Source organism: Sparus aurata, chromosome 17, assembly GCF_900880675.1.
Source record: "Sparus aurata chromosome 17, fSpaAur1.1, whole genome shotgun sequence".
NCBI lineage: Eukaryota > Metazoa > Chordata > Actinopteri > Spariformes > Sparidae > Sparus > Sparus aurata.
Window position 1 is genome coordinate 34,690,679 of NC_044203.1, and position 72,089 is coordinate 34,762,767.

At 38.9% G+C, this 72,089-nt stretch overlaps 4 protein-coding genes across 4 annotated transcripts in view; all 4 read right to left on the reverse strand.

Moving 5' to 3' along the window:
• Window positions 1-8,918: 8,918 nt before the first annotated feature.
• Window positions 8,919-20,001, reverse strand: LOC115568067 (cathepsin S-like). The gene is made up of 8 exons (XM_030395118.1): window positions 19,988-20,001; window positions 17,641-17,765; window positions 17,388-17,531; window positions 15,371-15,511; window positions 13,070-13,300; window positions 11,603-11,768; window positions 10,591-10,693; window positions 8,919-9,058 (listed from the first exon to the last, which is right to left on the reverse strand). Exons 2-8 carry the CDS (start codon window positions 17,758-17,760, stop codon window positions 8,959-8,961), a joined length of 1,005 nt encoding a protein of 334 aa, XP_030250978.1. The 5' UTR covers window positions 17,761-17,765; window positions 19,988-20,001; the 3' UTR covers window positions 8,919-8,958.
• A 1,859-nt stretch (window positions 20,002-21,860) lies between these two features.
• LOC115568063 (cathepsin L1-like) lies at window positions 21,861-28,628 on the reverse strand. The gene is made up of 8 exons (XM_030395113.1): window positions 28,579-28,628; window positions 27,790-27,914; window positions 27,538-27,660; window positions 26,826-26,978; window positions 25,672-25,896; window positions 24,022-24,181; window positions 22,801-22,903; window positions 21,861-22,085 (listed from the first exon to the last, which is right to left on the reverse strand). The coding sequence occupies exons 1-8, from the start codon at window positions 28,595-28,597 to the stop codon at window positions 21,986-21,988; spliced, it is 1,008 nt and encodes a 335-aa protein (XP_030250973.1). The 5' UTR covers window positions 28,598-28,628; the 3' UTR covers window positions 21,861-21,985.
• A 10,641-nt stretch (window positions 28,629-39,269) lies between these two features.
• Window positions 39,270-47,269, reverse strand: LOC115568064 (cathepsin L1-like). Its single transcript, XM_030395114.1, has 8 exons — window positions 47,236-47,269; window positions 46,427-46,551; window positions 46,171-46,293; window positions 44,966-45,106; window positions 43,556-43,780; window positions 41,649-41,808; window positions 40,643-40,745; window positions 39,270-39,535 (listed from the first exon to the last, which is right to left on the reverse strand). Exons 1-8 carry the CDS (start codon window positions 47,252-47,254, stop codon window positions 39,436-39,438), a joined length of 996 nt encoding a protein of 331 aa, XP_030250974.1. The 5' UTR covers window positions 47,255-47,269; the 3' UTR covers window positions 39,270-39,435.
• Window positions 47,270-61,562: 14,293 nt separating this feature from the next.
• LOC115568068 (cathepsin L1-like) overlaps window positions 61,563-72,089 on the reverse strand; it is a 15,029-nt gene continuing 4,502 nt past the window's right edge. The window contains exons 4-7 of the mRNA XM_030395119.1: window positions 70,324-70,548; window positions 67,966-68,131; window positions 63,309-63,411; window positions 61,563-61,915 (exon numbers count right to left, since the gene is read on the reverse strand). Of these exons, the coding sequence (XP_030250979.1) occupies window positions 61,816-61,915; window positions 63,309-63,411; window positions 67,966-68,131; window positions 70,324-70,548 (594 nt within the window). The 3' untranslated portion in view covers window positions 61,563-61,815. The remainder of the gene's footprint in view (window positions 61,916-63,308; window positions 63,412-67,965; window positions 68,132-70,323; window positions 70,549-72,089) is intronic.

The following is a 72,089-nucleotide window of genomic DNA, read 5'->3' on the forward strand; positions in this document are numbered from 1 at the left end:
CATGAGTGAAGGACATGAACAATAACGTGAATGAGATCAAATATGAAGATATGAAGAACTTTATAAATGAGAACGGGAACGTATCAAAAGACTTTTTCTCAAGTACTACTCCTTATGGGTGACTTTCGCTTTTACCAAAATTGTATTTTAAATGACATCTTTACATTTACTCAAGAATGACATGTAGGTAGTGTCTATACCACTGGCTAACAGTCTTATTATTTGATGTGCTTTAATATTTAATACATGTCTTGATAATAGTGAGATATTCTGTATGTTGGTGGAAAAAAAAGTGAAAAACATTCCTTCATTGGGGAGAATGAATATGTTCAATAAATTTGTAGACCTGTGTTTATCTTTATTGGTCCCAATCTGTATGCCTACAAGAGCCACTAGACTGTGCCATAGCCAGCCCTCCTCCACAGGAAGTATTAAATAAATCTTCTTGCACTCAACTCCCTGCCTTGTTGTCCGCTTTTGGGTCCTGCCTGATACAATACAGTGTTACATATTATTTATCCTTTGTCTTCATTAGACATAGTATGACTCTGGGATTGACAGGATTTACATAAACGTTGTATTTACATTGTTACAGTAGATTTACGAAAATACATTTTAATGTTTAAAATGATGAAAAGCAAAAGTTCAGCTTTCATTAGGGAGTCAGATTTGGCATAGGGACAAATATCACTGCGACATAGCATATATAAACTTAGAAAGCAACTGATATTTCTAGTTATGCCAAAAATAGATTCATTTGACAAACTGGATCGCACGGTGATACATTAATGTATGAACCAAATCAACCACTATCTATACTGCAAGAGGCGTCAGATATTTACTGAGATTAGTGCAACACATTGAGAAATGTACAGGGTGTGTCACTTTCACACTGTCCTATTTTAGGCTGACAATCATTTGATCTCTAAACAATAAACTGTTCAAGCCAAGGTCAAGGTCAAGGTCAAATTACTAAATGTCGGCTGCTCTTTTCTCTTGTTTAGTGTGAGGAATAAAACTTTATTCAGTTTCATAGAAAACATCGGTTTACAATTTTGATCATCAGAAAAGAGCTGAACTGAACAACAACAAAAGGTGACACAATCGAGAGAAACAACAATTATGATTTTTTAAGGACTCTGCATCGACAAGAAAGGAGGTGCTCCCATTGCCCAGCAATGTTTCCTGTCACACTGAACTAAAACACTGTTAGTTTTCACACAAACTGTACCCAGCTGACACTTGAAGTTGATGCAACATAAGAACAACGATTCAAATTGAGCTTAAGAGTCCTCGTTGGCTTGTAATGTAATATTGGATTGAAATCAGCCGTCTAGAAAAAAGTCTAAAAAAACAAAAAAACTTTGTGCAAACATGCATATACAAAATTGGTGTCTCTTTAAATAAAAAAAAAATAACATAAAAATTATAGAGAATACACATTCAAATGAAAGTAAAAAACAATTTAAATATCAAATAACATTCAACCAACAACAAAACAAACTTTTCAAACAGCATCTGAACTATCTTAACAGCTTAAGCGTGACTTCGCTGGAGACTTTTAGAAGCTAACTGGTGTTTTTCAGATTTTGTGTTTGACACCAGCGCTTTTCACACAGAGTGTGCCCAAGTTGAGTGTACACTGTGCTTCAGATTCATTATTTTACAGCTGTTGACTAACTGAATTCTGGTTTTTCAAGCCAACACTTGTTATATATACGAGTATATGCATATATACTTAGAAAGCAACTGATATTTCTAGTATGCCAAAAATAGATTAATTCGACAAAATGGATCACATGGTGATACATTAATGGATGAACCAAATCAACCACTATCTGTACTGCAGCAGGCGTCAGATATTTACTGAGCTAAATGCAACACATTGAGAAATGTACAGTGTGTCACTTTCACATTGTCCTATTTTAGGCTGATAAGCATTTGTTTTTCTTAATAACAAATTGTTCAAGTCAAGGTCAAGGTAAACTTTATAATCCCACAATGTGGTCACCACTGTACATTCCAAGTGTAAAGTATCTGTCATCAGACTCACCACAGTAAAAATTGAAAGAAAATGAATTACGAAATGTCGGCTGCTCTCTATTTGCTGAACTTTGTGCTCTTTTCTCTAGTTTAGTGTGAGGAATAAAACTGATGCATTCAGCTTCAAAATTAGAACTTTATTCAGTTTCATAGAAAACATTGGTTAACAATTTGATAATCAGAAAAGTGCTGAACTGAACAACAACAAAAAGACACAATTGAGAGAAACAACAATTATGATTTTTTTAAAGGAGCTCCCATTGCCCAGCAATGTTTCATGTCACACTGAACTAAAACTCTGTTTTTTCACACAAACTGTATTATAGAACAATTAAATTTTTTACATTGCAAAATACTGTAAACTGTGAACCGGTGTCCTTGTATGAGTACACACACTTGGCCGATAAAGCTGATTCTGATTTTGAAATGCTGGTTTGTGTGTTTAACTCTGGAACCAAACCAGCCTGTGCTCTTGCTTAGCGTTATGCGCTCTGTGGCCTGGAGGTCCTAAAAAATGTGTTTCTTCATGGACGCAACCACAGTGGAGATCTGCTGGTTTGGAGATAAAACTATGAAGACTCTAAGGGTTTAAAGGGCATCAAACAGGAGGCATCAAATCAACACTACGCCAACAAACAATCTTGCCATTTCATCTTAGCCACATGAGCCACCTGATGTCGTTGGGACAGGTGATGTGACCCACCTGTTCTTGACGATCCAGTACTTCTTCCCCTTGACGCTCACTCCATAACCCACTGCCAGCACGGCATGATTGGTGTCGCCTTTGTTGGGGTCGTAGTAAACACCTGGGCACATGACAGAGAGGAAGAGTGAGGTACATCAGTGAACCAACATACACTACTCACAATAAGTTAGGGATATTGTTATTTACATGAGTGCTTTTCCTATTTGGTCTGCATTTTGATGAAATTAGTAAAAGTTCCCTTTGATATTACTAATAATGAATGAGAAGAAACACCATTTTCATTAGTTTAATATTTATTACCCCAAAAATTTAGACAATAACAAGGATAGCCCCAAATAACAAAAATTGACAATGTCAGTAGCGGGTGTTTCCACCATTTGCCGCAATGACAGCTTGACAGCGACGTCTCATGCTCCTCACTAGCCTCATGATGTTGTTCTGAGGCAATGCGTTCCACCCCTCCACAAGTGCTACACGCAGTTCTGCCAGGTCACGTGGGGGTGGGGTACGATCATCCAGTCTCTGCTTCAGCTGGTCCCAGACGTGCTCTATGGGGTTCAGGTTAGGGGACATTGCTGGTCATACCAAATGAGGCACTCCGACTTCCTGAAGTCGAGCTGTGACAATTCTGGCACGATGTGGTGGAGCATTATCATCCATGAACAGAAAGTTGGGGGTGTGCTGGCGGAATTGGGGGATGATGATGGGTTCTATGATGTCTCTGAGGTAAGAACGTGCAGTGACTGAGCCATCTACAATAACCAAGTCTGTTTTGCGCTGACTGGTGATGCCTGCCCAGACTGTTGCACCTCCTCCACCAAAGGGAACCCTGGGGACCATGTTGACCTCGGTGTATCGCTCACCTCGCCTTCTCCAGCAACGCTGACGACCATCATTTCTGTGCAAGGTGACCCGACACTCATCAGTGAACAGGACGGTAGACCACTGCTGTATTGTCCATGACACATGGTCTTGTGCCCACTGCAAACGTTCGCGTGGTGTCTTGGTGTCAATGGAGGAGGTGCAACAGTCTGGGCAGGCATCACCAGTCAGCGCAAAACAGATTTGGTTATTGTAGATGGCTCAGTCACTGCACGTTCTTACCTCAGAGACATCATAGAACCCATCATCATCCCCCAATTCCGCCAGCACACCCCCAACTTTCTGTTCATGGATGATAATGCTCCACCACATCGTGCCAGAATTGTCACAGCTCGACTTCAGGAAGTCGGAGTGCCTCATATGGTATGGCCAGCAATGTCCCCTGACCTGAACCCCATAGAGCACGTCTGGGACCAGCTGAAGCAGAGACTGGATGATCGTACCCCACCCCCACGTGACCTGGCAGAACTGCGTGTAGCACTTGTGGAGGAGTGGAACGCATTGCCTCAGAACAACATCATGAGGCTAGTGAGGAGCATGAGACGTCACTGTCAAGCTGTCATTGCGGCAAATGGTGGAAACACCCGCTACTGACATTGTCAATTTTTGTTATTTGGGGCTATCCTTGTTATCGTCTAAATTTTTGGGGTAATAAATATTAAACTAATGAAAATGGTGTTTCTTCTCATTCATTATTAGTAATAACAAAGGGAACTTTTACTTATTCATTAAAATTCAGACCAAATAGGAAAAGCACTCATGTAAATAACAATATCCCTAACTTATTGTGAGTAGTGTGTATATATATATATATATATATATATATATATATATATATACATATATATACATATACATATATATGATGTAGCCTACAGTGACCATTTCACTTTAATCAAGTTAAAGAAATCAAAATGGTGGCATGATCAAGGACATTTCCATACGTTTAATTTCCCAAGTCGATCCAGTTTTAAAGCTTGCTCCACATCGCTAGGATCAAAATTTTGGTTGAGAAATACCGACTGCCCTAAATGCAATCACGTCTAAAATTGTAATGGGTAAAAATCTGATATTTACGATATGATTTTTTTGGCAGAGGTCTCCACAAACACAGCTGCAGAAGTCCCAAAGTCTTTTAAATTAAAACCACGGCTGGTTATTGTCCTAAAGTCTAAAAAAATCAATTGGTGTTACGCTTAAAAAATGTTGAATGTCCACAGTCCCTCAGCTAAAGTATCTGCTGGTTTCTCACTTAGAAATGTTTAAGCGCAGTTTTGAACTGCAGTCACTTGCTTGGCATTAAAATCAGGTCATAAACCTGTAATGTGAAAGTGATATGGAACAAAAACACAAGTCATGCATGTAATTCAGTGGACGTTTTACATCATCTCAGAACCATATTAAGTTCTTGCCAATGCAAACTGAAGATGCTGCTGCTGCTACTGTAAAGGTTTTGGTCACCGTAGTTGGACCCAACATGATCATTCATCAAAAACACAATCTACGCACAAGTCGACAGTCAGTTTGGTCGCTTTTTGTCAGTGGATCAGTTTGAGATCTATCAGGGAGAAATGGAACAAAAGGTGATCTGTTAGCTGAGGAGCTGCAGGGGACGGGCTGCACACCGTGTCATCAGGTAAACCACTGAAACCTGAAGGATCACAGTTTCAAAAATATTGGCCCTAAGAATACTTGGACCATCAATAGATCAATAGAATACAACTCAAGTTTCAAAAGTGAGTGACTGCCACAAATCCAGCATTGATAGACTGAATAATATAAAATCTGTACATTTAGATATTTTCTACAAAACTGGGAACAATCTAAAGAAATGCAGAGCTGCAACAATAAGTTAATTAATCAGTTAGTTAATTTCATCCTTCAGGTCATTTTTCAGACAGAATGATGTCTCCAAGTTATCAAATATGACTATTTGCTGCTTTTCCTTGTCTTGTACCACAATCAGTTACATATTTTTGGTTTTCTAACTGTTTGGAAAAAACAAGATGAGGTGATAAAACTTGACTGAGAACTTTCCTGTTTTCTGATGTTTTATAGACCCAATAAATAATCGATAAACAAAACAAAAGTACATCTTGGAGAAATTAATAATGGAAATAATGATTATTTGCAGCCCTATGCATCAACCCTTGTGATTTTACTGTCACATGATGTGTTGTGCAGTAAGAATGTACCACGACTGTGAATAAATAACAGTAAGACTGCATCATCTAATCATTAACAAGCACTTCTACTTCCTTATTGCACCAACAGATGACTAAAGAGGAAATGATGCAGGGTTTTTGAGACAGTGGGAGAGTTTCTGCTAAGTCACCCTCATTTAGTGATGTGATTTTTTTTCTCTGTCATGTGACTGGAGACCCTGACACCCAATTGAGGAACTATTGACCACTTTGGTTTCAGTCTGCGTCTGCAGCTCTTGCGGTACACACACGATTTCTGGAAGTTGTCCGCATCATTGAGTTTTTAGTGACATTATTAATATCAGTCTCATGCTTTTGAGCGCAATATAAAACTGGAACTAGCTTAGCTTTAAAACTTAAAACAGGAGGAATAGTTGGCAGGCTGTCTGAAGGTAACAGAATCTGCCTGTTGTCCTTCTTAATTAAAGAGGTTTGTCTAGGCAAGCTCAACTTGGAAAAGTGTCATGAGATGACTTTTGTTATGAATTGGCTCTATACAAATAAAGTGACTGATTTTTGCATTGTTTTAAGCAAATGGGGTACAGGTTGTGTTTATTAGCAGTACTTTTAAAGATGATGTCCAGGTCTTTTTACCACATTTGGCTTGCTCTGTATCTCACCTATATGCTAGTATCAGTTATCACTTTTTTTTTACATAACAGTTACGATAGCAACAAGAAAAGATAACTACAGCTAACCAGCAGCCTCCCAATGACCACGTCAAGACAGAGGCTGTATGTGGCCCCTGAAAATGACAAACGATGCTGTTAGGTAGTTAACCAAGGGCCTCAGTTTGTTTTGAAAAGTGATGTGTACATAAGGGCGAAGACATCCTTCAGAACCTATAGTAGGTACACAAAGGTAGGGTTAGTACTCTTTTGAAATGGGCCAATTATTTAGAAATTATGGGACGATACTTCATATAGATCTTCACATATACCAGTCTAACCCAGCAGGATGTCACTTTGTGGGGCTAAGTGGTGGCGACAAGGGCTCAGATGGAAAAAAGAACAAAAGGCAACGATGTTTTAATGGTCTTCAACATAGGCAATGTAATAAGGGGAATCATATGAGGTTTGAGTACATAATCATATAAGGAAAATATGCAAAAATTTTATTTTGTGTATCTTTGAATATGTCTTCTCTAGCCTGTTCTGACTGTTGATGTCTCCGTTATCCTGCGTGTAATTGAAGGCGTTGGTCATGTATCCTCCTCCGCAGCCTTGGTTCTCTGAGACGCAATCCACCAGGTTCTCGGGACTGAAGTCCCTCAGCTGACCTGTTGTCTTGGCCAACTGGCCCTCGAGGGCTGAGCTGAAGGCCCAACAGGAGATAAGGAAGGGATTTAGTTTTATGATTCAGTGTGCACAAAACTCTGTCAAAGCCTTCCAGTGAGAAGAAACTGAGACTGGAAGAGAGAAATAATAAAAAGACATGCATGAAAAACTCAATAGTTCATAGTTTAGAAGTTGCACACTACTGGTTAGGAATAAAATAAGAATAAATATGTAAATTGCAAAGGAAGATCTATAAATATGAAGGGAAATCATACTGATAAATGAGAGATGAAAAACAAAAAGCAGTTTAGTTTGTGTCTTCCTCTGTGTGTCCACTGGGGGGCAGACTTGGACAACTTTGTTGGGCATTTCTTGATTGTCGATCATTGTCACTGTTCTGTGCAGGAGGTTTGAGTAGTGCAGGCTGGGAGGACGAGTGTGACACACTGATGCAGTGTTTTAAATGAAGTCTAGGTTAGAGTTTAGAGTTGGTGGAAATGCCACCTTAACAGCAATTTAAACAGGATTAACCAAACTGGGGCCTACAGGCTGGAGTTTGGCCGGTCCAAGGTTCAGTTCTTCCTGCCTGATGTAAATCAACATTTATTCTGCTTTATTTATGCTATGAGTAAAAAAGGCTCTTAAAATATATAGTGTCCCTAATCATTATTTTTTCATAATCTGAGCATGGCAGGCAGGGTGCAGAATACGGGCAATCATTAACAACACAACACAACACAACACAGCAGCTGAAACTCAGACTAATATAATATTAAAGGCCCATGAAAAGTTTGAAATTAATGTTTAAATTCCAAAGAAAAATGTCAGTTCCTGCATTTATTAAAAAAACAAAAGGACCTTTTTCTCAAGACATATCAGTCCTTTATTAAAGTATAGGCTATAAACCAACCAGTAATAAATAAACCTTGGTTTTAGATGTTTATACTGTTCAGTGGTTTGTGTTTGTCTCTTTCCTAGTGCAGCATGGAAAAGCCTTTTTTTCCCATTTAGTTTTGTAGTGCTTCATGCAACTTTAATAGGGAGTTTTGGGTTAAATTTCGCAATCAATAAATAATAAAAATTGGATTGTGTAGCTAGCTGGGAAGCGTTGTGTCACAGTTCCTGGCACTAACTGAGCTGGAATACTAGCAGGACTAAAGGACTTTCTGTAGCTCAATGTTTCAGCAAGAGGGTCTGTAGAAAATAGGAACCTACCACAAGGCTTCTCTGCTTGCTCAGGACAGAGTAACTCGCCTGCAGGCATAGTCGTACAGGATAAGTTATCACATCAGCATGTGTGCAGGACAGAGATATTTACTAGACACACTGGTATTGATGTTATTCCTTCTGTGGTAACATGTAAAAGCTAAACTGACCAACAAGCCAATTTCCCAAAGAGTCAAAGGAAACCCTTAAGATTGTTTTCATGGCAGATTTAACAGACTGAAAACTGCTGGTGTAAAGTCAAATCTTCACCTTCATCGCATCTACGGCACGGAATACCGATCTGATATTTACTGAAAGGCTGACATCAGACTGATCGATAAACTGATATATTGACCCAGACTTGGCATGTTTCACTGTGACTGAGCCTCAGCGAGGAGTACATCTGTCTCTTTATTGTAGATTTGGAACACACAGTCAGAAACAAACAAGCGCGGCCAGAGATGATAAACTGCAACATTTAATGACATTTTTGTCATAGGTACATAAAAAGTAGCAAAAGTAACAAAAAAGAAAAATGTTGAAATCAGTGTGAATAAAAACATTAAAAGATATTGTTGAAAAAGAAAGGGAGAACTCTTTTATTTTTTTATTTTTATTTTTTACCACAGAGTCAATGCAGCTACATGATGGGGTAGCAGGCAAACTGAGCGATGCCACACTGGTCGTTCTTGTTGCGTGCCATCCGGATGTAGCCCTCTTCACCCCAGTTGGTTCCCCAGCTGCACGAGAAGAGCAGGAAAAAAGAAGAATATAATTAAAGGGATAGAACAAGGTGTTTTTTTATTTATTTTTTAAAAATGTGACTCATCAGTAAATATCCATGTAAAGTGAAAAAATGAATGAATGCAAACAAATCAAATCAAAAAGTTTAATCAATTCGACAAATAAACATGATAAAATGAACATATTACCAAGTACATTCCATTAACAAGCACTGACAGGCCTGAAAAGTACTATACACTTATTTAATCCTACCCCTTCTGCACAACTCAACATTTAATCATAATCAATTTTCTTATATTTACTTTACATTTACTTGTATACATATTGTATATACATATCATATATAAATATATTTATGTTTACATATCCATACCTACATGTGCACACATCTATGTACAGACATACACTCACACACATACAAATAACATAGCTTATAATATAATATATACTGACCCAATTGATTGATATATATATAGATATATATATATATATATATATCTATATATATATATATATATATATATCTATCTATCTATCTATCTATCTATCTATCTATCTATCTATATTACCACAAATGGATATTTTATGACATATTAAAAATAATATTAATATTTATATAATAATTTTATTTGTATAGCACTTTAAAAGAGAGTATACAAAGTGCTTTGACAAAACAACGCAAAAATACAATTACAAATACAAAGGACGATAAAAATAGATAGCATGAAATAGTTGAAGTAACAGAGGATATGATACAAATGAATAAAGTAGGTGAAATAAAAGAAATGGAATAAATAAAATAGATAATGAGTAGAACAGATATATTAAAACAATAAACTCAAGATGGTTGGAGTAAAAATAAACATAAAAGGACCACATCACATGAAGGCAAGTTTATAAAAGTGGGTTTTAAGAAGTGATTTAAAAGAAGTTACCAATCCTGCGAGCCTTATCTCCTCAGGCAGGGCGTTCCAAAGTCGAGGGGCCTTTATGGAGAAGGTACGATCACCTTTAGTTTTTGGTCTCGACTTTGCAACAGTTAGGAGGGCCCCGCCTGAGGATCTAAGGCTCTGAGCTAGCTCGTAGGGGATTCAAATATTTGTAATATAGCTCGGAGCCAGACCTGAGTGTGCTTTAAAAGTGATCAGTAAAATCTTAAAATCAATTCTTAAACGGACAGGGAGCCAATGGAGGGAAGCTAATACTGGAGTAATGTGCTGACATCTGTTAAAACCAGTTAGAAGCCTAGCTGCTGAATTCTGAACCAGTTGGAGGTATACACACAAACACATGCAGGCATCTATGAAAACACCTAGTGATTCCCTCATCCCTGTACCTTACCTAATATGGACAGAGGTTGCTCAGTTACTAGCAGCCCATACTAATAGTTTGGCATACATTATTTACAGTGTGTTGAACAATACAGAATAACAGAAAAGTCGGGGATGGGGAGGAAGATAAAAAGGAGCTACACATGAGCTCAGTATGTGTCCATGTAGAAGGTTTTGTGTCAGTAGAAACATCTCACCTGTTCTTTACCAGCCAGTAGTCTTGTCCATTCAGCGTGCCGTAGCCCACAGCTAACATAGCGTGGTCTAAGTTCTTGGTGCAGTATGCGTCACTGTACACTCCTGAAAAAAGCAGAGGTCAAAATAGTAATAATGAATTAATGTAATTATATTCATGATTATTATTATTATTTTTTAAAAAGTAACAGTTTACCCAAAAAAAATAATTCAAATCATTGGGTGAAGTTTCGTATTCCAAAAAAATCTGTAGCGCAAATAACTAAAAAGAAAACAGAAAATAACTCCATGCAGCTGGTCTGGTGTAATCCAAGTGTCTGGAAGACCCAAGATGATATTTACACCCATCGTAAAACTAAAAACTTCACCGGGGCACAACTATCTGAAGTTGGTGCACACTGTACGAGCTGTATTGAGACATTTCATGTTTTTTTCTGTAGTTTCTTTTTTTACATTTTCAAGGGCTGGGTACCTGTACCTATACAGATACCTTGACTTCAATACAGGTTTCTGAATTATATTTCTTCCCAATATCAATTTTATGAAATTCATGTAAAAAAAGATTACATCACACATACACGTCTTTTGGTCGAACCTGGTGTGGAATCCTGCATGCCTCAAGACAGCCAATCACCAGCATTGTTAGATACAACAAGGATACAGCACACTTATTGGCTCACTGACTGTGATGAGATTAACTTGTTAGGTATTGAAATTTTTATACTAAATGGAGTAAATTTTCATATTGTATATTGTGTACATAATCTTTATTCTATCCAGTTTCCAGTTTTATCTCTGACTCTTTTTTTCCCTGTGCTTCTCACTCTTGAGCTGCTGTAACAAGTGAACTTCCCCAGTCCAGGATCAATAACAATTAACTAATTAATTCTTATCTCAATTGATTAAAAAATTAAACCTCTTTTATGACCTTTTTGATCTCCACTCCTCACCCTTCTCAAAAAAATATTGCGCAAATAAGGATGAGGCCTTTGTGGCTGATGACGTGCAACGTACCCCTCTTGTAGAATATAAATTCGAGTCGCGAGGAGTCCACTGCCACTGAAATGGGTCCAATGGTGCCGAGAGCCTGCTTCAGAGCCTCCTCGTCGCCCTCAGGCAGCCGGATGTAATCGGAGCAGTTTGCGGCGCGGTCGCTCGAGTTGCAGTGGCACTGTGACTCCTGCAGTAAGAAGACAAACTGGGGTTAAAGCTGATGATTTACACAGAATCTGTTTTTAAATATACCTGATGGTCTAAAAAAAAAAGAATGCCTCATTAGGAAACCAACAAAGTTTTTAAATCAATCTTGTGAACTGATATGATATGAATTTGGCTCGAGGCACACCTTTACCAACCAGTGAATAATGTTCGTATATGAAAAATGTTTAGTTATTATTAACTTTCTCGGCTGCAGTTGATTCTTTTACATTTCCCAGCTCTTGACAGAGGTGAGCGAGAAGGTGAAAGGGTCGGACTTAACTTCTTGTACACCCACATCGTTGTTTCATACAGGAATTTCTTAACTGTAAACCTGAGTTTGCTCTGAATTTCCCATATACACCATGTTTCCACTTAAAAACACCAAGTTTCAATTTCTTGTAAACTGGATTTTAACAACAACACAGTAATATTCAGTACTTCCTGTTTTACTTTTGTGTTGAAACCCCCTGCAGAGAGAACAACAATCTTCCTCCTTTAAAGTTGTTGCTGTATGTTTGAGGTGGTGGTCGGAGGGGCCGTAGGCGCTGAATGGCAGCCACACTTCAGTCAGTCTGCCCCAGGGCAAACTGCCTCTAATAGTTCAGCATCAATTTTGGGCCATTTAAAAAGGTTTGGGCTTTTTCCCCTTTGCGATGCATGATGCCTCTCTAGTCCATTCAAACACCTGTGAGCAGCTGTTGGTTGTATGTAATCAGTCTCTTGCCGATGCTCTGCTGGTGGCTTGTTTACTTAAATGCATCTGCCACACACAATGAGGCGGCTGTGGCTCAGGGGGCGAGCTAGCTTCTTGTTATCGGAAGGTCTCTGGTTCGATTTCCCTGGTCTACATGTCATAGTGTTCTTGGGCAAGATACTGAACCCCAAACTGCTCCTGATGTGCTGGTTGGCACCTTGCATGGCAGCCACCGCCATCAGTGTATGTATGAATTACTGTGAGTCGCTTTGGACGAATAGTCTGATAAATGCCTTTAAATGAAATGGCAAACTGAGGCCAGAGTGCTGCCAAGACTGTTATCATCTGTGAGTAACAGCAACTTCTAATGACGTCCTGACACAGACGATCTTTGAGAATCTGACCTTTTATTATCGTTTTTAATGACTTCCCACATTTGTCTACCAGTCTATAACCTAAATACAAACACATTTGTTTCCCACATGCCCTAAACATACTCTGTAGAATCTAGGTTGAATGGATTTTCCCTTTTCCCTCCCTTTGATGCATCTTTGAGCAGCGGCAGCAGGATTAAACCAGTGACTCACCCGTCCTGTGTAGGGGTATGAAGCTTCAGAGTTGATGCCCTGGTTGTCGATGACATACTGGAAGGCGCTGTCCACCCAGCCACCGTCGGAGCCTAGGTTTCCGTATTTAGGTGTAGACGAACAGTCCACCAGGTTCTGGGGGCTCAGGTCCACCAGCTTCCCCGTCTTCTTGAATAACTGGCCCTCCAAAGCTCCAACAGCACTGAAAGCCCAGCAGGACCTGTGGGCACCCTGGATACAAAATGAAACACTTTTCACATTTCCATGTTTGGCAGCACAACTTGAGTTTGTAAAGATGGAGCAGTCGGAGTTGAAGAGGTTAAAGATGTCTAGTGACTCTTTGGGGATTTTTATTGTTCGTCAATTATATTATAATAATATATTATATAACATGTTGCACAGACCAGAAGGAAGTCCAAAATCAATATTTGTGTGTCTCTGGTTGAATGACACTTATTTTAAAATACATTTAAAATGTAATTTGTTTTCTTTTGCCTTGAGATATGAACAGAAAAACGAAAATGCTGGAATACGTTTCTGTCTGCAAAATTCAAGTTTCCGTCGCTGCCAGTGAGGGAGTAAGCGCACGCTCAACGGATCGACTAGTTTGGTCTACCGGATTGTCAACGAACCGGTACGTGGCTGCTTGCACAAACACACTGTTTTAACCCCTTTTTTATTCATTGTGAGTCATAATCGCTACAGTGCTGTGTTTTAAGGTGTCTGCTGATGTTGCATAACTTTTGGGGTGAGATGTGGAGCATGTTAAGATGCTTAAAACACAGTGTAAAGTTCTGCCCCCATGCTGTTAGCTGTCAATGCTAACTCTCCGTTCAAGGAGCCCTGTAAGAGGTGGGCCAAAAGTGTTTGCGTTTTCGGTACTGGCAAGTCAAGGGTAGCTTGAGCGATAAAGCTGCATGTTGAAATCGACCAAAGTTCTCCTTTAACAACAAACTGATGTAGAGGGGGCAGTAACTTAGTTAATAATGACTGGTTTCCACATAACATTCTGTTGTCACATGTCAACATGTATTTAGTATCAAATGTGATGCCAATTTCACATTTAATAAGTTATTGCGTGAATTTTTTTTTTTTTCCTGTAAGGCACTTCCGACAAATATGCAGTTATTACCTTGAGATTAAAATATGAGCTAGGCATCATGTATGACAGTTGCAAGTGAGATATGAGCTATACAATAGGTATGACAAACAGAACCTGCCACTGGGTATATGGGCTATATAGGAGTATTACCTTGTATGTACATATAGGGCTTTTATGTTGATATAAAGAAGTGATATAGGAGACCTATATGCCCTGTATATGCACATATATGCACCTGAATTTGACCTATATGCGGCCTACATGCAGCATATATGGGTTCTTTCCGTGTGGGTCTGAACACAAATAGCTGAACTTTCTCCTCCTCCCATTTTCAAAACAGGCTCGTTACATTAGTTTGATGCATTTGAGGGGAATTATGGATTATTTTTGTCAGAGCACATCACGCCCGGCAGACGTAGCGAGACGAAAGAAAGACATAAGAAGATGGAAACAGACAGAAAGGGAGACTGGAATTGGGAGAAAAGGGGTGTTCACATTTTATTAAAAGGAAGTAAAGGAAATACAAGGAATTGCAGTCATGTTTTCTGTTCTTGCAGCCAGAAAGACCTCTCACAATTTAAGAGGCGTTATTGTGAAACTGCTACATTTTACCATGTAGCTATTTCACATTTTCATGTGAGACTGGGTTGCAGAGTGAAGTCTTTGTTCGCAATTAACACAGAGAAATGCAAGTCAGGCAACCCCCCCAAAAAGGAACAAGGAAGGAAATATTAAAAAGACTTTATTGTTGCAGCTAAATCATGAAATAAAAAGTCCAACGTGTTTTGATCATCAGGTGTTTATCAGGGCTCCGAACAAATAAAAACATGTGGCCCCACCTGTTTACACATTTATGACTTTTGTGTCTATAGCTGAAAATCTAGATTTTTTAAAATTAATTTAAAAGAAAAGAAAAAAAAAAGTTGAGGTATTCTGCTTTCTGGAGCTAACGTGTGGCGGTGCAGTGATCCCGCTCAAAGTGTGGACAGGACAGAAAGACTTGGGGATGGTGGTGACGACTTCCTGCATGAGTGAGAACCGACTGGACGAATGAGGAACAGGAGGATTGAGGTAAACGTGACTCATGGGATGATGACACTGTTGACTGCATCACTGAGACACCGCATGTTTCTGCTCTCACCAACACCACTGATGAATCCTGCTGACCTATGAGTCACTGATTGGAAACCTTTTCTTACCTGATCTTTGACTTTGGTGACGTAGCCCTTCTCTCTCCAGTCAATGGAGTCTGGTACAGCAGCGCGTGATGTCCTAATGAAGGGAGATGGTGCCCTCTGGATGTCAGTGGGAGGAACGAAACACTCCATCTCTTCTGGTGTCTATCAGGAAGCAGATAACATTAATGAAATGAGCAGCACTCAGTGGACTACATTTACTTAAAGGTCAGATGTCTTTTTTTTATCAATTTTATTTTTTATAAAACTTTGGAAAATAGTGAAAGACAAAAAACACAAAGATATTCACTTTACCATTGTATAAAATCACAAAATGCCTTCTTAATTCTACACTAACATGTATAGTGACTGTAGTGTCTTATCAATTTTTTTTACTTTAATTCTTTTTTTTAAGAGAGAATTTGTTGCATTTTTTGGTTGAAACAATATAGCCCATAAATATATCAAATTACAAATTGTTTCCAATCAGGTGCTACCGTTTATAGATGCGGCTGTGGAGTAAAAAAAAAAGTTGCATACAGGTGAACTCTGCGGGGGGGAAGCAGAGTCCAGTTTCCTATAAAGAAATCACGTGGTATTGGATCGGTGCGTACACTACACTACTCTCCGATAACAATTCAAACACATTAGGCTGGATAGGAGGCCTTTTCAATTCTGGTATCAGCAGAGGAAACACCACATATCCAATGTGTACCATAAAAAGTGTCACTTGGATTACCAAAAGATATCACCAGATCCTCTGAACAGAACATATTAACATCAGCTCATTGTTTGGATTTTATTTTCGTGTTTCTTTCTGCTTTTATTGCTCTCATAATGGTCATTAATAGCATCTGTTTTTGGATAAACCTGCAGCACAGCCGTCTGAACGGCTGTTGGACAAAGTTTACTGAAACAAAATAGCTGAACAAAGCTGAACGTCCCGGACAGGTTGGAAACACTTTTCCCTTTCGACAGCCAATACTGAAACTTAATGTTGAGTCATGGGTCCACTTCCACTCCTCCTAGAGCCAAACACTTCACATATATTTTTTATCTGTGACTAGCAACGTCTCAGGAGAGGGAGCCCTCCTCTGTGGCTCTATCTGAAATTTCCCCCCAAACCTTTGGACTCTTTGGCCGGCCCTGTTCTGGCACATGAAGTATCAGTTTTAATCAAACCAAAGCTAAAAGGTGATTAAATATTTGACTTACATTCACCAGGGGGACTACAAATGAATGCTAATGTTGCTAATAGGCAACTGTTGGTGATAATAGTGTCAGTGTTGTGTTTAAACCTTGTTAAGTTTCCCCCACAGTGACCAAAAAGAAATGAATGACGCTTCACATATAACTTCTCTGTTCTTCCTGTTTGATAATCCCTTCTGGAAAATAAAACACTGTCCCTTATAACATTCCTGTTAGCACACAGAGTGAAGTAAAAAGCAGATAACAGGTTTCATCCTTTGCTTGAGTTACTTCCTGCCCTGTGAAACTCAGTTTACTTCCCCTTTAGTTTCTCAGGAATAAGAGTCAGTGTTTCTTCTGGTGGGCATAATGATCAATAACCTGGAATCAAATGCAGTCTGTATATTTCCAAATAATCCAGAGGACATGGCAGGTTAAAGGACACAAACTAAACGCCACTTAGTATGTATTCTGAGTACATGACCACTCACTCATCACTGAATGGCAGACGCAGTTAGCAACTGGCTGGTGAGCATAGGGGGGCATTTAACAGATAGATAGAGCTTGTCACAGTCTGGAACAGAGCTAAGACATCTGTTACATTAATCTTCAACCTTTTTAATGTTTCATTTCCACAACAAATTTACATCACGGAGCCTCTGAGACCTCCTGCAACTGTGTCAGTATTGTAGCCTATAAATAAACAGGACTATATTTCATTATAATGATTAGCTGTTGAGCTCCACAGTTCAAACTAGTCAAAATGCATCTAATCCGTATCCATCTGACCTTCCGCTATCATTAAATTCATGGTGATAAGTGAATAAAAGTGATAATCATAAATCATAAAAACCTTCAGATTAAACCCGTTAACCAGGTCTCCCATGTGGTTCATGCTCAGTTCGTAAGAGTGAAGTCCCAACGAAGCCACCAGGTTGTGTTCGGTAATGAGCTTAAGATTCTCCTCCCACAATTCCCTGCAGCTCTCTTCCTCCTCCTACAAGACGTGCAGAGAGAGAGACAGAGAGAGAGAGAGCGCATGAGGTCAAATACTGTATAAGTTATGAAATTTTTGTGCCAACAGACAGAAAACTCTTCAAACATACCTCGTTTGGGTACGTCTTGTTGTAAGTCACCTTCCACAGATTCCAGTGGCAGTCCAGCCAGCTGTCCGACGTGGCCGCCGCCCTGAGACACAGTGAGAAGAGCAGGATGCTCCCTAACATCAGGCCTGTAGACACAGAGACACAGACCAGGGAAGACATGAGATGTCACGATGTCAACTGCTAGCTGACACACCAAGACGACAAACCGCCTGGAAGACATCAAGAGTCAGAAACATACGAGTAGTTTCGATTTCATAAAACCCACACAGAGAAAAGACATCTGACAAAAGAAATTACTCAGCAAAGAGGAAATTGCCTCGTTTGTTAATTCAAGACCTCAACCTTTGCACATTTAGACATTTATGTAAATCTATATATCTTATTGCTAAACCTCTGACCTTTGTTTTTTTTATTAGAAAAGTTACACGTTTCTTCAAGTTAATCATAAATAAAGAATATGATGTACTATAATTATGTCATCTGGCTTCACACTGCAAGCGATCCATAGTGCAAAGAAGCTGTGTGTTTATTTTCTAATATTCAATGTAATGATTATATTTTATAGTTTAAAGGAGACACATTATGCTAATTTTCATTCCAGCTCCTGTCTCTTTAAGGCTCTGCCCTCCAGAATACCCAGTCTGCTCTGGTTGGTCAGCTGACACATGCCTGAAACCAGCACTGCTTACAGCAACAGAGCAGATGTGCTAATCAATTCCTACAAGCCAAACTAGCTGCTAGGCTTAAATAATGCAAATGCATGACATAGTGATGTAGTGTGATGTCACAAAGTCACAGAATTAAAGGCGGGGCTACTGGCGAGGCGTTTCAGGGGCTGTGTTTTCTGTGGGAGAGAGGAGCTTCTTTTGGTGTTGACTCTGACCTTTCTAACTTTCCATTTACATGCACAAGAACATAAATCACACACTGAAGGAAAGGACAAAAACAAAAGAAACATTAAATGCCTCCTTTAATACATATCTTTTTTCAAACCACTTGGTTAAAGTTAGGGAACAATTCTGGTCTTGGTGTGGTCATAAGCTAATAAGCTCATGGCAGCTAGCTACAGCCAATGATAGTTAGCAAAGAGGAGTTGGTTAGCAGCAAGTTACCTTTAAACTCTGGCCATATTTGCATAAATTACTACTTTTTTAAATGTAGGCTGTTGGAAATTAAAGTATAGACAGTGAATTATTAAATCAACTTTCACGATGCTCACCATTGGCCCACAGGCTGTACTTTGACAGCCCCCTTATTTAAATAATTTCTCATACATGTTTACACAGACTGATAAGTGAGTGACTGGGTGTTCAAGGTCTCCGTCTACCGGGCAGCAAATTATAATGTCTCTCTATCATTTCAACATCATTTTCTTCGGCTCGATACTCAACTTATAGTCACTGAAAAGTCTAAAGCTATTCAGTCTAAATTGTATTCAAAGTCATACTTGAGTAAAAGTAAAGATAGCGTGTAAAAATATTACTTTGATAAAAGTGAAAATCATCCACAGTAATAGTACTGAGTAAAAACCTGGAAGTATCTGATAATAAATGTACCAAAGTATCAAAAGTACAACTAGTAACTAAAGTTACCTAAAAGAAAGTACCATATTTACTTCCGAAATGCACAAAGTGGTAGGAAATGGAAATGCCTTAAAACTGTATTTGAGAACAGAACTTGAGTAATTGTACTTAGTTACATTCCACCACTGTGTATAAACGAATGTAGACAGGACAGATTCCCAAGTGCAACCTAACAGGAAGGCTTGAGGAGCGGTCCACCATTACTCTCCTTCCTGTTAGGTCGCACTTGGGGATCAACACTTTTTGTCTGCCATGAAGGCGGCACGCAAAAGATGCATCTGCTAACATGAGTTGTTTGAAAACATTCTTTTTAGTAAACTCTGTGTTCACAAAGGTTTGACTCATATTCAATCACAAATAAAGCCTAGGTTGCTTTTTGGCGAGAGTTTCACTGTAAGTATCCAACCTAAGAAAATTACTGAGAGTGATATTTATCCTAATACTAATTTTTCATTAATAAGGTCAAGGTCAAGTTTATTTCTATAGCATATTCAAAAACTTGTTTAAAAAATGTTTTTTAAAAAACATGATATGTATTAAATAAGCTCCACAGTTATAAGAACATTATTCTGTGTTTTATAGATCTTCACCTGCAGCCTGAACACAAAAGATCTCATGTTACATGAAAACAGCTACAATGAAACTAAAAGCAAACACAAGTTAAAGTCTTAATAAATAAACTCTGCTTTTTTATAAATGTCCTGACTCATCTTGATAGAATATTTTTAACCAAAATTCAATATTTTCTGATGGACTGGAATTACCTTTTTGTATCGGTGCCAATGCTGCTTCTGTGCTGAGTTCAGAAGTTCAACTCTGTGTTCCTGCTCGTTGTTAAGGAAGGAAATGTCACATGATTTGTTCTTTCACTTTTGAAATTGAAATCTGCATCATGTCACTCATACACCTACAACAGTGGTGTGTGGGAATAATCAGACAACAATTCAAACAGGTCTTGTAGGTTTATTTAAGTCCTCTAACAGACAAATATGCAGTGACTCATTATGGTGTTCAGCCTAAACCTGTTCAGGTGCATACTTGAATGATGGCTGTGCCAACGAGTATTAAATCAGAGTATCTCTTTCAGGTCTTTGCTCTGCCTCATCTGGTTCATCTTGTTCTTGTCTTGGACTTGAGCTCACTTTTGCCACTTACTTTTCTTTTGTGGACTTCTGCCCTGACACCATCATTTTGTGTGTTGCTGTCCTGTCTATCACACTCACTCATACACTTATCCAGTTCCCATTCTTCATCTCCATGCAGTGTGCTCAGGTGGGAGACTGGCATAGGGCTAAGTACAATACATTCATCTGGAGGAATTTAGATGGTAAAAAATTCCATACGGTCATGTGCGTCATGTAACTTAAAATAACCCTGCTTGAAGTATATTATGAGAAACATGAGAAAACCCTGCTTGAATAAACTCAGTCCACTGCATTCAATTCAAAGGTGTATTTACTCATTACTTTAATACAGTTATAAAAAGACAATGTATTAAGTAAAGAAGGAATTGGAAAAATTGGAATTGTAGCATTGGAAATGTCACAGTTACGCAACAATGTTCTTTGGGAGGCGTCTCGGGGCAGGGTGGTTCTCCCATTGGGCCATCCTCCCTGTTAAAAAATAACAAATCACCTACTGCTTATATCACTCTCACTCCATCCAACATGTTGGTCCCCGGACCTCAACAACATCTGGCAGCCTGCCATTAAACGTGTCGACCTCCTGAATCTCCAAACTCTTCATTTAAAGGACTTTCTGTAGTTCAATGTTTCAGTGAGAGGGTCTGTAGAAAATAAGAACCTACCACAAGGCTTCTCTACTGGCTCAGGACAGTGTAACTTGCCTGCAGGCATGCTCGTACAGGATACACTACCACAGTGCTCTGACCAATTTGGTGCCCTGGGCAAGATTTTAGCTGGCGCCCAGTTGCATCGCAGTCAATTTCACAATCAGTTTTCATACATTAATACAGAAACTGCATGTATGTCTTCAAGATTTCCTTTTAGTCAAAAATATCACAACAAATAAAAACTGAAGACTTGGTTAAAAAAGTCATGTTGACACTTTCTCCTATCTTTGTTTTTGGGAAATGTGTACCAGTGTTTTTATTTTAAATGTTCCTCTGTGAACCAACTCTCTTCTCTCTCGAACTGTTTACTGATTATTGAACAACCCGTGGATGATGGCGCCCTTCGCATTTGCCTATACAGCCTAAGCCAAGCATCGGTTCTGCACTACCACATCAGCATGTGCGCAGGACAGACATATTTACCAGACACACTGGTTATGATTGATAGATGTAAAAGCTAATTTGACCAACAAGCCAATTTCCCAAAGAGTCGATGGAACCCTTTCAGACTGTTTTCATGGCAGATTTAACAGACTGAAAACTGCTGGTGTAAAATCAAATCTTCACCTTCATCACATCTACGGCACAGAACACAGATCTGATATTTACTGAAAGGCTGACATCAGACTGATTGATAAACTGATATATCGACCGAGACTTGGCATGTTTCACTGCGACTGAGCCTCAGCGAGGAGTACATCTGTCTCTTTATTATAGATTTTGAACACACAGTCAGAAACAAACAAGCGAGGCCAGAGATGATAAACTGTAAAATTTAATGACATTTTTGTTATAGGTACATAAAAAGGAGCAAAAGTAACAAAAAAGAAAAAAATGTTGAAACCAGTGTGAATAAAAACTTAGATATTGTTGAAAAAGAAAGGGAGATTCAATGCAGTTCCCTCTTCAGCTACATGATGGGGTAGCAGGCGTACTGAGTGATGCCACACTGGTCACTCTTGTTCCGTGCCATCAGGATGTAGCCCCGATCTCCCCATTTGCTTCCCCAGCTGCACGAGAAGAGCAAAAAAAAAGAATATAATTAAAGAGATACAAACGTTTTTTGTTTTTTTTAAAAATGTGATTCATTAGTAAACATCCATGTGAGTGAAAAAAAGGAATGAATGCAAACGAATCAAAACAAAAAGTTAAATTAGTTCGACAAATAAGCATGATAAAATGAAAAGCATGTTACCAAGTACATTGCATTAACACGCATTGACAGGCCTGAAAAGAGGTAAGAAGTACACACTTATTTAATCCTACCCCTTCTGCACAACTCAACATTTACTTGCATTCCTGAAATATATATTTATTTATTCATACATACCTACATGTGCACACATCAATGTAAAGACATATAGCTTACTATTTAATATATTTAGACACATTGTATATTGTGTAAATACATATATATATATATATATATATATATATATATATATATATAGCCGCAAATGTATATTTTATAACATATTAAAAATAATATCAAATTTATACACACAAACACATGCATGCATCTATGAAATTACCTAGCAATTTCCTTATCTCTGTACCTTTTGCAAATCAACTCCTTGTCCCTTTTTTTTAACTGGCATACACTATTTTCAGCGTTCAATACAGAATAACACAGAAGTCGGGGAGGGGGGGGAAGATAAAAAGGAGTTACACATGAGCTCAGTATGTGTCCATGTAGAAGGTTTTGGGTCAGTAGAAACATCTCACCTGTTCTTTACCAGCCAGTAGTCTTGTCTGTTCAGCGTGCCGTAGCCCACAGCTAACACAGCGTGGTTTACTTCCTTGGTGCAGGACAGGTCGTTATACACTCCTGAAAAAGGCAAAGGTCAAAATAGTAACAATAAATTAATGTCAGTGTATTCATGTTTTATTATTATTATTTTTTTTTAATTCTGTAGCAAAAATGACGAGAAAACAAACATTAAATGGCTCCATGCAGCTCGTCTGGTGTAATCCAAGTGTCTGGAATACTCAAGATGTTATTTACACCCGTCATTAAGTTAGAAACTTCACTGGGTCACAACTATCTGAACTGGCTGCACGCTGTACAAGCTGTATGGAGACATTTTATGTTTTTTTCTGTTGTTTTTTAAAGCTGGGTACAAGTACCTACACAGACACCTTAGCCCTTTGTACACAGCGACGCCTCATTATCTCCGCAGCGGTGGCCAATCCGCCGATGGTGATTCACACAGAGCGTAGCATCTCCGCCTTAACGCAAAACTCTCGCCAAAAAGGAACCTAGGCTTTTTTTTGTGAATGTATAGGAGTCAAACCTTCATGTAAAGCATAATTACAACGAAAGAGGCACTTTTAAGATTTACCATATTTTCGTTTTCGGGTCAAACTTATTTTCAATGGGAGTGCTACGGGCACTTTTACGACAGCATCGAAATCTCTATTTTTAAAACACTAAGAAGGCTCGACACAACATGTAACTTTGCTCGTAGTATCACCAGGGTCTCTACACATAAACACGAGCAATGAGAACATTGTGTACACAGAGTTTGCTAAAAATAAAGTTTTTGAGATGCCTCAAGACAAATAATCACCAGCACTGTGAGATATTGGCAGAACTCATATGCTCATTGACTCACTGACGTTGATGAGATTAACTCCTTAGGTATTGAAATTGTCATACTGAATGTTGACATTTTTCGTATTGTATATTGTATACATAATCTTTATTTAATCTAGTTTCCAGTTTTATCTTTGACTCTTTTTTTTCCCCCTGCTTCTTACTCTTGAGCTGCTGTAACAAGTGAACTTCCCCAGTGCAGGATCAATAACAATTAACTAATTAATTATTTTCTCATCTGATGAATTAAACCTCTTTTATGAACTTTTCGATCTGCACCTCTCACCCTTCTCAAAAAAATATTGTGCAAGTAAAGATGAAGCTTGTGCGGCTGATGACGTGCAACGTACCACTCTTGTAGAATTTAAATCCTGTTGCGTCCACTGCCACTGAAATGGGTCCAATGCTGCCGACCGCCTGCTTCAGAGCCTTCTCGTCGCCCTGAGGCATCCGGATGTAACTGGAGCAGTTTGCAGCGCGGAAGCAGGAGTCGTATTGGCACTGTGACTCCTGCAGCAAGAAGACAAACTCGAGTTAAAGCTGATGATGATTTACATGGAACCTGTTTTTAAATATACCTTATGGTATATAAAAAATAAAGAAAAACACCTCATTAGAAAACCAACAAAGTTCTTAAATCAATCTTGTGAGCTGATATGATAGGAAGTTGGCTTGAGGCACAACTTTACCAACCAACATGATAATGTACATATATGATAAATGTTTAGTTATTATTAATTTTCTCATGTGCAATTGATTTTTTTGAATTTCCCAGCTCTTGGCAGAGGTGAGCGAGAAAGTGAACTTCTTGTACACCCACATCGCTGTGGATCGTTGTACAGGGATTTCTTAACTGTAAACCTGAGTTTGCTCTGAATTTCCCATATACACCATGTTTCCACTTCAAAACAACACATTTCAATTTCTTGTAAACTGGACCATAACAACAAAACTTCCTGTTTTATTTTTGGGTTTAGGCCCTGGAACAATCTTCCTCCTTTTAAAGTTGAATAACCAATCAGCCCCTCACCACTGATTGCAGTATGAAGCTTACAGTATTCAACTTTAATTACTTTTACAAATTTTACCTCACATTACCTCATCTCATGCTGCAGTTTCTAGCGTTACAACTGCTGATTGTTGTCATTGTAGTTTATTTTCAATTGGTGGATTCATTTTTTGTGCTTTTAATGTCAGAAAATAGTGACACATGTCTGCCACTGTTCCTCTTTCCCATGGTAATGTTAAATAAAAATAAAATGAAGTATCAAGACCTGCAGCTGTAACATTTTCATGGTCAAAGTTGGACATAATAAAGGAAAGATGATTGCTTATTTGACTAGTTTAGCCCTTTGGATGCTGCACCGTCCCACAACACGCCATCTGCCACAGCTGCCACTGGGACATTTTCAACCTTTGGAAGAACTGGCTTGTATACTTCGATATTACTGACATGTGTTTATCTTCCTCTCCTGAATGAGAAAGCTTTCACAACTGTCTCTAATTGTTCAGCATCAATTTTGGGCCATTATGAAAGGTTTGGGCTTTTTCCCTTTTGCGATGCACGATGCCTCTCTAGTCCGTTCAAACAACTGCGAGCACCTGTTGTTTGTATGTAATCAGTATCTTCCTCGCACACCTGGGGATGATTGCTTAATAAAAGGCAGATGATTTCTCTTGGCGGTGCTCTGCTGGTGGCTTGTTTACTGAAATGCATCTGCCACACAAATGAAATGACAATCTGAGGCCAGAGTGCTGCCAAGACTGTTATCATCTGGGAGTAACAGCAGCTTCTAAAGATGTCCTGACACAGACGATCTTTGAGAATCTGACCTTTTATTATTGTTTTTAATGACTTCCCACATTTGTCTGCCCGTCTAAAACCACGAAGCGATCAGATTTGTGTCTTAAACATACTCTCAAGAATCCAAATTGAATGGATTTAGCCTTCCCCTCCCTTTGATACATCTTTGAGCAGCAGGATTAAACCAGTGACTCACCCGTCCTGTGTAGGGGTATGAAGCGTCAGAGTCGATTCCCTGGTTGTCGATGACATACTGGAAGGCATTGTGCATCAGGCCACCTTTGCAGCCGAGGTTGCCGTATTTAAATGAACAGTCTATCAAGTTCTGGGGGCTCAGGTCCACCAGCTTCCCCGTCTTCTTGAATAACTGGCCCTCCAAAGCTCCAACAGCACTGAAAGCCCAGCAGGAACCGCAGGGACGCTGGATACAAAATGAGTGGAGTTAAACAATGCAAATAAAGATGAATTCGTTTTAAACTTAAATTAAACACATTTCACATTTCCATGTTTGAGTTTGTAAAGATGGAGTTGTTGGAGTTTTTTTCTTTTTAACTCTGGAAGCAATTTGCCTTGAGATTTTTTTTTTTTCATTCCTCTGCATTGTAAAGTTTTAAAATTCTACACTTCTCATTTATTTTTACAAGACTGTGAGATTTCTCATCAGTCATCATGTCTTCAGCTTCTTACCACTGACATTTGTCTGTAACTTGAAGAAATGAAGCTGTGAGAACAAAGAATTATGTGATTATGTGATATCTTTGTCAAAGAAATAATATTTGTATACGAGTAGCTGTATAGTTCTTTAAATATCTCAGTTTCGGAGACTTTCCTGAGAAAAGCCTGTTTTAATCGCTTCTTCCTGCACCAGATGCGCAGCAAACATGATGGCAATGTTAGCGAAAAAATAATTAAAACCTTTGTAATTAAAGTCTAAGAATAGAAAGATAAAATATATAGCATTTCTTGAAATAAAAGTCCATAACTGAAAATCCAGATTATTTTTTAAATTTATAGGGGGGAAAAAAAAAAAAGCCTAGGAAACCGTTGAAAAAGAGCTAAGATTTCCTTTCCTCTTCTGCTTTCTGGAGCTAACGTGTGTTGGGCAGGGATCTCACTTAAAGTGTGGATAGGATAAAAGACTTGGCGGTTGTTTTGACGACTTCCTGTGTTAAGAAGAACATACTGGATGAATGAGGAACAGGAGAAATGAGGTAAAAGAGACTGATGACACTGTTGACGGCATCACTGACACACCGCATGTTTCTGCTCTCACCAACACCACCGATGAATCCTGCTGACCTATGAGTCACTGATTGGAAACACTGAGTATACATTTATTAATTTTTTTACCTGATCCTTGACTTTGGTGACGTAGCCCTTCTTTCTCCAGTCGATGGTGTCTGGTACAGGAGGGCTCGACGTCCGATCGAAGGAAGATGGTGCCCTCTGGATGTCAGTGGGAGGAATGAATGTGGCGTAAGACTGCAGAATCTCCTCTGGTGTCTATAAGGAAGCAGATAACACTTAATGAAATGAGCAGCACTCAGTGGACTTTATTTACTGAGCGGGGTTGTTAAGTCAGCTTTAAAGGTCTTGTAAATGGTTGAATAGTCTGTTTTGCCAGTTAGACTGAAATTCACCATCTACTGACTAAAGAATAACTTCCATCACTGATCAACCTGCCTGTTATCTTCTTGATAAATAAAACCAATGTCTGGCGGACAGACACTGCACACAAGCCCCTGCTTACGTCCCGGGTCGGAAGGTTTGGCTCTCCACCAAGGATCTCCCCCTCCAAACTGACTCTTGTAAGTTGGCATCGGTCCTTTTGAGATTGTCAGCATGATTAACCCTGCGGTGGCCCGGTTCAAACTCCCTCTGGCACTCAAGGTGCACCCCTCCTCCTGTAGTTTCTTAAGCCTTTGTCTTCCAGCCCATTGAGGCTTCTGGCTGAGCCCCCTCCACCTCCTGGCTTGTGGCCGTCCAGTCTACACTATTCGTCACCAGGTTTCCAAAACCTTTTTTCCCCCCTTCAGTTTAAACCAGTAAACAAGTGTCTCACCAGGTCTCCCATGTGGTTCATGGTCATTTCATACGTGTGAAGTCCCATTGAAGCCTCCAGGTTGTGTTTGTTAATGAGCATCAGGTTCTCCTCCCACAGTTCCCTGCGACTCACTTCCTCCACCTAAAAGGCGTACAGAGAGAGAGTGCATGAGGTCAAATACTGTACAAGTTAATGATACATATTACATGTGGACATATTACAAACAGAAAAACTCTTAAATATTTACATCCACTTGTTTTTTTCACATACTTCGTTTTGGTACGTCTTCTCGTGAGTCTTCTTCCACAGATCCCACTGGAAGTCCAGCCTGCTGTCAAGTGTGGCTGCTGCCCCGAGACGCAGGGAGAAGAGGAGGACGCTTCCCAACATCAGGCCTGTAGACACACACAGAGACACACAAGATGACCTTTTTGATGAGCTGACTGCCATTGCTGTTCTTAACTACAGTTGTAAGGCATTTCTTTTTGAGTATTTCCATTTCCTGACACTTAATACTTTCATTACTACATTTAGGAGGTTACTCTTTTTCATAGTCTACTATTACCGTGGGTGATTTTTTTATTTTCATCAAAGTTAGATTTTTACACAGTATATTATAATGTTAAAATATAATATATAAACTTTGGTAACTTTAAACTTTTTCAGTCACTAAGAGGAGATACATTGAGTATTGAGAAAATGACCTTGATTTGTTACCTTTATTTATAATACTCATTTTTATAAATAATAAGAGCATGAAATAACTCAGCCCATAATTAATATTTTTTTAAGGGTATACTGTGGTAGAAATGAAGACGACAACGCATCTTTTAAAACATCTTAGAGAATTAGCAGATTAAATGTTAAAAATTGATAATGACATTAATAAGTCTGGAGTTATAAGTATATTAAATTTGTCTTTTAAAGACCCCACCTGCAGCCTGAACACAAAAGACGTGGTTAAGCATTGATAAATTGATTCTGCTTCTTATAGATGTCTCAACTCATCAGAATATTTTTTGACTAAAATTGAATATTTACTGATGTTGCTGAACTTGCCTTGATGTCTCTGTGTCATTGCTGCTTCTGTGTTGAACCCACCCTGAGTCTGTGTTCCTGCTTTATATTAAAGAAGGAAATGTCACGTGATCTGATCTCTTCCTGTTTTGAAACTGAAATCTGCATCATGTCGCTAATGTTTCTACAATCACCTGCAGCAACTGCACCATACAAGGCTGTTATATGAATCATAAGGAGGCAGAGGTTATTCACGTCTCTACTATAAAAGTCTCAGAACTGTACCAGAGAATTATAACTAGTCTTCTGAGAATAAGGAGGAAGGTGTCTTGTCAGTTGTCTCTGTAGATTTTACTTTTGTAAATTTACTGGCAGAAAGTTACTTTTGATACTTACAATTGCTGTCAGGTCAGGAAGGTCATTAAAGTGTCCGGGGATCACGAGTGAAAAGTCTTGGAGTGAGTAGTTGCAGAGAATGTGGTTCTGGCCCAAAGTAGAGGTCAAGAGGTAGTTTGACCTGCCATGAGGCTGGACAGGAGGCCAGGAGGTCAACGTGTTTTATGGCCGGCTGCCAGATGTTGTTGAGGTCTGTGGACCAACATGTAGAATGGAGTGAGAGTGATATAAAGTGTGAACTCTCTATATTATGTTTATGGCCCTGACCATACAAATTATGTGTAAGATGATATCTATATTGTTTGTGTTTTACCACATGCAAACACTATACAATACCTTGTTTATGCTGTGTAGTGTGGTACTTTGAACCCGAGCCATAATTTTGCTTGTGCCCTGGAACACTGTATATGGTGCTCCGTATGAGGCAACACACTTTTTTTTTTTTTTAAATGAATGAGTAGTTTTAATTTCAGAAAAATGTTTCCAATGCTAGAATTTGAGATTAAAATCTTGAACTCTTTAGCCAAGGTTCTTACATTTCAACTCCACTAGTCTACTACAAGAATAGACATTGATTTGTACTTTTTCACTTACATTGCAGCGTGGTGAGAATTAATTTTTCAATCAAATGTATATACATTTGATTGAATGGTTTCACGTTATTAATTGCCACTTTGAGCAATTTGCTATTGCAGCTATCGATTCAAGTTGAAAGAGCTCTGTTGAAATTGTAAGAATTTCAGTTCAGCATTTGAATATCCTATAATCGATACATTCTACTCAAGCTGTCAGAATTGGATGACTGTAACTGCCATGCATTCCAGTTAGTGAATATTGAAAGTTTGGTAAGCCAAGTAACACTTGCAGAACTGTGTTTATCTTTATTGGTCCCAATCTGTATGCCTACAAGAGCCACTAGATTGTGCCATAGCCACCCCTCCTCCACAGGAAGTATTAAATACATCTTCTTGCACTTAACTCCCTGCCTCGTCATCAGCTGTTGGGTCTTGCCTGATACAACACAGTGTTACATGTTATTGATCTTCTGTCTTCATTAGACACAGTACGACACTGGGATTGACAGGATTTACATGAACATTGTCTTTACATTGTTACAGTAGATTTATGAAAGTACATTTTAATGTTTAAAACTATGAAAAGGAAAAGTTCAGTTTTCCTCAGAGTCAGATGTGGCATCGGAAAAATGATCATTGCAATATATATACGTAGAAAGCAACTGATAATTCTAGTATGCCAAAAATAGATTAATTCGACAAACTGGTTCACATGGTGATACATAGATGTATGAATCAAATCAATCACTATCTGTACTGCAGCAGGCGTGAGATATTTACTGAGCTAAATGCAACACATTTAGAAATTTACGGGACATGTCATCTTCACACTGTCCTATTTTAGGCTGATAAGCATTTGTTTTCTGAACAACAAATTGTTCAAGTGTAAAGTATCTGTCATCAGACTCGCCACAGTATAAATCTAAAGAACATTAATCAGTTACAAAATTTTGGCTGCTCTTTATTTGCTGAACTTTGTGCTCTTGTGTGAGGAATAACACTTATGCATTCAGCTTCAAATTATAACTTTATTCAGTTTCATAGAAAACAGCGGTTTTCAATTTGATCATCAGAAAAGTGCTGAACTGAACAACAACAAAAGGACACAATTGAGAGAAACAACAATTAGGATTTTTTTAAGGACTCTGCATCGACAAGAAAGGAGGAGCTCCCATTGCCCAGCAATGTTTCCTGTCCCACTGAACTACCACTCTGTTAGTTTTCACACAAACTGTATCAGAAAACAATAACATTTATAGGGACTGAAACTGTCATCAACTACCTGCAAAATACTGTGAAACGTGAGTCCTTGTTTGTGACACACACTTGGCTGATAAAGCTGAAATGCGGGTTTGTGTGTTTGCCTCTGGAACCAAGCTAGCCTGTGCTCTTGCTTAGTGTTATGTGCTCTGTCTTCCTTCATGGACACAACCACAGTGGAGATCTGCTGGTTTGGAGATAAAACTATGAAGACTGGAAGGGTTGAAAGGGCATCAAACAACTCAAGATAACCAAACCTCCATATCAGAGTCCACATACATTTAGCCCTTTTTGTCGCTGGAGGAGGTTCTGTTGCAATGGGGTTCTAGGTCAGGACCCAAAAGCAGATGGAGCTGAGGCAGAGGTCAGTTGTAACAGGGTTTTATTAGGCTCAGAGTTCGTAGAGAGGTGGGGTCTGCAGGCGAGCAGACTGGTGTAACCGTAACTGGCGGAAAGATCTGGCATCAGAGTGGAAACATAACCGGGCTTAGGTAGCAGGGGGATGATGCATAAATGAAACCCAGGTGCGCCTCTCCGCTGGAGCCGGTACGGTTTGCATGCCCACATGTCCGGGAGCCGGTAGACGGGAGCCGGTGAGGGAACAAAAAGGAGGAAGACAAATGGGGGGAAAACACAGAATACCCCGATACACCCGACTGCCCCCACTCACACCATAGGTTCACTCCAAAAACACCAGTCTGAATTTATTTTTCCTATGCTGAAAATACGTGTTCTGTGTAAACAAGCTATCAGGGGAAAGGATACAAGTTGATGAAGATGTCAGAGGAATAAAGACATGTGAGTTGTTGCATATTGCTAGGAGTCAAACAGCACTTCAGCTCATCAGTTTACACCGACATGGCGGACAGAAGGCATCAAATCAACCCTACGCCAACAAACAATCTTGCGGTTTCATTTTAGCCTCATAAGCCACCGGATGCCGCTCAGACAGTTGATGTGACCCACCTGTTCTTGATGATCCAGTACTTCTTCCCCTTGACACTGACTCCATAACCCACTGCCAGCACGGCGTGATTGATGTCGTCTTTGTTACAGTTGGGGTCGTAGTAAACGCCTGGGCACATGACAGAGAGGAAGAGTTAGGACCATCAAATATACATGATGTAGCTATTGTGACCATTTCACTTATTATCAAGTTAAAGAAATCAAAATGGTGGTGTGTTCAGGGCGCAGCATGATCAAGGACATTTCCGTAAGATTAACTACCCAAGTCAATCCAGTTTTAAAGCCAGCAGTCACATTTAAAGTTGTAATCCATAAAGTTTGAAAGTAATCAGACATTTTTGATGTGATTTGTTGGGCAGTCTCAAAGTGCTCACTTGAACAGCATGAAAATCAGGTCATAAACATAATATGAAAGTGATATGGAACAGAAAAACAAGCCATGCATGTAATTCAATGAAAGTTTTACATCATGTCAGAGCCGTATTAAGTTCCTGCTCATGCAAACATGCTGCTGCTGCTACTGTGAACGTTTTGGTCATCATGGTTGGAGTCAATGTGATCATTCATCAAAAACACATCTAAGAATGAGTCGACAGTCAGTTTGGTCATTTTTTATCAGTGGATCAGTTTGAGATCTGTCAGGGAGAAATGGAACAATAGGTGATCTGTTAGCTGAGGAGCTGCAGGGGACAGGCTGCACACCATGTCATCAGGTAAACCACTGAAACCTGAAGGATCACAGCTTCAAGAATATTGGCCCTAGGAGGAGTTTAGTGTCTGAATTTCTACTAACCCAAAGTGTCAAAACACTTGGCTGAAACTGGTTCTTGGTGTTGTTTGTGTTTTCAGAACAGGATGTCACAGCAATAACAGAAAGAGAAAAAGTGTGAACGCATGACAGGAAAGACAAATAAAATGTTCTCAAAATGTTTTAACCTCCGCTCCTCTTGACACACATGATACTTTATTGAGATGAGACTGAAAGCATGAATTTAGTTAGCAAGTCTTTCTTACCACTCCGGCTTATGGGTAAGCCTCCTCAGAGTCGATGCCTCCATTATCCAGCACATACTTGAAAGCGTTGGTCATGAAAAACTCAATTGTTCATAGCGTTGGTCATGAAAAACTCAATTGTTCATAGTTTGGAAGTTGCACATGATTGGTTAGGAATAGAATAAAAATAAATATGTACATTGCAAAGGAAGATCTATAAATATGAATGGAAATAAAACTGATAAATGACAGATGAAAAACAAAAAGCAGTTTAGTTTGTGTTTTCCTCTGTGTGACCACTGGGGGGCAGACTTGGGGAACTTTGTTGGACATTTCTTGATAGTCAAGCAATAAGCGCATTCAAGTTGAACTCCTGCTGACTGCCAGCAGCGAGATCTGCTGGCGACTGCAGGGGCGGGGATACAAACACTGCTATGAGGTCGGACACTCTCTCTTCCCGTTGATGTGACGTGACTTGGCTGAGCTTGCGGTGTTTGCCTTCTTCTTCTGCGAAGAAATGGAGGAAATTGATATATATATGTGTGTGTGTGTGTGTGTGTGTGTCTGTGTGTGTATGTATGGACAGTTCATATTTAGAGACAACAGAATGTGACAGCTTTGTCACAATAACAACTTCAAATTTGGATATTTTGTAATTGCTTCACTTCAAAATGGTCACACAGTGGCACATTAATGGTCCAACTGGTTTATCAAGAGTAGATGAATAGCCTAAATGTTGTCTTACTGTAAAGGCTCATGTTCTGTTTTCCTTGTAATGTCACCATTAAATAAATTTGAACTTTGTCTGTCTGGTACATTATAGTAAGTCTTGCCCAATAACAATACTATACAATTACAACAGTTATTAATTATTATGATGACAACTGTGCTTAGGTGCATGATTATATCACAGCTGAGGGGAATTTACTGACTACATTTAACCAATATGCATAAAGACACATAAGATGATGCATTTTCTTATAGCAACATTATTCACAATGAATGAAATACATTTGACAGTACAGATAACACAGGACACAGCAGTGAACCACTTCTCCATCATCACCACAAGTAGGGTGACAGAACTGAGCAATTTATTGACGACATCTTTCAGGGTTGTTGCGTTATATGAAGGATTTTATAGGTTTATTCATGTTGACTATCCCATAGGTGCGGCCACACGGCTGCTACTTATCTGAATGTATGTGATACTTGAGTAGAAAAGAGGTGTTTATGGATATGGAAATTCATCGAAACACACGTCATATACGTCAGCGTAGATAAAAGCCAATTAGGGCAAAGTCCTGACATCATGAAGGTGGGTCTAGGCTCGCGCAGTACCTGGAGAGCAACTGCACAACTGATCTATAGCTGCCTTGCTCCCGCGATAACTTAAGGTCATGTGACATCAGATGCGGAGCAGAAGCCGTTCCCATCCAGGGCATCATGGTCACATTTAAACCAGCATGCATCTCGATTTAGGCAGCGCGCGTGATCTTGAACTCGCCTATTCTCACTATTCTGTGAGGAGTATTGAGCAGTGCAGGCTGGGAGGAGGAGTTTGTACATGTCACACAGCGACACACTGATGCTGTGTTTTAAATTAAGTGAGGATAGACTAGGTTAGAGTTTGGAGTCAGTGGAAATGCCACCTTAACAGCATGTAAAGCAGGATAAACCAAACTGGGGCCTGCAGTTTGTCTGCTTGTCTGGTTTAATTCGGCCTGCCTGATATAAATCAACATTTATTCTGCTCTATTTATGCGATAAGTAAAAAACACACAAGGTGTTTGTTTTTGGCAGTTGGCCCGTCATTAAAACACCCCTGAGTCAGAGGATTATAGGACAGTGAAGCTCTCCACTGAAACTCAGAACAGTGTAAGAGTCCTTTCAGTCAGTGTTTCACCAAAAAAAAACACACTGTGTGGCAAAACATATGTAGACACTGTTATCAATACTCTGATCTTGTGCTGTTCTTCACAGTTTGGACCCGTCTGTTCCAAGGAAGGGAAATCTTAATGTTAAGATACGATCAAGACCATCTCAGGTGTCACAGGATGAATGAGAGTGGTCCTGAGAGATAATGGTGAGAACAGGAACTTGTTGGAACCAGCAATGATTCCAACAAGAAGAAATTCCCCTGTTTCTAAAGGCCTATGAAAAGTTTGAAATTCATGTTTTAATTCCAAAGAAAATTGTCAATTCCTGCATTTATTAAAAAAACAAACAAAACAAAACAATGTTTCATTTATAAGGACCTTTTTCTTAAGACATATCAGTCCCTTATACAAATTATAGGCTATAAACCAAGCAGTAATAGATGTAAACCTTGGTTTTAGATGTTTATACTGTTCAGTGGTTTGTGTTTGTCTCTTTCCTAGTGCAGCATGAAAAAGCCTTTTTTTCCATTTAGTTTTGTAGTGCTTCATGCAACTTTAATAGGGTGTTTTGGGTTAAATTTGGCACTCAAAAATAATTGATGATTTATTATTAATTAGGACAAATAATGAGATAAAATTGGATTGTGTAGCTAGCTGGGAAGCTTTGCATCGCAGTTCCTGGCACTAACTAAGCAGGAATACTAGCAGGACTGAAGGACTTTCTGTAGTTCAATGTTTCAACAAGAGGGTCTGTACAAAATAAGAACCTACCACAAGGCTTCTCTACTTGCTCAGGACAGTGTAACTCGCCTGCAGACATGCTCGTACTGGATACGCTACCACATCAGCATGTGTGCAGGACAGAGATATTTACCAGACACACTGGTATTGATTTTGGCATTCCTTTTGTTGTAACATGTAAAAGCTAAATTGACCTACAAGCCAATTTCCCAAAGAGTTGATGGAACCCTTTCAGACCGTGTTCATGGCAGATTTAACAGACTGAAAACTGCTGGTGTAAAATCAAATCTTCCCCTTCATCGCATCCACGGCACAGAACACACATCTGATATTTACTGAAAGGCCAACATCAGACTGATCGATAAACTGATATATCGACCAAGACTTGACATGTTTCAATGCGACTGAGCCTCAGCGAGGAGTACATCTGTCTGTAAAAGACCACAGAAAGAGCTAATGACTGGACCACAAACACTGATTGTGGGTAATGTTGCTGTGAAGGAGGTAAACAGCTTTTGCAGCAAGAAGAACACCAAAGTACTCTGTTTTACCAACGATATGGTCTCTGACATCTTAGAAAAAATTCTGGACATTGTTGCTGAACATCCAACAGCGAAATCTCTCATCTTACACACGGGCCTGTGATGTTGTGAAACAACAATCTGAGGTATTGAAACAAGACTTCACCGATCTGTTGAACAAAGTCAGATCTCTCGATACTGTGGTGTTTGTCAGTGGCCCTCTACCAACTGTCCATAGAGGTGATGAGAGATTCAGCAGGTTGTTGATGTTGAACAGATGGCTCAAAGCTACATGTGCCGCTCAATCGGTGAACTTTATTGACAATTTTAACATTTTCTGGGAATGCAGACACCTCTTTAAGGCAGATGGATTCTGCCTTAACAAGTCAGGAGTAAGGTTGTTAACAAACCAAAACAACTGATAAGACAGGCCTTGGAAGAAGAAATACTTGTGCCTGAGATAAGCTTCGAACAGACAAGTCAGCTGTGCCAGGAGGAGGAGTCCTTGCTGCCATCTTCGCCCCCCAAAGAGGAGTCCCTCCCAGTCGCAACAAGAGGGAACATCCACTCTCCACCAACACCAACCAACTCTCTGCCCTCTCCAGCCAGCCTCAGCCTCTCCCCCTCTTCCCCCTCCTCGATTTCACGGATGAGATGAAAAAGCTGGTCAATTTTGGACTCAGACTCACACCCCGCCCAAATCTGCCACGCTTGAAACCACCATCGCCAAAATGTCATCGTGCCCCTCCACCCCCTCTGAATAATATTCAGCCTCTACAGTCTGAAAACAGCGAAGCACATCCTCTCCATGCTGACAGTAAAATTAACGCTTTCTGATATGTGCCGGGTCCGGGCTACGAAGTTGATACCACTACTGTTTTCCCCCGAGAAAAGCCAGGGCCCCTTGGAGTTCAGGCAGCCTCCTCAATTCCTGTGCTTACAGGTAATAGAAAAATTGTGAATTTGTTGAGAAACAGGAAATGCGGGACTAAATGTGCTAATCCATTCAATTTAGCTCCCATTCCTCGTCAGCCACTAACTGTCGCAAAAAATTGCACAGCTGGTTTTGATACTGTAACTGTAGCTCTATTAAACATCAGATCTCTGGCAGGAAAATCTTTTTTAATACATGATTTTATCATCAAACACAATCTTACTTTTATGTTTTTAACTGAAACTTGGTTAGACCAGGATAACAGTGCAGCTGTTCACATTGAATCAAGTCCTCCAAATTTCTCTTTTATAAGTGAAACTAGAATGCATAAAAAAGGAGAAGGTGTTAGTATTCTGTTTAATGAGCTACTCAAATGCAAGCAGATGTTTTATGGAAGTTTTACTTCTTTTGCATATGTTGCTCTTCAGGTAAACTCATCTTCTCGAGCTATATTTCTAAACATCTACAGACCACCTAAACACTGTATGTATTTCTTTGATGACCTTGTTGAGTTACTGTCTCTTATCTGCACTGACTTTGATTGTGTGTTAATTGTTGGTGACTTTAACATCCATGTCGACCAGCCTGAGGACAGATGGACTGGTGCTGTGCCCTTGATAACTTTGGACTCACTCAGCATGTGGCACAGCCCACACACAACAGGGGCAACATCCTGGACTTAGTTATCTCAAAGGGTCTGAACATTTCTAAGGTTCTGGTATCTGATGTCACTCTCTCTGACCATTACTGTGTTTTCTTTGGGAGTGATATATCTGTGTGCACAAATGTTCAAACTCAGGTTGTCTCAAAGCGATACATCACTGAAAACACTGGTGACATATTCATTGATGCTTTCTCTTCTACACCACCCCTCTCTAGGTTCTCTGTCAATGACCTTGTACTTCATTTCAATTCCAAAATTACAAATGTCATGAATGCCATTGCACCCACTAAAGTGAAGGTGGTCTCTGGTAAGAAAAAATCTCCTTGGAGAAACGCCAAGCTAGTCAAGATGAAAAAAAAGGGAATGCCGAAAAGCTGAGCGCAGGTGGCGAAAAACAAATCTCCAGGTTCATTTTGACATTTATAAAGAGAGACTTTACATTTTTAATTTAGAATTAAAAAAGTCAAAGCAGTCCTTCTTCTCAGACATTATCAAGAACAAAAATAATGTTCTTACTGTCGACAGGCTAACAAACCCTCCTGTGCCAGTAGCCTCTGAACATCTGTCTACCAGGTAAATGGTCTGCATTTTTATAGCGCTTTTCCAGTCTGACGACAGCTCAAAGCGCTGTACAACACATGCCACATTCAACCATTCACACACAGGATGGAGGCTGCCATGCAAGGCGCCAACTGCTCATCAGGAGCTTGGGGTTCAGTATCTTGCTCAAAGACACTTCGCCATGCAACTATGGGGGGGCCAGGATCTGAACTGGTGACCTTACGATCACTAGACGACCCGCTCTACCCACTGAGCCACAGCCACCCCGAGGGCCTGTACCAGGGCCCGTAATGAATTTGCATCATTCTTCACTGCCAAAATTCAGAACATTAGACAAGCGGTCAGTGCCACTCTACCAGGTACTGGAGATGTGTTGCCGACTGAAATGTCATATTAAGACAGCTACAAAATCAGCCTACTATCACCTTAAGAATATCTCCAGGATAAGAGGGCTTATGTCTCGGCAGGATTTGGAGAAACTTGTTCGTGCATTTATCTTAAGCAGACTCGATTACTGTTATGGTGTCCTTACAGGACTCCCTAAAAACTTCATCAGACAGTTGCAGCTGATTCAGAACGCTGCAGCTCGAGTCCTAACAAGAACCAAAAAAGTAGATCACATCACTCCAGTTCTTAGATCTTTACACTGGCTTCCTGTCTATTTAAGAATAGATTTCAAAGTCCTGTTGTTGGTTTATAAAGCATTGAATGGTTTCGGGCCAAAATACATTTCTGATCTGCTGCCGCGTTATGAACCATCCAGACCTCTGAGATCGTCAGGTACCGGTCTGCTTTCAATCCCCAGAGTCAGAAGTAAACATGGAGAAGCAGCTTTCAGTTGCTATGCGCCACATATTTGGAACAAAATCCCTGAAAATTGCGGGTCTGCTCCAACACTCACCTCTTTTAAATCAAGACTTCAAACATTTCTTTTTGCCACTGCTTTTAACTGAAGCAATTCAAGTCTTTGAACTGCATTATGACTCTGACTCTACAGTCTTGTTTCTCTTAAAGCTTTTCTATTTTAGCCTACTTGTTTTGATGTTTGTTTCTTAATGTTTTTACTGGTCTTAAAATGCTATTTTTATTTTTCTTAATGCAATTTTGAATGTCTTTTAAATGAAATTAATTTTTATGTCTTTTAATGTAATGTGTGTGTGCCTGTAAAGCACTTTGAGGTGCCTTGTGTCTGAATTGTGCTATACAAATAAACTTGCCTTGCCTTGCTTTGCCTTTATTATAGATTTGGAAAACACACACAGTCAGAAACAAACAAGCGAGGCCAGAGATGATAAACTGTAACATTTCAAGACATTTTTGTCATAGTTACATAAAAAGTAGCAAAAGTAAGTCAAAAGAAAAATGTAAGAAAAAAAGAAAGGGAGATTCAATGCAGTTCCCCCTTCCGCTACATGGTGGGGTATATGGCTTCCTGAGCGATGCCACACTGGTCGTTCTTGTTGCGTGCCATCAGGATGTAGCCCCGTTCTCCCCAGTTTCTTCCCCAGCTGCATGAGAAGAGCAGGAAAACAAAAGAATATAATTAAAGGGATACAACAAGGTTGTTTGAAATGTAATTCATTAGTAAACATCCATGTAAAGTGAATAAATGAATGAATGAAAATTTATTTTGGACATGTGAAAACAAAACAAATCAAAACGAAACAGAAAGTTAAATTAGTTTGACAAATAAGCATGATAAAATGAAAAGTATGTTACAAAGTATATTCTATTAACAAGCATTGACAGGTGAGTATTAAGAAGTAAACACTTATTTAATCCTGCCCCTTCTGCACAACTCAATATTTAATCATAATTAATTTACTTACATTCCTGAACCTGTGTGTGTATATATATATATATATGAACATATTTATCTTTACATAACATAGCTTATAATATATATATATATATATATATATATATATATATATATATATATATATATATATATATATATATATATATATATATATATATATATATAGTGTGTGTGTGTGTGTGTGTGTGTATGTGTGTGTATATATATATATATATATATATATATATATATACATTTAATAATATTAATTTCAGACACACAAACACATGCATACATCTATGAAAACACCCAGCGATTCCCTCATCCTGTACCTTCTGAAAATCAAGTCCTTGCACCTTTTTTTTAACTGGCACATGTGTGGACGTTGCTTTAGCACCGTGTTCATACCATTCCACAGTTTCACACTGCCGACTGAAATGTACTTACTTTTTAGTACTCGTATGAACAGCTTAAATCTTGACATTCAACCTTTCCCTCAAATTGTAAGTTTCTGAATATTACCGGGTAGTAGTTTGTTTCTTGCTTTATACATGAATTGATTTGATTTCGATTCAACCACGTCAATGAACTTTAATGCACAGGAATTTAAAAACAATAAGTTATATGATGAGAATATTGACAGAGTCGCTCAATCACTAGCGCCCCATACTAATAGTTTGGCATACATTATTTTCAGTGTTGAGCAATACAGAATAACAGAAAAGTCGGGGATGGGGAGGAAGATAAAAAGGAGCTACACATGAGCTCAGTATGTGTCCATGTAGAATGTTTTGGGTCACTAGAAACATCTCACCTGTTCTTTACCAGCCAGTAGTCTTGTCCGTTCAGCTTGCCGTAGCCCACAGCTAACACAGCGTGGTCTAATTGCTTGCTGCAGGAAGGGTCATTGTACACTCCTGAAAAAGGCAGAGGTCAAAACAGTAACAATAAATTTATGTAATTATCTTCATGTTTTATTATTATTATTATTATCGTTCTTTTTTTAAAGGAACAATCTACCCAAAAAATAAAAACCAAATCATCGGGTGAAGTTTCGTAGTCCCAAATAAATTCTGGAGCAAAAATAACCAGAAAATAAACATAAAAGGCTCCATGCAGCTTGTCTGGTGTAATCCAAGTGTCTGGAAGAGCCGAGATGTTATTTACACCCTTCATTAAAGTAAAAACTTCACTGGGACACACCCATCTGAAGCAGGTGCATGCTGTACAAGTTGTACGGAACATTTTATGTTTTTTTTTCTAATGTTTTTTTACAGCTGGGTACCCGTTCCTACACAGATACCTTGACTTCGATACTGGTTTCTGAACTATAGTTTTTCCCAATATCAATTTTATGAAATCTATTTAACAAAAGATTACATGAAACCTACACACATATGGGTCTAACCTGGTGTTTTTTTCCTGCATGCCTCAAGACAGCTAATCACCAGCATTGTTAGATATTGGCAGAACTCATATGGCTCACTGATGTTGATGAGATTAACTCCTTAGGTATTAATATCTTTATACTGAACGACAAGAAAATTTTCGTATTGTATATTGTGTATATAATCTTTATTTTATCTTGTTTCCAGTATTTTTTTCCCTGTGCTTCTCACTCTTGAGCTGCTGTAACAAGTGATCTTCTCCAGTCCAGGACCAATAACAATTAACTAATTAATTCTTATCTCATCTGATTAGAAAATTAAACCTCTTTTATGACCTTTTCGATCTCCATCCCTCACCCTTCTCAAAATAATAAAGAGGAAGAGGAAGATAAGATAAGAGGAAGCCTGTGCAGCTGATGATGTGCAACATACCCTTCTTGTAGAATTTCATTCCCTGAGAGTTCACTGCCACTGAAATGGGTCCGATGGTGGCGAGCGCATGCTTCATAGTCTTCTCGTCGCCCTTAGGCAGCCAATTGTAACCGGAGCAGGTCGCGGCAGGATAGCGGGAGTCGTAGTGGCACTGTGACTCCTGCAGTAAGAAGACAAACTGGGGTTAAAGCCGATGATTTACAAGGAACCTGTTTTTAGATATACCTCATGGTATATAAAACAACAAAAAAACAACTCATTAGGAAGCCAACAAAGTTCTTCAACCAATCTTGTGAACTGATATGATCGGACGTTGGCTCGAGGCACACCTTTACCAACCAACGTGATAATGTCCATATATGAAAAATATTAGTTATTATTCATTTTCAAAGCTGCAATTGATTTTTTTTTTACATTTACCGGCTCTTGGCAGAGGTGAGTGACAAAGTGAACTTCTTGTGCATCCACATCACTGTGGATTGTTGCACAGGAATTTCTTAACTCTTAACCCCAGTTTGCTCTGAATTTTCCATATACACCTTGTTTCCACTTAAAAACACATTTTTCAATGTATTGTAAACTGGACCATAACAACAACACGGTAATATGCAGTACTTCTTGTTTTATTTTTGTGTTAAAGCCCTGCAGAGAGAACAACAATCCTCCTCCTTTAAAAGAATAACCAATCAGCCCCCCACCACTGAATTCAGTATGATACCTACAGTAGTCACCTTTAATTACATTCATAAATTGCAACCGTAAATCAGTATTACCTCATCTAACGCTGCAGTTTCTAGCACTGCAACTGCCGATTGTTTATTTTCAATTGATCGATTCATTTTTTGTGCTTTTAATTTCAGAAAATACGGACAGATGTCTGTCACAAGTTCCTTTTTCCCATGGTAATGTCTTCATATACTTTGTTTTGTGACCAACAGTTCAAAACTCCAAAGGCTTCCTTGGGCTGCTACCCATGGGAAATAGATACAGATAGGATGATTGATTATTTGACTAGTTTAGCCCATCACATGCCGCACCGTCCCACAACATGCCATCTGCCACAGCTACCACAAGGACATTTTCAACCTTTGGAAGCACTGGTGTGTAAATTACAATATTACTAACATGTGTTTAACTCCCGCTTCTGAATGAGTAAGCTTTCACAACTGTTTCTAAAAGTTCAGCATCAATTTTGGGCCATTTCGAAAGATTTGGTATTTTTCTCCTTTGTGATGCATGATGCCTCTCTAGTCCGTTCAAACACCTGTGAGCACCTGTTGGTTGTATGTAAATAGTATCTTACCTGCACACCTGGGGATGAATCAAAGAAAGATGATTTCTCTCGGCAGTGCTCTGCTGGTGGCTTGTTTACTTAAACGCATGTGCCACACAAATGAAATGAGGCGGCTGTGGCTCAGGGTTAGAGCCAGTGTCTTGTTATCGGAAGGTCGCTGGATTGATTCCCCTGGTCTACATGTCAAAGTATCTTTGGGCAAGACTTTAAACCCCAAACTGCTCCTGATGTGCTATGCAGCACCTTGCATGGCAGCCACTGCCATCAGTGTATGTATGAATTACTGTAAGTCGCTTTGGACAAAAGAGTCTGATAAATGCCCTATATGTAAATTACAAACTGAGGCCAGAGCGCTGCCAAGCAGTTATAATCTGTGAGTAACAGTAATTCTAAATGACGTCCTGACACGGACGATCTTTTAGAATCTGACCTTTTATTATTGTTTCTAATGATTTCTCACATTTGTCTGTCCGCCTATAACCGCAATACAATCAGATTTGCTTCCCACATACCCTAAACATACTCTGTAGGATCCAGGTTGAATGGATTTTCCCTTTTCCCTCCCTCTGAGGCATCTTTGAGCAGCGGCAGCAGGATTAAACCAGTGACTCACCTGTCCTATGTAGGGGTATGAAGCTTCAGAGTTGATGCCATTGTTGTAGATGACATACTGGAAGGCTTGGTGCATCCAGCCACCTCTGCAGCCGTGGCTTCCGTATTCAAACGAACAGTCCACCAGGTTCTGGGGGCTCAGGTCAACCAGCTTTCCTGTCTTCTTGAATAACTGGCCCTCCAAAGCCCCAACAGCACTGAAAGCCCAGCAGGAACCGCAGTAACCCTGGATACAAAATGAGTAGAGATAAACAATGCAAAAAAATAAGTAATAGCTTCAAACTTATCTGAAACAGTTTTCACATTTCCATTTTTGGCAGAACAACATGAGTTTGTAAAGATGGAGCAGTTGGAGCTGAAGAGGTTAAAGAGGTCTACTGTCTCTTTGGGGATTTTTATTGTTTGTCAATTATATTTTACATGTTGAACAGAACAGAAGGAAGTCCAAAATCAATACTTGTGTGTCTCTGGTTGAGTGATACTCATTGTACTACAGTAACTGAGATGTACACAGAGGTGTACAAATTATTTTTTCCAGGTATCCATTCTACTTGAGTATTAATTTTTCTGACACTTTTGACTTTCTCTCTCTACATCTGAACACAGATATCTGAACTTTCTCCTCCTAACATTTTCAAAACAGGCTCATTACATTAGTTTGATGCATTTGAGGAAAATCATGTATTATTATTTATTTCCCACCATTACAAGACTGATTTCAACCTATCAGAGCACATCACACCCGGCAGACATAGCGAGATGAAACAAAGATGTTCGAAGACTGAAACAGACAGAGAGGGAGAATGGAATTGGGAGACAAAGTGTGTTCAAATTTTAATGTAATACCTATCTTAAAATATTGCATTTTTCACTGGAAAAAAAAGGAATGGCAGCTGTGTTTTCTATTCTTGCAGCCAGAAAGTTGATGGTCACGCGACAATAGAAATTAATAGGCCACAAAAAATGTAGACATCTCACAACTTAAGAGGCGTTATTGTGAAACTGCTACATTTTGCCGCATTGACCAACGTATCTGTATCATTTTCATGTGAGACTGGGTTGCAACCGACACAGAATGAAGTCTTTGTTTCACAAATAAAAACTCCAACGTATTTCGACCATCAGGTCTTCATCAGGGCGCCAAACAAATAAAACAACATGGCCCCACCTGTTTACACATTTGTACATTTCGTGTCCATAACTGAAAATCCAGAATTATTTAAATTAATTTAAAAGAGAAAAAAAAAAGTTTTGGAAATGTATATATATATATTTCCTCTTCTGCTTTCTGGAGCTAACTTGCAGTGATCCTGCTCAAAGTGTGATAGGGACAAAAAGACTTGGCAGTTCTGGCGATGACTTGGTAACAGTATAGATTTAATAGATTTAATCTATTTTTTTTTTTTTTTACCTGATCTTTGACTTTGGTGACGTAGCCCTTCTTTCTCCAGTCGATGGAGGCTGGTACAGCAGTGTCTGATATCCCAGTGAAGTTGAATGGTGTCCTCTGGATGTCAGTGGGAGGAATGAAACACCCCATCTCCTCTGGTCTCTATGAGGAAGCAGATAACAGTTAATGAAAAGAGCAGCACTTAGTGGACTCTATTTACTTTAAGGTCAGATGTCTTGTCAAAGGGTGAACAGACTGTTTTTGATACAATTTTTTTTTTTTTAAACTTTGTGAAACAGTGAAAAATACAAAGATATTTACTTTACCACTGTATAAAATCACAAAATGCATTCTTAATTCTACACTAACATGTATAGTGACTGTAGCGTTTTATTAATTTTTTACTTTTATTACTTTTTTTTTAAAAAAGTTGCACTTTTCAGCTGAAGCAACACTAATCAATAATTTGAATAATATAGCCCATAAATGTATCAAATTACAGATTGTTTCCAACCAGGCACTACCATTTATAGACATGGCTGCGGAGTAAAAAAAAGTTGCATACAGGTGAACTCTGCGTGAAGGAAAAAAAATCACGAAATCATCAGAAATTCCCATAAAGAAATCACGTTGTCACAGCTCGGCTGTATTGGACCTTACCAATTCTGGCATCCTCTGAACAGAACATTTCAACATCAGATCATTGTTTGGATTTTATGTTTGAGTTTCTTTTTGCTTTTACTGCTCTCATTATGATCATTTCAAACGATAACAAGCATCTGTTTTTGAATAAACCTGCAGCACTGTCGACTGAATGGCTGTAGGATAAAGTTTACTGACTCGTTGAACAAAGTTGAACAGCCCGGACAGGTTGGAAACACTTTTTACTTTTGAGGCCAAAACTGAAACTTAATGGTGAGTGGTGGGCCAAGAACTGTTGCAGTCGTCGTCCTAGATCCACACCCTTCACATATATATTATCTGTGACATCTAGGGAGAGGACACATTCTGAAGGCAGATATTGTAGGATATAAACAAATAAACTGGACTATATTTCATTATAATGATTAGCTGTTGAGTTTCAAAGTTCAAACTAGTCATTAAGCACCTAATCCGTATCCAAACTGACTTTCGGCTGTCATTAAATTCATGGAGATTAGTGAGTAACAGTGACAATCATAAATCATAAAAAAACTTCAGTTTAAACCAGTAAACGAGTGTCTCACCAGGTCTCCCATGTGGTTCATGCCCATTTCATACGTGTGAAGTCCCAGTGAAGCCTCCAGGTTGTGTTTGGTAATGAGCATCAGATTCTCCTCCCACAATTCCCTGCGGCTCACTTCCTCAACCTACAAGACGTACAGAGCGAGACTGCATGAGGCCAAATACTGTACAAGTTAATGATGCATATTACATGTGGATTTTATGGCCAGCAAACAGAAAACTCTCACATATTTACATCCACTTGTTTTTATCAGATACCTCATTTTGGTACGTCTTCTTGTGAGTCTTCTTCCACAGATCCCACTGGATGTCCAGCCTGCTGTCAAGCATGGCTGCTGCCCCGAGACACAGGGAGAAGAGCAACAGGCTCACCATCACCAGGCCTGTAGACCCACACAGACACACAGGGAGCACATGAGATGACATATTTGATTAGCTGGCTGCCATTGCTGTTCTTAACTACAGTTGTAAGGCATTTCTTTTTGAGTTTTTCCATTTCCCGACCCTTTATACTTCCATCACTACATTTAGGAGGTAAATATCATACTTTTTTCCTCTTTTTTATACTATTAGTGTGGGTGATTTCTTACTGTTATCAAAGTTATAATTTTACACGATAACTTTCCTTTTCACTGAGTATGATTTTGGGTACTTTTTTATACTTGAGGTTTAGAGTTTTCAGTGACTAACAGGAGATACATTGAGTACTGAGCTGAAATAAATGACCTTGATTTGTTACTTTTATTTATAATACTCATTTTTATAAATAATAAGAACATGAAATAACTCAAGCCCATAATGAATGTTTTTAAAGGGTATACTGTGGCAAAAATAAAGTCGACAGTGCTTCCTTTAAAACATCTTAAATGTTAAAATAGATAATGACATTAATAAGTCTAGAATTATAAGTATATTAAATGTGTCCTTTTAAAGACCCCACCTGCAGCCTGAACACCACAGACATGTCAAAGCAATGATAAATGGATTCTGCTTCTCATAGATGTCTCGACTCATCAGAATATTTTTTTTAACTAAAATTTAATATTTACTGATGCTGCTGTACTTGCCTTGATGTCTCGGTGTCATCGCTGCTTCTATGTTGAACCCACCCTGATCCTGTGTTTCTGCTTTATATTTAAGAAGGAAATGTCATGTGATCTGTTCTCTTCCTTTTTTGAAACTGAAATTTGCAACATGTCGCTAATGTTTCTACAATCACCTGCAGCAACTGCACCATATAAGGCTGTTATATGAATCATAAAGAGGCAGAGGTTATTTATGTCTTTACTATGAAAGCCGGCTGTAGCTCAGTGGGTAGAGCTGGTTGACTGGTGATCAGAAGATCACTGGTTCGAATCCCAGCTCCCCAGGGCGGGACTGAGCTACATGTCGAAGTATCCTTGAGCAAGATACTGAACCCCAAAGTTGCTCCTGATGTGCAGTTGGCACCTTGTGTGAAGGCAGCCACTGCCATCAGTAAGGGTCCTGCGATGAACTGGCGACTCATCCAGGGTGAACCCTGGCCTACGCCCATAGATGAAACTGTATTTGGCCCCAGTAAGCCCCGCAACCCCTTAGGGGGGAGAAAGCGGCAAGATCCCGCGACCCTCACGGATAAGCGGAAAAAGAAAACGGAACGGAACTATGAAAGCCTCAGAACTGTACCAGAGAATCATAACTAGTCTTCTGAGAATAAGGAGGAAGGTGTCTTGTTAGTTGTCTACAAAGATTTTACTTTGTAAATTTACTGGCAGAAAGTTACATTTGATACTTGATATTTGATTATTTCTTATCATAACATGAGTGAAGGACACAAACAATAACATGAATAAGGTCAAATATGAAGATATAAATAACTTTATAAATGAGAACGAGAACATGTATCAAAAGACTCTTCTCAAGTACTACTCCTATGGGTGACTTTCACTTTTACCAAAATTGTATTTTAAATGACATCTTTACATTTACTCAAGAATGGCATGTAGGTAGGGTCTATACCACTGACTAACAGTCTTATTATTTGACATGCTTTGATATTCAATAAATGTTGTGATAATAGTGAGATATTCTGTGTTTTGGGGAAAAAAAGAAGTTAAAAACATTCCTTTATTGGGGAGAATGCATATGTTCAATAAATTTGAGGGCAAGCACGTTAATAAATGCAGTTATTTCGGGTGAAGAGGAGTGTGATGGAGGAGTGTGATGGTGCTGTCAGGTCAGGAAGGTCACTGAAAGTGTCTGGGGATCACAAGTGAAAAGTCTTGGAGTGAGTAGTTGTAGGGAATGTGGTTCTGGCCCAAAGTAGAGGTCAAGAGGAAGTTTGACCTGTAATGAGGCCAGTAGGTCAACATGTTTCATGGCAGGCTGCCAGATGTTGTTGAGGTCTGTGGACCAACATGTTGGATGGAGTGAGAGTGATATAAGAGTGATATAAACTGTCAACTCTGTGTATTATCTTTATGGCCCAACATACAAAGTATGTGTAAGATTATAGTTATATTGTTTGCGTTTTACCACATGCTAACACTATACACTAACTCTACTTTGTCCATGCCATGCGGTGTGGTTCTTTAAACCCTAGCCACCATTTTGCTTGTGTTCTGAAACACTACGTGTGGTGCCCTGTGCGAGGCCCCCTTTTTTATTTTCAATTCATAAATGAGCAGTAGTACTTTCAGCACAATTTGGCCAGTCCTAGAATTTGAGATTCAAATCTTGAACTCTTTAGCCAAGGTTTTTACATTTCAACTCCACTAGTCTACTACAGGAGTAGACGTTGATTTGTACTTTTTCACTTAAATTGTAGTGTGGTGAGAATTAATTTTTCGATCAAATGTATATACATTTGATTAACCAAAATGTTTTAGGTTATTAATTGCCACTTTGAGCAATTTGCTATTGCAGCTATCGATTCAATTTGAAAGAGCTCTGTTGAAATTTTTGTTCCAAGTTAGTGAATGTTGAAAGTTTGGTAAGCCAAGTAACACTTGTAGAGCCACAAGATTGTGCCACAGCCACCCCTCCTCCACTGGAAGTATTAAACAAATCTTCTTGCACTCAACTCCCTGCCTCATTGTCCGCTTTTGAGTCTTGCCTGATACAACACAGTGTGTTGTACACAACGTTATTTACATTGTGACAGTAGATTTCTGAAAATACATTTTAATGTTTAAAACTATTAAAAGAAAAAGTTCAGCTTTCCTTAGGGAGTCAGATTTGGCATAGGGACAATTATCACTGCAATATAGAATATATATACTTAGCAAGCAAGTGATATTTCTATTATGCCCAAAAAAGATTATTTCGACAAACTGGATCGCATGGTGATACATTAATGGTTAAAGCAAATCAACCACTATCTGTCTCACAGCAGGCATCAGATATTACTGAGATAAATGCAACACATTTAGAAATTTACAGGGTGTGCTGAACTTTGTACTCTATTCTCCTGTTTATTGTGAGTAATAAAACTGATGCATTCAGCTTCAAAATTAAAAATGTATTCAGTGTCATAGAAAACATCAGTTTACAATTTGATCATTAGAAAAGTGCTGAACTGAACAACAAAAGGTGACACGATCCAGAGAAACAACAATTATGATTTTTTGAAGTGAAACTCTCGCCAAAATGCAACCTGGGCTTTATTTGTGATTGAATATAAGTCATACCCTCGTGTAAAACCAAAATTATGACGAAAGAGGCACTTTTAAGATTTCTCGTAGTGTCGTTTACGGGCAAGCTAATTTTCAATGGAATGCTACGGGCACGTTCATAATAGCATCAAAATCGCTATTTTACACTAAGAATGCTCGACACAACATGAAACTTTGCTCGTAGTATCACCAGGGTCTCTACACATGAACACGAGCATTGAGAACATTGTTTGTGTATGCAGAGTTTACTAAAAAGAAGGTTTTTGAACAACTAACCGTTTGGAGCTGGATCTCCAGCGCGCCTCCTTTATGGTGGACAAAAAGTGTCGATCCTCGAGTGCGACCTAACAGGAAGGCTTGAGGAGCAGTCCACCATTACTCTCCTGACTGTTAGGTTGCACTTTGGGATCGGCACTTCAAGGACTCTGCATCGACAGGAAAGGAGGAGCTCCCACTGCCCAGCAATGTTTCCTGTCGCACTTAACTAAACTCTGTTAGTTTTCACACAAAGTGTATTAGAAAACAATTACATTCATAGAGACTGAAACTGTCATCAACTACATGCAAAATACTGTGAAAGGTGAGTCTTTGTATGTGACACACACTTGGCCAATAAATCTAAAATGCTGGTTTGTGTGTTTAACTCTGGAACCAAACTAGCCTGTGTTCTTGCTTAGCATTAAGTGCTCTGTGTTCCTTCATGGACACAACCACAGTGGAGATCTGCTGGTTTGGAGATAAAACTATGAAGACTTGAAGGGTTTAAAGTGCATCAAACAACTCAAGAAAAGCAAACCTCCTTATCAGAGATATCAGAGGTTGACACCAAAAACACCAGTCGGAATTTATTTTCCTGTGATGTAAATTGAAAATATGTGTGCTGTGTAAACAAAGTAAAATCACTGATATTTGTAGTGGTTGCTGAAATTGCTGGAAAGTCTAAGCAAAGCCCCTCGTCATCCCTTATCTTCCTCCAAGCTTCTCACTTCATATGATTGGGTAGCTGGCGAGGTTAGCGATGCCGCAGAGGTTGCCACCATTGCTTGCCACCAGGATGTAGCCTTGTCTGCCCCAGTTCTCGCTCCAGCTGTCAGGGCAAAAGACACAAGATGATGAAGAAATCAGAGGAAGAAAGACATGTGAGTTGTTGAATATCGCCAGGGTCAAACAGCACTTCATCTCATCAGTTTGTCACCGACATGGTGGACAGAAGGCATCAAATCAACGCTACGCCAACACACAATCCTGCTGTTTCATTTTAGCCTTATGAGCCACCTGATGTCGCTCAGGCAGGTGATGTGACCCACCTGTTCTTGATGATCCAGTACTTCTTCCCCTTTACACTGACTCCATAACCCACTGCCAGCACAGTGTGATTGATGTCGTCTTTGTTACAGTTGGGGTCATAGTAAAAAACTGGGCACATGACAGAGAAGAAGAGTAAGGAGAGAATCGGAGGTGGAGGTACATCAGTAAACCAACACATATACATGATGTAGCTTACAGTGACCATTTCACCTATTGTCAAGTTAAAGAAATCAAAATGGTGGTGTGTTCAGGGCGCGGCATGATCAAGGACATTTCCATAAGTTGAATTTCCCAAGTCAATCCAGTTTTAAAGCAAGCAGTCACATCTAAGGTTGTAATCCATAAAGTTTTGAAGAAATCAGACATTTTTGATGTGAAGAATTTGCTCTCTGGTGGTTTGGAATGTAATGGGCTGCAAGAATTTCTTGATACTTCAGGCTGTTGATGTTGCCATCCACTCTGCAGATCTCTCGCACACCCCCATGCTGGATGTAGCCCCAAACCATGTGTTTTCCTCCTCCAAACTTGACTGTTTTCTGGATGAATCTTGGGTCAATGCGGGTCCCAACAGGTCTTCTGCAGGATTTGCGGCGATCGGGATGCAGTTCAGTGGAGGATTCATCAGAAAAATCAACCTTCTGCCACTTTTCAACTGTCCATCCTTTCCGCAAGCTGTGGGCCTTGGCATATGCAACATGATTCTTTTGTTGTCTTCTGTTTAATGCTGGTTTGTGAGCAGAAATTCGGCCATGGAGACCACTGCATGAGAGAATTTGACAAACTGTTCTTGTAGATAGATAGATAGATAGATAGATAGAAGGATAGATAGATAGATAGATAGATAGGTAGATAGATAGATAGATAGAAATACTTTAATGATACAGGGCTTCCTGGTGACCATTTCTCATGTAGTTCTGCTGCATTTGAAAAAGGGCTGTCTCTGGACTGCCAAAGCAACAAACGGTATTCTCGAACAGTTGTCTTATGGGATCTGCCTGACCTAGGCTTGTCATGAACGTCACCAGTTTCTTCAAATCTTTGTTTATCCTCTCCACTTGATGTTTGGATACATTGGAGATGTCTGCAACCTCAGCAGCAGACTTGGTCTTCAGGTTCTTGATGATCAGCACTTTGGTCTGTGGTTGAATCTTTGGCATGTTGTCAGAGGTCAGGTTGCACTTCACATGAAGGTCTGGTGTGCTGGGATTCTTTTAATACACACCTGGGAATGTGTTGATTACAGTATTTGTCACAGGTGGAACTCCAATCTGTGATTGGTTGAATTGTTTAAAAACACTGTAACATGGTCGGTGAAGGGGAAGGTTATTGTCCGCTTTCAGTGGCGGTAGCTCCGATGAGCTCAAACGACACGGCAGGCAACATGTGGGATCTCCGCACATACTTTTATTCCACTGTAACTTACAGACCATACCAAGCCAGGTCGCTACGGCACTAGTTATCACATGCATACATGCCTTGACACACATAGGCCGAGGATCCTACACCTATACATCACAATATAAAATAAAAGGGTGGTCTTCACTCATGTTGCTAATGTTTCTACAATCACCTGCAGCAACTGCACCATATAAGGCTGTTATATGAATCACAAGGAGGCAGAGGTTATTTATGTCTCTACTATAAAAGCCCCAGAACTGTTCCAGAGAATCATAACTAGCCTTCTGAGAATAAGGAGGAAGGTGTCTTGTTACTTCTCTATGAAGATTTTACTTTGTAAATTTACTGGCAGAAAGGTACTTTTGATACTTGATCTTTGATTCTTTCTTAGCAAGGACAAGTCAGATAATGAGTGAAGGACATGAACAATAACATGAATAAGGTCAAATATGAAGATATAAAGAACTTTATAAATGAGAACGAGAACATGTATCAAAAGACTTTTCTCAAGTACTACTCCTATGGGTGACTTTCACTTTTACCAAAATTGTATTTTAAATGACATCTTTACATTTACTCAAGAATGGCATGTAGGTAGTGTCTATACCACTGACTAACAGTCTTATTATTTGACATGCTTTAATATTGAATAAATGTTCTGATAATAGTGAGATATTCTGTGTTTTGTGGGAAAAAGAAGTTAAAAACATTCCTTTATTGAGGAGAATGCACATGTTCAATAAATTTGAAGGCAAGCACCTTAATAAATGTAGTTATTTCGGGTGAAGAGGAGTGTGATGGTGCTGTCAGGTCAGGAAGGTCACTGAAAGTGTCAGGGGATCACAAGTGAAAAGTCTTGGAGTGAGTAGTTGTAGGGAATGTGGTTCTGGCCCAAAGTAGAGGTCAAGAGGTAGTTTGACCTGTAATGAGGCTGGGCAGGAGGCCAGTAGGTCAACATGTTTCATGGCAGGCTGCCAGATGTTGTTGAGGTCTCGGGACCAATATGTTGGATGGAGTGAGAGTGATATAAGAGTGATATAAACTGTTAACTCTCTGTATTATCTTTATGGCCCTGAACATACAAAGTATGTGTAAGATTATAGTTAAATTGTTTGCTTTTTACCACATGCCAACACTATACAATAACTCTACTTTGTCCATGCCGTGTAGCATGGTACGTTGAACCCTCGCCACCATTTTGCTTGTGTTCTGAAACACTACATGTGGTGCCCCGTGCTAGGCATACTTTTTTTTTTTTCAATTCACCTGAATTGTAGTGTGGTGAGAATTAATTTTTCAATAAACGTATATACATTTGATTAACCAAACTGTTTTAGGTTATTAATTGCCACCTTGAGCAATTTGCTATTGCAGCTATCGATTCAAGTTGAAAGAGCTCTGTTGAAATTTTAGTTCCAAGTTAGTGAATGTTGAAAGTTTGGTAAGCCAAGTAACTCTTGTAAAGCCACAAGATTGTGCCATAGCCAGCCCTCCTCCACCGGAAGTATTAAACAAATCTTCTTGCACTCAACCCCCTGCCTCGTTGTCCACTTTTGAGTCTTGCCTGATACAACACAGTGTGTTGTACACAACGTTATTTACATTGTGACAGTAGATTTCTGAAAATACATTTTAATGTTTAAAACTATGAAAAGCAAAAGTTCAGCTTTCCTTAGGGAGTCAGATTTGGCATAGGGACAATTATCACTGCAATATAGCATATACTGTATATACTTAGCAAGCAAGTGATATTTCTATTATGCCAAAAATAGATTCATTCGACAAACTGGATCACATGGTGATACATTAATGGTTAAATCTAATCAACCACTATCTGTATTGCAACAGGCATCAGATATTACTGAGATAAATGCAACACATTTAGAAATTTACAGTGTGTGCTGAACTTTTCTCCTGTTTAGTGTGAGAAATAAAACTGATGCATTCGGCTTCAAAATTAAAAATGTATTAAGTTTCATAGAAAACATCAGTTTACAATTTGATCATCAGAAAAGTGCTGAACTGAACAACAAAAGGTGACACAATTGAGAGAAACAACAATTATGATTTTTTAAAGTGAAACTCTCGCCAAAATCCAACCTGGGCTTTATTTGTGATTGAATATGAGTCAAACCTTTGTGTAAAAGCATAATTATGACGAAAGAGGCACTTTTAAGATATTCGTTTACGGGCAAGCTAATTTTCAATGGAATGCTACGGGCACTTTCATAATAGCATCTAAATCGCTAATTTACACTAAGACGGCTCGACACAACATGAAACTTTGCTCGTAGTATCACCTAACAGAAGGGCTTGAGGAGCGGTCCACCATTACTCTCCTGCCTGTTAGGTCGCACTTTGGGATCGACACTTCAAGGACTCTGCATCGACAGGAAAGGAGGAGCTCCCACTGCCCAGCAATGTTTCCTGTCGCACTGAACTAAACTCTGTTAGTTTTCACACAAAGTGTATTAGAAAAACAATTACATTCACAGAGACTGAAACTGTCATCAGCTACATGCAAAATACTGTATGGTTTATGAAATTTCCTGTTTTAAAATCTGTCGATAAATAATTGATTAACAATACAAAAGTACATTTCGGAGAAATTAATACTGGAAATAATAATTATTTGCAGCCCTGTGCATCAAGCCATGTGATTTTACTGTCATGTGCACATTCCACATGATGTGTTTGTGCAGTAAGAATGTACCGCGGCTGTGAATAAATAACAGTGAAACTGCATCATCTAACTATAAAAAAGCACTTCTACTGCCTCCTCGCACCAACAGGTGGCTAAAGAGGAAACTATGCATGTGTTTTTAAGACAGTGGGAGAGTTTCTGCTAAGTCACCCTCATTTACTGATGTTTTTTCTGTGATACTTTTTATCTGACATGACTAAGTTTAAACAGATGATTTCTGGAAGTTGTCCTCATTTAGATTTCTTTTCTAGAATTTTTAGTGTCATTATCAATATCAGCTTCATGCAGTGCATTACAAAACTAGAACCAGCTTCGCTTTAAAATTTGAAATAGCGGAAATAAGTGGCAGGCTGTCTGAAGGTTATGAAATCTGCCTGTTGTCCTTTTTAGTGAAAGAGTTTTTTCTAGACAAGCTCAACCTTGGAAAGTGTCATGAGATCACTTTTGTTATGAATTGGCTCTATACAAATGAAGTGACTAATTTCTGCATTGTTTTAAGCAAATGAGATACAGGTTGTGTTATTTAGCAGTACTTTTAACGTTCCTATGAATGATGATGTTCAGGTCTCTTTTACCACATTTGGCTTGCTCCGTCTCTCACCTATATGCCAGTATCAGTGGTGATTTTTCAGACAACAGTTACGGTAGCAACAAGAAAAGCTAACTACAGCGAACCAGCAGCCTCCCAATGACCACGTCAAGACACACTCTAAGAAATGAAATAGTGATGTTGTTCATATTGTGTAACTTTGTTGTGGTAAATTTACTATAATTATTACGTTTTTACAGAAAAATTAACAAGGTCTCATTGGGATAACATAATAGTAAGACATTTAAAGGCTACAAAACACAGAAGATTCAAACGAACATAACAATCTCACTTAAATCATACATGCACGCAAAGATACTCTACGACGCATTCTCAGACATGCGCAGTAACCACGGAGCAAAGCAACCGCCGACACTTGCGTGTCATGTGCTCAGTTGGAAGCCTTCATCCTTGAAAAAATTGGTAAGTACTAATGTTTCCTTGATAATACAGAATGAAACTGTGTTGTCAACCAACGTTAGGTGTTTTCGGTTTTTAATGCCCTCGGTTGTCCATTTTGAATAAGTTTGGAAAATGGTCATTGCTAGCTTCGGCCAATGCTAGCTTAAAACGCACGCACGCACGCACACACACACACACAGAGTTTCTTGCTAATGTGTCTTTTTATCGGCTTTTTTTCCCCCACAACAGGGCTGCAGTGTGATGTTTTTGATAATACAGTGTGAAACTATGTTGTGTCAACCGATGATAATAGTTTTCAGTGCTTAATGCCCTCAGTTGTACATTTTGAAAGAGTTTGAAAAACGGTCATTGCTAGCTTAAAACACACGCACGCAGGCACACACACACACACAGTTTCTTGCTAATGTTTTTTTATCGGCTCTATTGGTTTAACACCAGATGCTAACGTGTCCTTTTTGGTTTATAATTGCCTCTTTCAGCTTCGTATTCTCACTTAACGCTGTTCTATTATCAACAAACACACGTGAAGATGGTTCTGCAAACGAGCTACACAGTTGTTAAATGTTTGGCTGTTGGCAGTCATTCTTAGCACGCTCCACTGTCAAGGGATGTGACAGGCTGTAAGCTGGTTCATATTTGTTACACGTGTGCTTTCATGTTTACATTTAGTGCATATACATCAAATTATCGAACAGTTTTCTTATCACTATGGGGTGGTGATGCTGCTTTGTGTTAAACATCTTTGTTTTTAAAGTTCTTCTCTCCCAAAGGGTTGCAATATTGGGGATGAAAATGTTTTTTTTCTGACATTTTTTCCAAATAAATGAGTTTGGTGTGTGCCATTGACATATTTGTGCTACTGTCAAGTGCAAAGCTGTTATTTCTTGAATTCTTAAATAGCCAGATGATTTTCTTTTGTGCCAGTTTATATTGCATCCCTAAATATTGAACAGAAAGCAGGAGGAGCTCGGGTGGGCTTGATCACTTTATTTCACATTTTAAAATCTAATAAATAATCCTAGAGTGATACTAAAGATGTAATTTTTGTGTGCCCCGTTTTCATAATTTACATCAATGAATTGCTTTTGGTAAAAATATACAGGTCTGGTGCAGTTGACTAAGAGAGGCTCAATGTAACATTATCTAACTGCTATTTACTAATATGTTCCATATCTGTTTTATAAGCAGTTCTAATCCTGACATCTGAAGAGATTACTTATCACTGTCTCTCTTCTTTGTAGGCTCTGAATGTGGAGGTGCAAACAGTGTTGAAAGTGACATGAGATCATTTTAAGCTTCACCTGAGATTCTCACTCAATCTGTTTTAGGTAAATTCAGAGTTCACCCGTATTACCACAGTCCCTCTGCTGTCAACCTTTATGGCTCAACTGGATCATTACTCCAGCCAACTGATGAAGGGTTTTCAAAAAGAAGGGAGGGGCAGCAGGACGCAGAATTAACCTGATCATGGTTGCCATGGCCCAGGTGTGTGTTTTTCACTCAAACCCTGACTCGGAGTTGAACTCTTAACATAAAAAAGCTGTTTAACCGTGCTCATTTTTAATCAAGTTCAGATATGCTTTAGAGCCAGATCATAATCAAATGCAGTATTACAACAGAATGAACTCATGAGCATCATTAACACAATTTCTAATTATATTTCATTATTCAATATCTTCTGTTTATGTCACTTTTATATTAAAAGTTAAAAATCTAAAACCATTATTTATTTTAAAAAGAGTTGATAAAAGTTCTGTTTTTGGTCTCCCACAGAATCCAAGCATTGAAGTAAGACAGGAATGCATACTGAAAGCATTATGCGTCTACTTAAATGAAGAGCCTGACAACCTTGTTAAGAAGTACATGGTGAGTTATGACACTGTTAATCAACCATAGCTTTTAATATTGCTAATTAATATAAAAATGCAGCTTTTTAGACACTGTTGTCATGTTAATATTCAGAAACCTGTCTGGATAGCTTACATTCAAATTATTTTGTTGATATAATGTGTAATTATGACAGTTCAGCAACAACTTTTCCAAAGATAGCAGAGACATTTAATGGACACATTTTAAATATATATGAATATACAGTATATGATTGCAAGTATAGAATTTAGAAAAGACACTGCAGGCTAATAATAAGAATCACTCATGTTAAAAAAACAACAAACATGAAACTCGTAGCTATTCCTTAATTATTCATTTTTAATGCTGTTTCTGCAAACCATGGTGCAACAGATCTCTGTGACCCAAACAAGTACTCCCTAATAGGATAATGTAGATTAATTGTTCAACAAACATAATTTACCAGTCTTATTCTTTGAAGAAACTGGAAAAACATTAATGGAAAATATACATTAATAATAAATATGATTAAAACTGTTTCTTTCTGCCATTTTGAGGATGTTGATGTAGGTGCAGAGAGAGAAATGGAGAAAGTGGTTCTGGGCATCTACGCTGGTAGGCAACGAGAGGGAGCAGAGGCAACAGATCCACTCGAGGATGTTGGCATCCTTATTGAAGGATTTTTCGGTGCTGCAAGACCTCAGAGATGTGGCAAATGGCTTCGCAGCCCTGTTTGGCTTGATCTACTGTTTAAACTTGAGTTATCCCAAGGACCTGCGATACACTTTTGAGTTTCTTCAAAAAGTGGTGATGGGATTGGATGGGAACAAGCTCTCCACTAAGATGCAAGTCCTCAAAAACAAACTGCACGAGTAAAGTTCAATCAAGACTGTAGATAAGAACTGGACTTGGATTGGATCTCTGTTGATCCCTACTCGAGAAAAAGCCAGCGCTTTGGGACTGTGGACTGATGTTGGACTCAACTGTCAAGTTTCAAGACATTGTTTTTGTTGGTCTGTAATTGTGTTATTTGACATTTTTGCCTTTGGTACATTTTTGCACAAGTGATGGAGTTGGAATTCATAAAGAGTAAAAGTAAGATGGCCTGCAGTAAATCTTACCTGACACTCAGATTAAAGCATGGTCATGATGGTCAGAGACAGTTATATCCATGCACATACTATGAATGTCGGTCATTCACAACATGGAATGCTCTCAAAACTCATTTGAGTCGATGTCATGTAAATGTGTTAGGTACTAGAAGTGCAGAACTAAGAGTTTGTACATGCCCTTTGTGCCCTGGAAGTGAAATACCATCTAGTAGAGTATTTTTTCACATCAACAACCATCTGAAGCGTTATGAAACAGTAACTTGCGTGTTTCAAATTTATATACTTAGAAATCACATAAGAATAGGAGGCATCCACATTGCACAGTTAAAGACTGTTTGTTGAAGTAGTTGAAATGTGGTAATGTAAATGGTGATGAATATGCATCTGAAGACCATCCAGGTGATCTTGGAGAAACTGCTTCAGACTTAGACTGTCATAATTTGATCGAAACTGACACACCAAATGAGAACTTGCAAGAAACAATCATTCAAAAAATAGCAACTGTTCTTTTGAAATTAGAGGTTTTTTCACGTGTGCAATGTTCAGCAATTGATGGCTTGCTTGAGGAGTTACATTTCATTTTGACCTCAGCAGCGCTGCCTATATCACAAAGCACAGCTTTTGACATTTTTAGTAAACATAACCTCTAGGTTGACCAGTTTGTAGTTAACCAAATGTTTAAGTTATCTATAAAACTTAGATGGTTCAACAAATGTGGATTAAATCAGGTGTGGGGTTAAAAGTTTAACATGATGTACCTATACTCTTACCTATAGGTACATCATGAGCATGTATGTAAGTGGCTTTGGACAAAAGCGTCTACCAAATGCCCTCAATGTAAATGTAAATGTCAGGAGTGAAGAAAGGGATTTAGTTTGATGATACAGTGTGTGCAAATCTCTGTCAAAGGCTTCATGATAACAGTGAGAAGAAACTGAGACTGAAAGAGAGAAATAACATACAGACATGCCTGAAAACCTCAATTGTTCGTAGTTTAGAAGTTGCACACTATTGATTAGGAATAAAATAAGAATAAATATGTACATTGCAAAGGAAGATCTATAAATATGAAGGGAAATCAAACTGATAAATGAGAGATGAAAAACAAAAAATAATTTAGTTTGTGTCTTCCTCTGTGTGTCCACTGGGGGACAGACTCTTGATTGTCGATCATTGTCACTGTTCTGTGCAGGAGGTTTGAGCAGTGCAGGCTGGGAGGACGAGTGAGACACACTGATGCAGTGTTTTAAATGAAGTCTAGGTTAGAGTTTAGAGTTGGTGGAAATGCCACCTTAACAGCAATTTAAGCAGGATTAACCAAACTGGGGCCTACAGGCTGGAGTATGTAGACACCCTTATCAATACTCTGATCTGGGGATGGTCTTCACAGTTTGGACCCGTCTGTTGGGAAATCTTGACGTTAAGGTACGATCAGGACCCTCTCAGGTGTCACAAGATTAATAAAAGCGGTCGATAGAGATAATGATGAGAACAGGAACTTGTTGGAACCTGCAGTGATGAGTAAGAAGAATTTCCCCTGTTTTTAAAGGCCCATGAAAAGTTTGAAATTAATGTTTTAATTCCAAAGAAAAATGTCAGTTCCTGCATTTATTAAAAAAACAAAAGGACCTTTTTCTCAAGACATATCAGTCCTTTATTGAAATATAGGCTATAAACCAACCAGTAATAAATATAAAACTTGGTTTTAGATGTTTATACTGTTCAGTGGTTTGTGTTTGTCTCTTTCCTAGTGCAGCATGAACAAGTCTTTTTTTCCCATTTAGTTTTGTAGTGCTTCATGCAACTTTAATAGGGAGTTTTGGGTTAAATTTGGCAATCAATGATAATTAATTATTAATTATCAATTAGGACAAACAATAAGATAAAATTGGATTGTGTAGCTAGCTGGGAAGCTTTGCGTCGCAGTTCCTGGCACTAACTGAGCTGGACTACTAGCAGGACTAAAGGACTTTCTGTAGCTCAATGTTTCAACAAGAGGGTCTGTAGAAAATAGGAACCTACCACAAGGCTCCTCTACTTGCTCAGGACAGTGTAACTCGCCTGCAGGCATGCTCATACAGGATACAATACCACATCAGCATGTGCGCAGGACAGAGATATTTACCAGACATACCGGTTATGATTGATAGATGTAAAAGCTAAATTGACCAACAAGCCAATTTCCCAAAGAGTCGATGGAACCCTTTCAGACCGTGTTCATGGCAGATTTAACAGACTGAAAACTGCTGGTGTAAAGTCAAATCTTCACCTTCATTGCATCTATGGCACAGAACACAGATTTGATATTTACTGAAAGGCTGACTGATCGATAAACTGATATATTGACCCAGACTTGGCATGTTTCACTGTGACTGAGCCTCAGCGAGGAGTACATCTGTCTCTTTATTATAGATTTGGAACACACACAGTCAGATACAAACAAGTGAGGCCAGAGATGATAAACTGTAACATTTAATGACATTTTTGTCATAGTTACATAAAAAGTAGTAAAAGTAGCAAAAGTAAGAAAAAAGAAAAATACTGAAATCAGTGTGAATAAAAACTTTAAAAGATATTGTTTAAAAAAGAAAGGGAAAACAGAAGCAATGCAGCTACATGGTGGGGTAGCAGGCGTACATAGCAATGCCACACTGGTCGTTCTTGTTGCGTGCCATCCGGATGTAGCCCTCTTCTCCCCAATTGGTTCCCCAGCTGCATGAGAAGAGCAGGAAAAGAACAGAATATAATTAAAAGGATACAACAAGATTTTATTTAATATGTGATTCATTAGTAAACACCCATGTAAAGTGAAAAAATGAATTAATGCAAACAAATCAAAACAAAACAAAAAATAAATGAATTCTACAAATAAACATGATAAAATGAAAAGCATGTTACCAAGTACATTCCTTTAACAAGCATTGACAGGCCCGAAAAGTAGTATACACTCATTTAATCCTACCTCTTTTGCACAACTCAATATTTAATCATAATCAATTTACTTACATGTACTTTACATTTATCTGTATACATATTGTATATATATCATATATAAATATATTTATTTTTACATATCCATACCTACATGTGCACACATCTATCTACAGACATACACTCACACACATACAAATTTGCAAACATAGCTTATAATATAATATATATATACTATATATATAGACACAATTGATATATATATAGTTACTACCACAAATGTATATTTTATGACATATTACAAATAATATTAATATTTATAATAATAACTTTATTTGTATAGCACTTTTAAAAAGAGAGTATACAAAGTGCTTTGACAAAACAAAGCAAGAATACAATTACAAATACAGGGACGATAAAAATAGATAGCATGAAATAGTTGAAGTAACAGAGGTAATGATACAAATTAATCAAGTAGGCGAAATAAAAGAAATGGAATACATAAAATAGATATAATGAGTAGAACAGATATGTTAAAACAATAAACTCAAGACGGTTAGAGTAAAAATAAACATAAAAGGACCACATCACATAAAGGCAAGTCTATAAAAATGGGTTTTAAGAGGTGATTTAAAAGAAGTTACCAATCCTGCGAGCCTTATCTCCTCAGGCAGGGTGTTCCAAAGTCGAGGGGCCTTTGTGGCGAAGGTACGATCACCTTAAATTTTTAGTCTCGACTTTTGGCAGTTAAGAGGGCCCCGCCTGAGGATCTAAGGCTGTGAGCTAGCTCGTAGGGGATTCAAATATTTGTAATATAGCTTGGAGCCAGACCTGAGCGTGCTTTAAAAGTGATCAGTAAAATCTTAAAATCAATTCTAAAACGGACAGGGAGCCCTGGTAATAGTTTGTTTCTTGTTTTATACATTACTTTATGCAGTTTGATATTCAACCAGGTCAATGAACTTTAATGCACAGAATTTTAAAAATGAGATGAGACTATAGACAGAGGTCACTCAATCACTACAACCCCATACTAATAGTTTGGCATACACCATTTTCAGCGTTCGATATAGAATAATACAAAAGTCGGGGACGGGTGGAAGATAAAAAGGAACTACATATGAGCTCAGCATGTGTCCATGTAGAAGGTTCTGGGTCAGTAGAAACATCTCACCTGTTCTTTACCAGCCAGTAGTCTTGTCCATTGAGCGTGCCGTAGCCCACAGCTAACACAACGTGGTTCGTTTCCTTGGCGCAGGATGGGTCAGTGTACACTCCTGAAAAAGGTCAAAATAATAGTAATATTGAATCAATTTCATTATATTCATGTTTTATAATGTTTTATTTTTTTTTATTTATTTTTTTTTAAAGTAACAGTTTACCCACTAAAGAATCCAAATCATTTGGTGAAGTTTCGTAGTCCAAACAAATCTGGAGCGAAAATAACTAAAAAATAAACATAAAATGGCTCCATGCAGCTCGTCTGGTGTAATCCAAGTGTCTGGAAGACCCGAGATGTTATTTACACCCATCGTTAAGATAAAAACTTCCCTGGGACACACCTATCTGAAGTAGGTTTTCAAGGGCTTGGTACCCGTATCTATACAGATACCTTAACTTCAGTACTGGTTTCTGAACTATGTTTTTTCCCGATACCAATTTTATGAAATTCATTGAACAAAAGATTACAATACACATACCTGTCTTTGGGTCTAACCTGGTGTTTTTTCCTGCATGCCTCGAGACAGCCAATCACCAGCATTGTTAGATATTGGCAGAACAAGTATACAGCATGCTTATTGGCTCACTGACACTGATGAGACTAACTCCTTAGGTATTGAAATTTTGATATTGAATGAAAAGACAATTTTTGTATAGCAGTGTATAGCAATTTGGTCAGTGGGTTAACGACAATAAGCGTTTACATTTTAAAATCTTAAAAATAACTACAAAATCAACAGTACATGCTACATTTTTTAAACTTTCACCAAACTGTAGCCCCAATACTGCTGAAACAAATTATGAAATCCATCACTCAGTTTTTTTTCAAAACCTGTAAAACTTGTAAAACCTCCTCCCACAATTTTTGCTCAATTGTCACCAAACTTGCTAGAGAGCATCTTCAGACCGTCCTCCACAAAACTTGTTGAACACAAATTCTTGCTAAATACATTTTCAATCTTCCTGAAAAAAAGTAAAAATATTTTGGAGTCATGGTTGATGAAGTTCGGCAAATATCAGAATTTTATCTCAGAAACTGAATTTTTGAGAACATTTTGAATTCTGCTCTAATAGGAACAACTGCAGTCAATGTAAGAGTGGCATTTTTAAACATCAGATTTTAAGAGTTAAAAACAAATCACCAACATGTCCATGCTGTCAAGATGCAATTTATGTATTATCAGATTTTTGTTCAGGTAACAGAATTTTTGACATTTTGACCATTTTTGAAATCTGCCTTGACAACAGCTGCCTGGACAGTGACTCCCTGAGTTGACAAATGAAGCTACACAGCAGGTCTCACTTCCAGCCAATTAGCTCAGTGAGTTAGGAGCTGGTTCTTGGTGTCATGGGTTGTGGATTTGAGACCCAGCAAGGATGATGATGATGACAGATCAAAATGTCAGATGTCGTCAACATGACACGCAAGACAATTGTCCTAATGGTGGCATCACGGCAAGCCTCTAAATTAAAAACAAATAGCTTGGAACGGACCATGGGTGAAAGCTAACCAAGTTTTGCATAAAGGTCCAGTCTCATGCCAGATTATCTCAGCTGTAAACCTAAGCCAATAGTCCTGATGGTGGCGCTACAACAAACGTTTAAAGTTCAAAACATTGGAAATTCATAACAAATCAACCTGCTAGAACTTCACACTTTCATCAAACTGTAGCCCCAATACTAAAGAAACTTTTGTACATTTAAACCTATTAAAAATTATGAAGTCCATCACTCTGTTTTTGTTTAAAATGTAAAACTTATAAAACCTCTCTCACTTATAAAACAACAATCTCCTCCCACAATTTTTTCCTACAGTGCACGAAAATGTTTGACTGTGAACACTACTGCAAATTGATAAATAAATCTTCAATGTCCATAAAAAAATGTAACATTTTTTAGAGTCATGGTAGATGATGTTTGACAAATATCAGAATTTTACCTAAAAAACTGAATTTTTGAGAACATTTAGAATTCTGCTCTCATGTGAATAATTGCAGTCAATGCCAGCAGCATTTTTAAACATCAGTTATTCACTTATGGCGCAAATCAATCATTTTTAAAAAGACATTACCAACATGTCCATGCTGCAATATGTGTATTTTCAGATTTTTGTCTTGATAACTGAATTTTTTATGGTGGTTTCAAATCTGCCTGCACAACAGTGAATGGCTTACTCAATCTGTGAAGCCACTGTTGTATTAGTAGTTCAAGCCTCAAGTGGTCTAAAGTGAACATTGTTGTCAACTGTCTTGTCTTCCTATTCTCCTGTTAGTTGCTCAGAATTGCCTAATTTTGCCGAAAAATAGCCCGGACCCGACTGACACGGCCCTTGGCTGTTATGCCCTGCCCTGGTGTCTGTCCTCAAGTTCTGTTATGCAGATGATGTGTGCCAGCCCTGGCTCCTGATTGGTGTCTCTGGTTCCTGCCTGGTATTCCTCCCTCTGCCTACTCATCTGCCTGCCTCAGTCTGACTGCCCTCCTGCGCTGTGATTGGGTCGCGTTGCTCCAGTTCAACTGCCCAATCCTGCCTCAGCTCGTCGCCAGTAACACACAAATCAGCAGCAGAGAGTCACTCGAGGCCACTGTGATTTGATGTGAGCAGTTGGCCCCTCTGTCTCTCTGTTTGTTGCTGAGTTGAGCATTTGTTTGGAGGTTGTTGACTGTCTTGTGAGCGTGATCGCTAGACACTGTTTGTTAGGGATCTTGGCTCGGCCTGTGCGCCGGACGTTTGAGTTATCCCCTTTGTTTTGATACGTGTGACACGTGACGGCCCTGAGCCAGTATTTGGATCCATTTCTGTAAAACATCGTTTGTCCTACACTGGACTTAAGGGTGCTATTCCTGTTCTGTATTTTTGTTTGGTTTTTGTATTTTCATTTGGGAATAGCCCCCTCCTCAGTTTATTGTGTTTGATTCATGTTAAATTTACCTTCCCTTTTAATAAAACTATTTAATTTTTGCTTAAACCAATTCCATCCGGTTCTTTGTTATTTCCCCTTCCCCAATTAGCTTGGGTCGTAACACCGACCCATTCCTGCGCAGCAGCTATAATTTGTCATTGTTTCAGAAACTACGAAACACAGTTAGCAGCTCTTCGTTTAGACAAATAAACATAAATATAAATCAAATAAACATAAATTAAACAGTATTAAAAAGATAAAAATCCTAACATACAACAATAATACAATATATAGAAGATAAACAACATACTATGAGGCTCCAGAAATATTTTGAGGTCTAGGAAACTTCACCTGACTTCCACCTGCGCTGGGTTGAATAAATAATGACTGAATTTTCCTTTTTCAGGTGCATTTATTGTATATTTTGTAACAGTTTTATACAAATTAGTTTGACGATATTCTAATTTTGAGTCACATGTATTTTGGATTCACTGTGTTGCTTAAGAAAACTTTAAAGTTAGTGAACATGATGATTCTGCTATCATCGGCATCATCAGGGACGGGGATGATGGAGTCTATAGAGAACTTATTAAGGACTTTGTTGACTGGTGCCAACGGAACCACCTCCAGTTCAATGCCGGGAAGACCAAAGAGCTGGAGGTGGATTTCTGCAGGCACAGACAACTCTGCACACAGGTGAACATCCAGGGAAAAGACATTGAGATGGTGACATCTTACAAGTACCTGGTAGTTCACATGAACAATAAACTGGACTGATCACACCGCAGCTACATACAAGTCAGAGCAGACTGTACTATCTGCTAAGGAAGCTCAGGACCTTTGGAGTCCAGAGGGGCACTCCTGACCTGTTTCTATGACTCTGTGGTGGTATAAGCCATTTTCTATGGGGTTGTCAGCTGGAGCAGCAGCATCACAGCAGCAGACAGGAGAAGACTGGATAAACTTATCAAGAAGGCCAGCTCCATCCTGAGGTGTAGGTGGTTGGAGAGAGAAGGATGATGAACAAGCTGTCATCGCTGCTGGTGCACCCCCTGCAGGTCACTCTCACAGCACTGGGTAGCTCATTCAGCAACAGACTGATACACCCTAAGCGTGTGAAGGAGGGTGATCACAGGTTCTTGCTTCCTGCTTCTGTCAGACTGTACAACCAGCACTGCTCCATATAGATCTCACCCTGTACTCTGCACTGTGCAATAAAGCCTGTACAAACTTATTTCAACACTCATATTCATTATTTGTATTTTAAATCTGTGTATGACAATTTGCCGTTCATTTTTGCGCAATATCATGTAAATATGTATATACATCTATTATATTTCTTCCCTTTTCTAAGCACATTGTTTATTTTTGCTTTTGGTCTTTGTTCTGTAATATCCTGTCACTGCTGTGATGAACAAATTTCCCTGTCTGCGGGATATTAAAGGACTTCTGATTCTGATTCTGAACATCAAGCTAAGAAACAGTGTTTTCATCACTGCAGTCAGGTCAGAAGTTAAGAGACTTTCAGGTGGTGTTAACTTGAGCTTTTTGTATAAATGTGAAAGATGGATATGTTAGAATATATATTGTGTAGATAATCTTTTTTTTATTTTAAATCAATAATCTTATATTTTCTTTTCTTTCCAGTTATCTATGAGTCTATGACTCAAGCAAAGAAGAAGCCTGTGCGGCTGATGATGTGCGACGTACCCCTCTTGTAGAATTGAAATCCGTTTCGCGAGGAGTCTATTGCCACTGAAATGGGTCCGATGGTGGCGAGTGCCTGCTTCAAAGCCCGCTCGTCGCCCTGAGGCAGGAAGTAGTACTGGGAGCAGTTTGCAGCGCGGTAGCGGGAGTCATAGCTGCATTTTGATTCCTGCAGTAAGAAGACAAACTGGGGTTAAAATTGATGATTTACACAGGACCTGTTTTATTTATATACCTGATGATATTTAAAAAATAAAAATAAAAATTAGGAAACCAACACAGTTCTTAAATGTGTTTTGTGAACTGATATGATATGAAGTTGGCTCGAGGCAACTTGGGTGATTATGCCTGTGAGAAAAATGTTAAGTTGTTATTAATTTTCTTGGCTGCAGTTGATACTTTTACATGTGAAAGCATTGCCTCATCTCACGCTGCAGTTTCTAGTGCTACAATTGGTGATTGTTTTCATTATAGTTTTTTTTCAATTGGTCAGTTCATTTTTTGTGCTTTTAATGTCAGAAAATAGGGACAAATGTCAGTCACAGTTCCTCTTTCCCATGATAATGTCTTCAAATGCCTTGTTTTGTGACCAACAGTCTAAAACTCCAAAGGCTTCCTTGGGCTGCCCACCCAGGGAAAATAAAGATCCAAACACTTTTTTATATCAAGACCTGCAACTGTAATGTTTTCATGGTCAAAGTTGGACAACTTAAGTTAAGATGACTGATTATTTGACTAGTTTAGCCTGTCACATGTCGCATTGTCCCACACCACGCCATCCGCCACAGCCGCCACAAGGAAACTTTCAACCTTTGGAAGTACTGGTGTGCATAGTACAATATTACTTACATGTGTTTAACTCCCTCTCCTGAATGAGAAAACATTTACAATTAGGAATGGATATTACTAGGATTTTATCAATACCGATACCGATACAATACTCCTTATCGATACCGATACTTGTCGAAACTCTTATCGATACTATAACCTTTAATTTTGTGTAAAAAATAAAGACCTTACATGATGTTAAAAGATTCAACCTTCTTTTTATTACCAAAAGGTATTAATAAAGCCTCAACAGAATAGAAGCTATGCAATTGCAAATACCCCGGAACAGATAACCAGGACTTCTTTATCTGGTGGATGCCGGAGCAGACGCAGCAATTCAGCTGAATTTAGCACGGAGCAGACAGGAAGTCAAGCACCGAAATAACAATATAACATCCGGTTACTTTTCAAAATAAAACATTCCTTGTTGACACCAGCACGCAAATCTCATAAAAGAGACAAGCACAAGCTCTTCTACTAATCCTTCGGTCGGGAACACTTCCTGTTGTTGTTTTTATAACACATAGCTATAACTGCGGTCTCGAGTGATTATGTGATTATCGTAGAAACTCCTCTGCCTCGGGACGCCAGCTGTCTACTGTACTGCACCGTGGCAGACTCAACCGTAACCGGTGGGGGTTGCCGGACAGCGGACAGCGGAGCAAAACCGGATCAGAGCCGTAACGCATCGGACAGTTTCCAGTTTAAATTTGGGGTAAGCAACAACACCAAACACTTGGAGCACGTGCATGGTATGAAGCTAAAAGAGTGCAGTGTGTTTGATTGCTATAACAAAGCAAGTAAAGTTAGCAGCCCAGCTAGCAGCCTGGCTAACGCTAAAGACTGCAGCACTGTGGCAGTGGCACCTGGTTTCGTTTCTGCGATGTCAGAGTAAAAAAAAAAAAAAAAGTAATGATAATAGTACAGTTTGTCCAGAATCTTAACAGTACCTTGGTACCGACCCAATTAGAAGCCGGTACCAAAAAGTACTGGTCCTCGGTATACATCCCTATTTACAACTGTCTCTAATAGTTCAGCGTCAATTTTGGGCCATTTAGAAAGATTTGGACTTTTTCCCCTTTGTGATGCATGATGCCACTCTAGTCTGTTCAAACACCTGTGAGCACCTGTTGGTTGTATGAAATCAGTTTCTTCCTTGCACACCTGGGGATGATTGCTAAATCGAGGGAAAAAGATTACTTTCAGCTGTGCTCTGCTGGTGGCTTGTTTACTGAAATGCATCTGCCACAGAAATGAGATGGCAATCTGAGGCCAGAGTGCTGCCAAGACTGTTATCATCTGGGAGTAAAAGCAGCTTCTAATGATGTCCTGACACAGTCGATCTTTGAGAATCTGACCTTTGTTATTGTTTTTAATGACTTCCCACATTTGTCTCCCCTTCTATAACCACAAAGCGATCAGATTTGTTTCCCACATGCCTGAAACATACTCTCAAGAATCCAAGTTGAAGGGATTTAGCCTTGCCCTCCCTTTGATGCACCTTTAAGCAGCAGTATTAAACCAGTGACTCACTCGTCCTGTGTAGGGGTATGAAGCTTCAGAGTCGATGCCCTGGTTGTCCATGACATACTGGAAGGCTTTGTGCGCCCAGCCATGTTTGCAGCCGAGGTTGCCGTATTTAAATGAACAGTCCACCAGGTTCTGGGGGCTCAGGTCCACCAGCTTCCCTGTCTTCTTGAATAACTGGCCCTCCAAAGCTCCAACGGCACTGAAAGCCCAGCAGGAACCGCAGCGACCCTGGATACGAAATGAGTGAAGTTAAACAACGCAAACAAAGATTTTTTAGCTTCAAACTTTAATTAAACACTTCTCACATTGCCATGTTTGGCAGCACAACATGAGTTTGTAAAGACGGAGCAGTTGGAGTTGAAGTGGTCAAAGAAGTCTACTGACTGACTGACTGACTGACTCTGTTGTTTATCAATTACATGTCAAATGTTGCACAGAACAGAAGGAAGTCCAAAATCCATACTCGCGTGCCTCTGGTTGCATGATACTCATCAGCACATTACAAGTTTGTACGCTGGAAGCAATTTGCCCTCAGATTTTTTTATTCATTCCTCTGCATTGTAAAATTTTAAAATTCTACACTTCTCATTTATTTTTCACAAGACATTACGATTTCTCATTAGTCATCATGTCTTCAACTTTGTGTCACTGACATTTGTCTGTAACTTAATCAAATGAAGCTGTGAGAACAATGAATTATGTGAGAAATAGTCTTTGTCATAGAAATAGTATTTATATACGAGTAGCGCTCAGAGGAAACGGAAATTGGAAAAGAGATCTCAGTAGTGTCTCATTCATCTCTCCTAGACAACTATGAGATCTATGGGAGACGAAAGTGAGGCTGTGGCTGATTTCTCCTGTTTCTCAATTGTTTCTCCCGAGAAACAGGTGCAGAAAATCTCAACTTGGGCTCCCTGTAAGTTTCAAAGGAGAAAGCATCAAGCTCTCAATGAAGTTTCAGAATGTCTCCCCAGTGCTGGAAAGGAGCAAGGTTTAAGCGGTAAAGTCTCAAGTCTCACCTATTGCTCCTAAGGAATTTTAGGAGAAACAAATGAGAAATGTTTGGGACCAAAGAAGACGAGACTGAAATGAGAACTCTCAGTGAGCTCCTTTACGGCTCCATAGCCATAAAGGAGCAAGCTTTTAGCAGTAAAATGTTCCTCTGAGGCTGTACAGTTCTTTAAATATAAACATAAAAAAGAGTAAAAAGATAATTATATACAATTACTTGAAATAAAAACTCCATAACTGAAAATCCAGATTATATTTTAAAGGTCCCATGTTATGAAAAACACGTTTTTCTTTGATCTCTACATATAAAAGCATGGTCTCTGGAGCCCAACCACTGGTAAAACGGTACTCAAACAGGCCTTTCAGATTCAGCTCCTTTAGTCATATAGCGAAAGGATTCATCATCATAGGCCGACCTCCTCTGTGCGGTAATAGGAGATATCCAAGATGGGGGTCTTCATCCTCGAGTTCGGTGTGTCCAGCGGTAAGATAGCAGTGTTTCACAATCAGTGTGTTTACATGCACAGCCTAGTTGGATTACAGCCATAGTTCGACTATGCTACTCAACCAGACAACTGCAATTATCCAAGTATACATGCTGGTGAGATTATTGGGCCGAAGTATGTCATACCCCGGTACGATAGGTGGCGCTATACCCATTTCAACTAGTGGTAACAAAGTTACCTCCGGCTGACCTCTTTATGTCACCAGCTGCCTCGGCATTCAAGAAAGATGGCGTACGAAAAGCAAGACGAAGC

Excerpts from the sequence above, each read along its gene's own strand:
- LOC115568067 (XM_030395118.1), bottom strand. The coding sequence starts at position 17,760 with ATGTTAGGGAGCATCCTGCTCTTCTCACTGTGTCTCAGGGCGGCGGCC. Across the intron at positions 13,301-15,370 it reads TCACCAAAGTCAAAGATCAG|GGTGCCCACAGGTCCTGCTG; the intron begins GTAAGAAAAGGT and ends TTTTGTATCCAG. Across the intron at positions 10,694-11,602 it reads ATTTATATTCTACAAGAGGG|GAGTGTACAGTGACGCATAC; the intron begins GTACGTTGCACG and ends TGCTTTTTTCAG.
- LOC115568063 (XM_030395113.1), bottom strand. Across the intron at positions 26,979-27,537 it reads TGAACCACATGGGAGACCTG|ACACCAGAGGAGATTCTGCA; the intron begins GTGAGACACTTG and ends GCTTCCTTATAG. Across the intron at positions 22,086-22,800 it reads TACTGGCTGGTAAAGAACAG|CTGGGGAAGCAAATGGGGAG; the intron begins GTGAGATGTTTC and ends CTTCTCGTGCAG.
- LOC115568064 (XM_030395114.1), bottom strand. Across the intron at positions 43,781-44,965 it reads TCACCAAAGTCAAAGATCAG|GGTTACTGCGGTTCCTGCTG; the intron begins GTAAAAAAAAAA and ends TTTTGTATCCAG. Across the intron at positions 40,746-41,648 it reads AATGAAATTCTACAAGAAGG|GAGTGTACAATGACCCTTCC; the intron begins GTATGTTGCACA and ends TGCCTTTTTCAG.